Source organism: Ambystoma mexicanum, chromosome 13 (genome assembly GCF_040938575.1).
Source record: "Ambystoma mexicanum isolate Mex_15411 chromosome 13, UKY_AmexF1_1, whole genome shotgun sequence".
Classification (NCBI taxonomy): Eukaryota; Metazoa; Chordata; class Amphibia; order Caudata; family Ambystomatidae; genus Ambystoma; species Ambystoma mexicanum.
The window spans coordinates 354,068,548-354,140,636 of record NC_090938.1 but is presented as its reverse complement, the minus strand read 5'-3'; the positions used below and the strand labels follow the sequence as shown (position 1 = coordinate 354,140,636).

The 72,089-nt window shown below is 46.1% G+C and overlaps 1 long non-coding RNA gene across 1 annotated transcript; it reads right to left on the bottom strand.

Moving 5' to 3' along the window:
* Positions 1 to 67,251: 67,251 nt before the first annotated feature.
* Positions 67,252 to 68,830, bottom strand: LOC138520141 (uncharacterized). The gene is made up of 3 exons (XR_011282807.1): positions 68,702 to 68,830; positions 68,493 to 68,585; positions 67,252 to 68,057 (listed from the first exon to the last, which is right to left on the bottom strand). It is a non-coding gene; the product is annotated as an uncharacterized lncRNA (long non-coding RNA).
* Between the last annotated feature and the right edge of the window lie 3,259 nt (positions 68,831 to 72,089).

Here is a 72,089-nt window from a genome sequence, read left to right as displayed (position 1 = left end):
ATGAATCCTATATTTGTTGTGTAGCCTGTAGCTGTGTATTGCAACACCTGTGACTATACTGGCTCACAAGGAGTGTTCGGCAGAGTGGATGAAGTTCCAATACCAGTTTAACCAACGAATGATCAAGATGTGCTTATTTGCAGATATCAAATTGTGCATAAAGATGTTTATCCAGGCTGTTCTGGGAGAGACTACTAAGGGTATTTAAACACTTACCTGGAGCTCTAATTTGCTAAGATCTTTGTGTGCCCAGATTTCACCATGAAAGGACATTGCAGCCCCTATTTTTGCTTTGAAGACTCTGCATTCAAGGAATATCCCCCATGTTTAAGTGCAAAAGCTCAAAGAGCACCTGGTTGTTGATTTCCCATGATTTCAGTCTTGGAGAGTTGTCTATTATCAATGATAACACCCAAGTCCTGAAACTGCCTGACAAACTCACCCATTATTCCCACATAAAATTCACAGGTATCTACAGCCCCATGAGTGATTTCCCAGACAAAGGGTCATTATCTTGGTTTTGCTAATGTTGGCCTTTATTCCATTGCTTTCAGAGCATGTACTTGAAATATTATGATGTTCTTGCAATCCCCCGCGAGTGTAGTTCACCATGCCAAGATCATCCACGTACCCCAACCATTGTATGCGGATGTTCCCTCGCTTAGAAGGGTGCGCGTTGCTGGTGGAAACAGCCTTGGGAAGAACGGCTAGATAAAGTTTAAAAAGTGTAGGCGCCGATATGCACCCTTGTGTGAGCCCTAGGAATGTTGGTATCCAGTCAGTCCCTGCACCCTTTTAATCTAACCTTACTCTAACTTTGGTGTTCTCATGTAATGCTCTGGCCATAGGTAATAATCCCTCTGGAATGTTCCAGTTCTGTACAGGTGCCATGAGCTTGGGCACCAAGGGTGCTCAGGGGGCACGTGGTAATAATCAGAGGGGGAGCAGGGCAAGGGAACAGGGCACCAGACAAGGGCTGCTGACCAGCCCTTGCACACAACAGGCAGGGGGAGGCAGCAGAGCACCGCCTCACCTAGCATGCCCCCTCCCACAACACTTGTCACACTACGGGGGGGGCAAAACAAAAGACGAACATCAGGGCCAAAGGCAGGCAGGAAGGGATAGGTCCAAGGCCACACACCTAGGTGTGAATGGCCGTGGGCACCAGCTGGCCATGAGGGAGGAAGCCTCTAGTCTAATACATGCCCTTAGGCAGGGAAAAGAGAATATAAAGGGAGTCCTGGCTGTGGAAGGCCAGTTCTCCTTGGTACTCTGCACTGAGTACCATCAGTCCTCTGCATACGCAGACAGCTCTCTCCTTGGCATTGCCCAGCTGAAAACTCGCCATGAGCTTTGTCTTGATCCGGGCATTACAAACACATTCAGACTCTGGAGCTTTGAAATCCGGGTCATTACAACAGCCATCATATGCTGGAGTAGGGGTTGCATGAGTGAAACTCTGTGAATCGGTGTGGATGAACACGAGGGGAGGAAAGCATAAGCAGTGCGACATAAACGACAAGTTCACGGTGGACTGGGAACTTGATCCCGCTCCCACACACAAACAGAACGGATAATCTTACCGGCATTCCGGAAATTAAACCGGCGCAGGCAGAAGTATCAGTGCAGTGATTCATCACAGCGCAGGCTGCTAGCAAGAGGGAGGAGCAACGGCCGGTTCGGCCTGGAGTCGCTTGGCAGCGTAGACCATCTCTACGACGGGTCTGAGAAAAGCACGCACATGCATTTCAGAGCTCTTAATACAGACACACCGAAGGAAGAAAAACAGTGCATAGGGTGAAGACAAGTCCAAAAATGTTTTATTGAAGTAAAAACGCAGACGCAGGCAATAAGATCATGAAAACAATTTTCACCGCAAGAGGGGTAATACAACGAGGACAAAATAGAAGAGGGCGCCAAACAAGGGGTAACCTTTTAACAGGACGATAAAGTGTGCAAAGCAAAGCACAAGAAGGAAAACCAAGGGGCAGATTCAAACAAATGGAGACAAAACAGTTAAAACTGTCATTAATACGGGTAAAAAACACCATACAATACTGAAAAGGATAGCAGAATGGCGAATGTAAGCAAGAAGAAGAGCACAGCAACAGGCAAAACTCATACAGCTGTGGAGAAACGTGGAAAGAAGCTGGTGGAGTGGGCAGCACCAGCAGAAAAAAATACATGGTTGGTCATGGGCGCGTGAAAGGCTGAATGAGGATTCATATGAGGAGGAGGAAATCGTGGAACTAGACGAAGAGGAGCCTCCAAGAAAGAAGCCGAAAGAAGGGGAGACGACAACCTCACCAGATGAAACAGCCGGCAAAGAGCCAACCAAGAAGAATGAAGGTAACAATGTGTCTGATATAAATGCATTCATGGAAATGTTTGCTAGTAAACATGTAACACAACAAGAAGAAAGGGTAAATGCTACATTTGACAAACATGAAAAAATGAAAAAACTAATGACAGAAATGGGGGCGGAATGGTAAAATATGGAGCTACCAGAAAAGAAGGGTCCATCCATAAGCGGGCACCTGCAAGCATGCTTGGGAAGATTCATCCTGAAAGCACACCTGTCAGAGAGCATGACATAGAAAGGGGAGTGGCACTCACACCAACTGTAATTATTAGCAACCTGAATGGGGGGCCAAATACGGTGGCGGCCATAGGGCCATTGACCACTGAGGTGGTTAGCAACAATAGAAGTGAGGACATGATCAGCAAGATTAATGACACACCCATAGAGGTGAGTGCAAGTTTACAGGCACTAATACCATCGATAATTAAACAAATGGAGAAGGCAATGAAGGACAAATTCAAGATAAATCTAGCATGGAACATTGAGCAGGTAGCCAATGACAAAATCAGTAAAAAGTAGTTTATTGAAATATTTTCATTATTAGAAACAGAACAGAAGGGATATGATGTGCACAGGGATCCTAAAAAGATAGCGGAAAAGATCATCCCAACACCTAAAGCACATATAGCACATACTTATGATAATTGGTGCAAGGCCTTCAACATTTTGGCATCTGTCATATTGGACAAAACTCCAAATGCGGGCATGGAACTTTTCGCATACCAGGACAGGATCCGGCAGGTCAGGGAGGCATTCGAAGGGGGTGCATGGCTTACGAACGATATTGAATTCAGGAGACATATGGCAACCCACCCAGAGATATAATGGGACCAAGTGGATGGAAACGTATATATACACAAAGTTTTGAAAACCAAATAATCATGCTGTGCAGACAAAAACCCAGTGCAGGTTCAGGGCACACAGAATATTAGTGTGAATTCCACTGACAGAGAGCAGAGGAATAAGGGTGAACAGCCCTTTCGGAAAGATTAGCCCTTCTGGCGCTAGGGTAAATACCCGATATCAAAACAAGGGCAAAACCTATAACACTAGTAGAAGCAACACCCCATGTTGGAAATTTGAAGGGGGCAAAGATTGCAGGTTACACGCATGCATGCACCAATTGTGGGGGAGAACACAGCAGCAACAATTGCACCAAGCTACCCAGCAAGAACACAAAAAGAGAGGAGTCTTAAAAAGGATATAGGGTCAAAAGTAGTCAGGGTGGATAAGTCAAAAACTTACCACGCAGACAGGATACAAATGACCCCAGGAAAAACACCCATAAAAATAGACAATTGTAGGGGTTTCCTGGAAGCATACCTCGACAAGAGAATTAGCCAGGCCATAGAGATAGGTTTTACTGAAGGTTTTAGCATCCCTTTTAAGGGACAGGGGTCTAACATAATACCAGCAAATCTAAAAAATGCCAGAGAAAATCACAAAATACCAGAACAAAAGATTCAAAAAGATCTGAAATTGGGGAGAATGGGGGATCCTTGGGAGAAAATGCCTTTCAAACAGTACATATGCTCACCATTGGGATTAGTGCCTAAAAAAGAGCCAGGACAGTACAGGTTGATACATCAGCTGTCATACCCCAAGGGAGAATCTGTACATGACGGAATACGCGGCACAGAGACAGCAGTGTCTTACACACATGTTCAAGAAGCTCTCAGGATAGCAATGAAAGCAGGAACACATGCATTATTGGCTAAATCAGATATTGAATCAGCCTTTAGATTATTACCTGTACATTCCAGATCACAGCCTTGGCTGGGTTTTTCATTTGGGGAAAATTTTACAAAGACAAGTGCTTACCAATGGGGTGCACTATATCATGTGCACTATTTGAGCAGTTCAGTTCATTTTTTAAATGGTAATTGTTAAAAAAGAATCCAAATGCACTGACAGCCCATTATCTAGATGATTTCTTAATAATAGGTCAACCAGGTACAAAGGAATGCAAGCACATGTTAGAAAAAATGATTGCAATGGCAAAGCACTGGGGCATCCCCCGAGCAGAAGAAAAAACAACATACCCTAATACAAATATACTTTTTCTAGGAATAGATATAGATTCAGAGGCAGGAGAAGGCAAGATCCCAGCAGCAAAAAGAGATGAGTTGCTCAACAGCATTACAGCCTTAAAATCAAAGCACAAAGGAACAGTTAGGGAATTGCAGTCATTAGCAGGCAGGTTAGATTTTCTGGCCAGGATAACACCACAGGGTAAAACTTTTGCAAGAAGCTTAGAAATTAAGACTAAAGGGATACAGAAAACACACCTAGACATAAGGTTAGGAGAGAAAGTGATGAAGGATTTGTAAAGATGGGAGGCATTTTTGAAAGATTTTAATGGAAAAAGAATATGTATGATGCCATTAAATGACAGCAAAAACAGGTTCTGTTAACAGATTCTGCAGTAAGTAAAGGCCTTGGAGATTTATTGGATAAATCTTGGTTTGCAGGCCCATGGCCAGAACATTGGCATACACAAGGGCTGACTTAGAACATAACTTTACTCGAGCTGGGGGAGCGGGGGCGTGGCTATCGAGCCATTGAGTAGGACGTGTTTCCCGGGAATCTCCTGCAAATCCTGAACTGATCCGCATACAAAATATGCTAAATGCTGCCTTGGATCTCCAGAATTGAAAGCACGAGTGTGGGAAGGAGTACTGCACACTAACTGAAGGTAGCGCATGGATCGGAACTAAGGATCAGCCAAAACGGAGCCTTCGAGATGAGGACACTCACAGCCGGAGAAAGTAAGATGGCGGACTTGCACAACAAAGGAATCGGACAATGCAGCCGCCAAGGAACTTTCGCTTAAGACCATGCGGCGAACGAGCTAGGCATGAGAACCGCGCTCTCTGCTAACGGAGGGAGCAGCGACCCGAGATCCACCTTACTGGAAAGGAAACAGAGCTCTGCTGCAGGCGTTCGCAATGGCAGCACCCAGAGACAAAGGAGCGCGTGTCGGGAGAGAGGCCACAAGACCAGAGGACTGATCGTGGAACCCGCCAGCGAAGACACACATATCTGCTGCCCTTAATTTTACTATGCAGCGGGAGCCAGGTGTGCCCACCGGAGGCAGGCCCACAGGACGGAACAAGGCTCAAAACGTCTCATGAGCCATGGATAGTGTGTAACGAGGCATGCGCGAGCTGGCCTCCTGTTGACAGCAGCTGCAGACTCACCCTTTCGAGGGTGACCCAGTGGCCTGCACAAATGCTATACTGAGTACCAATACTGGGACTCAAGGTACAGTGGCACACTCACCAGCCTGACGTGATGAGCCTGGCCTGGTGGGCACTTGAATCTGTCTGTGTCCCCCCAGGGGCGAATAATCCCCTGAGACAAGGAGGACTGAGGGGACTCCAGAAAAATCAGGAGGAGATAGAGTGGGGAGGACGGCCACTGAACTGTTAATAAGTGCCCTCAATAACAAGGAGCGTCCAGCTCTGGGGCAGAATCTGACCAGTGGCCCTTACATAAGCGAGAATGGCATCCAGACTGCCCAAAGTCAAAGGGAAACAATCAACCTTGGAGGAGTTTGCCAAGTCACCGCAGGTGACTGAGGGGGCCATCGGAAAGGGTCAGGGCGCACGAGATAGTGAGAAGATGGCGCTCAACAACCAGCAGATATTGCGCGCCATAGCTGAACTAGGGGATCATGGGAAAGTAAGATGGGCACTGCTATCTCGGATTTGAGGGCCACTGTGGAGTCTAAAATTGACGCTGTGAGTATAGATGTGTATTTGCTTCGACAAGATGTACGAGCGTTGGCCGAGCACACAGGAACCCTGGAAAAGGAGGTGAAAGCCAACACAGGCACATGCACGGCAAACACAAAAGAAGTCCATGGGCAGCAAACAACAGATGTGCAACCTCGAGAACAGAGCCAAAGAAGCGGAAGGGCGTGCTCACAGAAACAACGTGCAAATTGTGGGGCTTCCAGAAGGCAAAGAGGGATCTGACCCGACGAACTATGTCGAAAACATGCTGCTGCAGGAGATATCAGGTGGAGCGCTAAGCCAAGGGTTTGCAGTGGAGAGAGCGCACAGGGCCCAGTCGAGGAGGCCACCGCCGGGGGACCCTCCGCAACTTATCATTGCCAAGATCTTCAACTACAAAGACAGAGAGAAGGTCCTGGAGCACTTCCGCAAAGGGGGACCCACAAGCAGAGCATTAGCTACTATCACTGTGTACCTGGACTATATGGGTCAGAGACAGTGCTTGAATTATGTGGCAATGAAGAGGAGGTTGCTTGGGGAAGGCTACAGATATATGCTGCTGTATCCAGCAAAAATGAAGGTGCTCCATTAGAATTAAACGCTTTTCCTTGATTCACCATAGGATGTGACCGCATGGCTGGACTCGAGGAACTTTCCGACAGGAGCAGAAGATCAGAAGGAGAGTGCGACCGAAAAATGAACCGGAGCCTTGTCAGTGCTACGCTGATGCACAAGCGAATAATTTGAGAGATAAGTACGGCACATAAAGTGACACTGGGACTGGATTATAGTAGATTGCACAGGAGATGGATAGGTTTGTTTATATGGTCCTGAACTGTAATGTGCTGTCAGCGCATATCAGGAGGCAGGACCAGGAGACACGCTACCATCTACCCGAAGGTAGTTTAGTTGGGATACTGTTAGGGTGGTATCTCCCTGCTTCATACCGAATATCGGTTGTACCGAGAAGAGGGCTAGATACAGGGTAGCCTGAGATCCAGGGATGGAGCTGGGCAACAGTTTGGGGAAGTTGGGGGGGAGGGCAACAGTTGGGGTTGGGTAAGATGGGGGAGGGAAGGGAGATGGGGAGTTTGAAGGGATGTTAACGGGGCGAACTTGCACCTACACAACACTACGCATGAAGCGGATGATAAGGGAGGAACAGGGGGGACAGGGTATGGATAAGATGGGGGACCTAAAGATAGCCACCTGGATGTCAGGGGGCTCAATAGTTATTTGTAGAGAAACAAGGTCATGATGTACTTGAGACGACAGAAAATTGATATTGCTCTGCTACAGGAAACCCACCTCACGACAGAGAAGCAGGAAATAGTGGGAAGGAAATGGAGAGGCACCACCATAGGAGCGACGTACTCAGCATACGCTAGAGGAGTGATTACATGGATAGTACCACATGCCCCCTTTAAGCTGTTACAGTCCACCCTAGAGCCTGATGGGAGGATGGTACTGATAAAAGGCCTGGTGGAAAATAGAGAGCTGAGTATTATCAACACTTATGCCCCGAACCAGGACACGGTGGCCTCTTCAAGACCTTGTAAAGTAAGATCAGCCCTTACATGTGTGCTGACTCCAGCTGAGCCACCCATCTCTACCAGTTTCTGCTGCCTACTTGCCTCATTAGCTGATGCCGCTGAATTTCTTTTCGTTCTGCCGTGGAAAACACGTGCAGAGTATCTAAGATGGCCGCCACAATCTGCTGATTATCAGTTGCTAAGCAACTGTGGGTGTGTTCCCTTGGAACAACCCGATTGGCTGTTCGCGTAATATTGACTGCAGTAAGTGACCGGATGGCTTTAGCCGGCCACTTCCTCAAAAGGCCAGCCTCTTAAGGCTAGGGCCTGTCTTTTGCCTGTCCAGTTTGTGATCCATCCCTGGAGGGCAGGAGCCCTCCCCCCAGCAATCCAGGCCACCTCAGGAGAAGCAGGCCGCATCGCATGACCAACGACATCTGGCTCTCCTGGTAATTACATACCACGATCTGTGCTGACTTCAGCTGAGCCACCCATCTCTACCAATTTCTGCTGCCTACTTGCCTCATTAGCTGATGACGCTGAATTTCTTTTCGTTCTGCTGTGAAAAACACATGCTGAGTATCTAAGATGGCCGCCACCCTCTGCTGATGATCAGTTGCTAAGCAACTGTTGGTGTGTGCCCTTGGAACAACCCGATTGGCTGTTCACATAATATTCACTGCAGGAAGTGACCAGATGGCTTTAGCCGGCCACTTCCTCTAAAGGACAGCCTCTTAAGGCTAAGGCCTGTCTTTCACCTGTCCAGTTCGTGATCCATCCCCAGAGGGCAGGAGCCCTCCCCCCAGCAATCCAGGCCGCCTCAGGAGAAGCGGACCGCATCGCATCACCGATGACATCTGGATCTACTGGTAATTACATACCACGATCTGTGCTGACTTCAGCTGAAAAACCCATGTCTACCAGTTTCTGCTGCCTACTTGCCTCATTAGCTGATGACGCTGAATTTCTTTTCGTTCTGCCGTGAAAAACACGTGCAGAGTATCTAAGGTGGCCGCCGCCCTCTGCTGATAAGTTGCTAAGCAACTGTGGGTGTGTGCCCTTGGAACAACCCGATTGGCTGTTCGCATAATATTCACTGCAGGAAGTGACCGGATGGCGTTCGCCGGCCACTTCCTCTAAAGGCCAGCCTCTTAAGGCTAGGGCCTGTCTTTCGCCTGTCTGTGGCTTGCCGGGACTAACGGGCCAGCCACCCTGACCGCGCAACATAGACCGACCTACCAATCAGAGAACTCCCTTCTGACTGTAACCTTACCTGTTCAATTCAAACCACCATATACTTGGTCAGTTCTCCATGCCTTTGTGACAATCACAGCACTTAAAGTAACGGGCAGACATTAATATACTTTCTACCACTTCCCACACTGCCTGTACACGACTGAGTGCAGAGATTTCCTGTTGTTTCAAATTACTTGCCTGACTGCATAATCACTTCTCTTGCATACTTGCTTACCCTGCCGTACTGTTATCTCCTCGTCCTGTAACTCTATATCCCTGCCATATCATTTTTTCGGCCTGCTCAGCACATCACACCCTCAAACACCTGTTAACCAAACAACCAGTACGCCACGCCCGTACATAATCTATGTACCCTCGCTAACGCAGCGCCATACCATTCCTACCTCCCACTATAGGAAACCTCCCTCTTGGTAACGATCGGCACCTGGGTCACTCCCCTAGCCTGCACCTAATCAACATCGCATGTCCGCTCCCTGCTTTCATTACGAATATCAGCAGTACTGCTGTAAGCTCTGATCTCCAACTGTCATCTAAACACACTCTGCCCTAGCAAACCTACGCTCAGTTGTTGTGAACCTACTACATGTGTCCACACACGCTAGCCGGAAACTGAGGTACAAGATATCTACACATGCATATATAAAGCCGCTTTGTAATGCAAACTTATTGCTGCATTTACTGTATGCTTCCTGAACGTATTTTCTACAAACCAATGTTGTTGAACCTAACCCATATGTGCACTGCATTTGATTGTTGACCCTAGCCCATATGTGCAATGCATTTGATTGTTGACCCAAGCCCATATGTGCATTGCATTTGATTGTTTACCCCAGCCCATATGTGCACTGCATATGATTGTTGAACCTAGCCCATATGTGCACTGCATTTGAATGTTGAACTTAGCTATATGTGCATATCATTTGATTGTTGATCCTAGCCCATATGTGCACTGTATTTGAATGTTGAACTTAGCCCATATGTGCATATCATTTGATTGTTGATCCTAGCCCATATGTGCATTGCATTTGATTGTTGACCCCAGCCCACATGTGCACTGCATTTTATTGTTGAACCTAGCCCAATGTGCATTGCATTTGAATGTTGAACTTAGCCCATATGTGCATATCATTTGATTGTTGATCCTAGCCCATATGTGCATTGCATTTGATTGTTGACCCCAGCCCACATGTGCACTGCATTTTATTGTTGAACCTAGCCCAATGTGCATTGCATTTGATTGTAGAACTTAGCCCACTTGCGCGTCTGTGCCCTGTCTCTGATCGCCACATCTAGCCCATACATGTAGACGAGCTGCATGACTATGCCTAATCACCAACGTGCATGCGACCCGTTATGTCCTGCCCAACCCAAAGCAACCTAGCCTGTGCTCTCAAAGATCCACCTTTGGGTCACCTCCCTCTACACCTACGCCTGTATTAACCTACAAACCCATATCAGAATCCAATGAATGCATGCAACTTTAGTTAGTGACTGTCGATACTCGCTAGGTCCTCACTTCTATCTTAATATCGGTATCATGTTCTGACACCTTTGCGCCTACCCGAGGCTAATGATCCCTTTACTGAGACTATCACTCTTGTTGTGGGCATCTACCCTTGTGATCCTTTTACCATCAGCTAGCCTAGCTGCAACCATCAATCTGCGCCTTGGAACTATGGCCCCTACCTGCAGGCCTTTGGCCTTCTACCAACCTGAACAGATAGCAGCTCTGCACAACGACTTGAGACTCAGCATTGCACCTGCTCTTCACAATAGCCTGCCTCACTTGAGCGCTGAGCCTCCCAACATCTACCTTAATGCCCCTGCCTTATGGTTAGATCACAAAAAAACCTACAACTAACCAACCATGTTCTACTTACCTAAGAAACAAGAGATTAGGAATTAGATTTTTGGGCATGCACCTGCACCTAAGCTCCCTCTGTTGACTCCAGCCCCACCAGGCACAGCCATACAGATCAAGGCCGCTATGGTCAACACAAGGTCCCTCGCAGCAGATGCACTCGACATCGCGGACCTTATCAAGACACGGGAGCTTGACTTCATTGCCACGATTTGGTCTCGTGCAAAGTGACTTTGAACTTGTGCAAAGTGACTTGGAACTGCCAATGAGCACCCTGATTCACAGAACGGTGCCAAGTGTATGTTTGCAGTGCAAAATCAGTGAAAAGTGTGTGCAAAGTCAATTTGCACTGCAAAAATACACTTTGCACTGACTTTGCATTGCAAAAAAAACACTTTGCACCGTTCTGTGAATCAGGGTGTTGGTTGGCAATGCAAAGTCACGTTGCACCACGCTGAAAACTTAATGAATCGGGCCCTTTGTGTGGGACGGGGGTGGGTTGCATTGGATTGACAGGCGGGGATACATATAATATGTCTCAACTTAAATAGCACAGTCCCAGCCCCTCCCCCATGTTGTGTCCTCAGGTTTATTTACATAAATAGGTCACGTGTTCCACATTGTCATGCAAAGCCGGGCCAGAGCGTGAACTTAAATCGGGGTGACTGTAAAAGGGGACTCTTAAATCTTGGACATTTGTGGTATTTCTAGGATTCGGGGGATCATGTCACCCCACCTTCTCAGCAGCCTGTGGATATTAGCTTTCCTGCTACATGGCTTCACCGGTAAGAGCGTCACATCCTTTTCTGGAAAAAGCACTGCTAATAATTAGATATTTGAACAGGCGATTGTGATATTGTTAGCTGTCTCTTGTTGTATTTTCAGGCGCTGTCGCCGAAGTTCTCCTGACCCAGGTCGGTGACGCTGTTAAGAAGCCCGGGGAGTCCCATGAGCTCTCCTGCCGGGGGTCCGGGTTCACCTTTGGGAGTTATGGAATGCACTGGGTCCGGCAGGCTCCAGGGAAGGGCCTGGAGTGGGTGGGGGTGATATGGTATGACGGAAGCCGGAAATATTACTCGCCCTCAGTGCAGGGCAGGTTCACCATCTCCAGGGATAACCCCAGCAGCACAGCACGGCTACACATGGGCAGCCTGAGGACGGAGGACACTGCCAAGTACTACTGTGCCAGAGAAAACCACAGCAGCACAAACTAGCCCCTCCCCGTACAAAAACCACAGGCACTGGCAGAGCCTGAGCGGGTTCCTCTTTTAAGTCTTTCTCTGGGGACCCACTGGGGCTTCTGAGGCCTTGATGCGGAGATCGACGTTGGTAGTCAGCCCCAGTCACTTCTGGGGTGATGCTCCTTTTGTGTCATGCTGTTTGTCATTATTTGGGGTCAGCTCAGGAACTCCAGGGCTTGTGCCTGAGACAGCCCCCCCCCACATGATGTAAATCAGCAGGACCCTGAGGAGCCATCAAAGTGCCTTAGGAACCAATATCCAGCCCTCCCCTTCTGCACGAGTCCCTTCTGCACGAGTTGAAAATGGTCGAAGTCACACATTTATTTTGCAAACCACCCGGTTATTGTTATTTTTTGGGGTGGGTGGGGTTGGGTGGGAAGATTGCAGTATTTTTGGTAATTCCGGTAGTTCCTGGGGAGACTATCACAGCATTGCTATGAGAACTGTTTCTCTATTAATGACGCTGCTACTTGTCTCTCATCACCACATGCTCTCACCGGACGTGATGGCAACAGCAGCAGCAGGGACGCTGCATTGGCACTCACAGCCGCACCTGCATCTCCTCGAGGCGCGTGAAATGAATGACAGCCCAGGACAGGACACCTTAGGTCTTGATGATAGACCCGGGAGAGTCAGGGAGTCCATGGGAAGGGCCGAGCCTGGGGGTCAGGCTTGGGGCCAGGAGCCCACCACGGGCCGAGCCAAGAGCGTCGCCATATACATCCTGCAATGGAATACTTCAAAGCCGCTCACCCAATGCCATTTACATTACGGTAAAAGGATATAAAGGAAGAATATATAAGAGCTCATCAAAAGAAGCTTAATTTTTCAGCACATTTAGGCTGACGTTTATTACATTCGCACTGCTTTGAAAAAACCCATGCAGGCTTAATAAATGTAGCTCAAAAAGAGTGTTTTGGGAGGTGAGGTGCAGGAAGTGTGCAGGAAGTGTGCAGGAATAGCCATAGGGATCAACATTGCCAAGGGGAGGGCAAAACCTACTTGTGTGTGGGCATCTAACTTCTTTACATGTTCTAATGAGACTTTTCTTGTGCAGCTTCAATGTTACAAGCAGTTGACTCTCTCCTTCAAGTCTGAAACCACACACTTAAGGACTGCTGTGAGTAAGAGCTGCCTCCTGTCCCGCCTACCCCTCCAATCACTTCAGTGTCAAGTACTAACCCTCCGGCCCTTCCAATAACTCAATTTACATGCAAGTACTAACCCTCAAGCCCTTCCAATCACTCCACTGACATGCAAGTACTAACCCTCCATCCCTTCCAATCACTCCCCTCACATGTAAGTACTAACCCTCCATCCCTTCCAATCACTCCCCTTACATGTAAGAACTAACCCTCCATCCCTTCCAATCACTCCCCTTACATGCAAGTACTAACCCTCCATCCCTTCCAATCACTCCCCTGACATGCAAGTACTAACCCTCAAGCCCTTCCAATCACTCCACTGACATGCAAGTACTAACCCTCCATCCCTTCCAATCACTCCCCTCACATGTAAGTACTAACCCTCCATCCCTTCCAATCACTCCCCTCACATGTAAGTACTAACCCTCCATCCCTTCCAATCACTCCCCTCACATGTAAGAACTAACCCTCCATCCCTTCCAATCACTCCCCTGACATGCAAGTACTAACCTTACATGCCTTCCAATCACTCCCCTGACATGCAAGTACTCACCCTCCACCCCTTCCAATCACTCCCCTGACATGCAAGTATTAACCCCACATTGCGATTTCCATTGCCTAAACATGTATGCAGGTACTAACAATTAAATGCTTTACGTTAGTAATTGCAGGGCCTTTGCTAACAGTGAAGCTCAGGCACAGTTTAACATCTTCCTGTTCTCTCTGGCCCTGGCTCTCTAGGTCAGCCATGTCGAGTTAACATAGCCCAGAACTTGAGATGGGTGGGGGGGGCTAGAGCCAAATCTGCTCAATGGTGTTGTGCCACTGCCAGGACAACACGCAATGGGCCTCCAGCATTCCACGGTTTAATGGGATTGGTGGTGGCCCATTGAATAGATGGGAGAGGCGACTGCAGTGGCCCAGGCAAAATCATAATGAACACATACAAAGGAAATACAATAAAGGCAGCCTGGGTGCCCTCCCGGCACCTAGACCCTTTTTATTTGCTTCCCTTCTTGTGCATCGATTTTCCAGCGCCACTGCAGTCCCCTCTTCCGATACTGCAGCGGAGAGGGCAAAATAGAAATAAATGCAATAAAAAGGAGAACAAATAAAACGTGGCCCTGGAGGGCGCCAGGGTGGCATATATGGGATTTACTTTTTATGCATTTATTTATTTTTTGTCCACGCTGCTACCGTCCCCTCTCATGCACTGCAGCGGCTTTTGGGGGTGGGACAGGAAGTTTGTGGCTGCTGGTCTGTGGGTGGGCCCAGAACGCAGCGTAAGCTGCATTTTTTTCTTTATCCCGCTTCTGTTTTTCGCCTGTTTAGATAGCCATGGTGGGGCCCGTAGTAGGCCATGGAGTCCGGAGGTACCAGCCCTAAACGAGGGTAGAGCTGGAGCCCCTATTTCAGCACGAGCCAGCCCAGACCTCGCCATGCTCGCCCACCTCTACTCAATAACTGTAGTATAAGTCAGTGCAGAGGTGGTGTCCGTGCTGTGTGGTTCTGCATAATGTCAGCATAGGGGGTGCAGCTAGACAACTTGTGTTTGTGCACATGGTGCTGCAGTAATGTGTAGTGCTGTCGAGATGGACAGGGAGGCAAGTACCATGGCCCTGGCCCTGCGGATGCTGTGTTTAGTGACCCATGTGTTGTATTGTGGGGGTCCACAGTTGAGGCCTGCATCCTCTCAATGTTGAGAGACTTGCCTGCTTCTAAGCTGGTAAGAGCAAAAATGGTAATTCTTACAGGCAGATATTTGCAGTTGTGTTACTCTGCCTGTCCTATGAATCTTATATGTGTTATGGAGCCTGTAGCTATGTGCAAGTGATTTGCTATGCAAAACAAGAAAATACTGCCGGACAGTGGAACGGAGCGGAGCAGGAGAAGGGGCAGTATTGGCAGCAAGGGATGGCACGGGCATACTTGCATGTTTAGAAGTTGTGGCAGGTCTCTCATTCTGGATTCAATTTGGGATCTCTAGTGAACTGGCTTTGACTTAGTGAACTGCATAGGTGGACACTAGGTTTCCAACTTTGCATAATTCACACTATTAATGCTTGGAAGGCTTGTTGCAAGTTTTGTCTGAGATGGTATGTTATGTTATGTTATTTTGCATTTATATAGCACCTTATATACCATTGGTATGATCTGAAAGCACTGGTAGGTTGAACGCCCTTGGGAACCGAAGTTCAGGTCAGTAGAGAGAGTAGAGAGAGTCAAAGATGCATGTGAGCACCGGGTATGTGTGCAGCTGGTGCGGTATTCGTGCAATAGCTGCTTCTTAGCGGTAGGTGTGGTGGTTGAGAGATCAGGAGTATGTGTTCGTTCTGGCAGGATTTATCCAGACCGAATGTGGCTGCGTTAGGCCTGAGGAGAACGCCTGGCTGGGGGGTGTGTAACCAGCAGTGCTTACTTAGAGTGATGGGGAGTGAGCGGCAGATGTTGGTATGAGAACACTTATGCCGAATGGTGTCATAGTATCACTGTGTTCTAGATGAGTGGTGGTGTAAAGAGGAGAGTAAGCGTGGTGGTGTGATATGATGGGTTATATGCTCTTTCAAACGTTCCCGGCATTCCAAACCATATTATGTATTTCACGCAATTCTATGTGCTCTAGTCCATTCCATGTACTCTTATTCATTCCATGCACCCCAGTCTGCTCCACAAACTCCGGTCTGCTCGATGCACTCATGCACTGCAGTTCGCCCTGCGTGCTCCATTCTACCCCACATACTCTAGTCTGCCCCATGCATGCACTCTTGTCTGGCACACGTATGCATTCCTGTCTGCCCCACACATGCACTTCTTTCCGCTTCATGCATGCATTCATGTCGGCCTCATGCATGCATTCCTGTCTGCCACTCGCACTCCTGTTCGCCATTTGCACTCAAAACTGCTCTATTTACTACAATCCGTTTCGTGTTTTATGTACTCCATCCACATATTTCGTCTGTACACTCGCACACGCTTGCACTCTGCACTCATTCGTTCTACATACTCAATTGCTCTACGAAACTCGTCCGCTCTACGCAGCAGGTCTGTTCCCTCTAAGCACTCGTTCACTCTGCTCTAGGCACTCATTCGCTCTAGGCACTCATTCGTTTTATGTCCTCACACGCACTATGCATTCACCTGTTTTATGCACATGTCCCCTCTATGCACACGTCCCCTCTATGCACTCATCCCCTTCTACGCACTCATCCCCTTTTACGCACTCGTCCACTCCCAGCACTCATCCGCTCCCCACACTCATCCGCTCCCCGCACTCATCCGCTCCCGTCACTCATCCGCTCCCGTCACTCATCCGCTCCTGTCACTCATCTGTTCTATGTACTCATCCGCTCTATGCGCTCGTGCTTTCCACGCATTCAACTCATCTGGTCCCTGCACCCATCCGCTCCTGGAACTCATCTGCTCCATGCAGTCATCTGCTCTATGCGGTCATCTGCTCTATGCAGTCATCTGCTCTATGCACTCGTCTGCTCTAGGCACTCGTCTGCTCTAGGCACTCGTCTGCTCTAGGTACTCGTTCTTTCCACGCATTCAACAGCAATATGCGCTCATCAGCCATCTAAAGTCATTCGCTAATATGCAGTAATCCTGTTCTATATATTCAACTGCACTGTACACTCATCCGCTCTGTACACTCATCCCCTCTGTACACTCATCCGCTCTGTACACTCATCCGCTCTGTACACTCATCCACTCTATACATTCGCCAGGTCTGCACATTCATCTGCTCCAGCGATCCACACACTCTCCGCATTTCGGTACTCATCGGCTCTACATACTCATCCGATCTACGTACTCATCCGCTCTACATACTCATCCGCTCTACATACTCGTCCGCTCTACACACTCACCAGGTTTACGCTCATCTGTTCTGTGCATTCATCTGTTCTACGAACTCATGCGTTCTACTCGCTTCTCTGTATTTACGGATTCATCCGCTCTACACGCTCGTCCACTATACATACGCAACCGCTCTGCACACACATCCGCTTAACATGTTCATCCATTCTATACACTCATCTGATCTACATACTCATTCGATTTACATACTCATTCGATCTATATAGTCATCTGTTCTTCCACTCATGCATTCTTCCACTCGGCGCATTCACCTGTTCCACACGCTTCATCCATTCTAACTATTTCATCCACGCCATTCGTTTCCCTATGATTTATTCTTTACTCGTTTAATTCTGTTTGTCCTTCTAGTTCTTGGGAGCGAGTTCCACAGGGTGAGGGCCAAGGCTGAGAATGATGATCCGCCCAACCTGACTGAGTTTGTCTTAGGTATGACTAGGAGGCCAGCTGAGCTTGATCTTATGGTGCGTGGAGGGTGATAGGGTTTTAGCTTGTCTTGAAGATATTGAGGTCCGGGTTTATGCAGTGCGCGATGGGCGATGCATAAGGTTTTGAAAGTCACCCTTCGGGCTACTGGAAGCCAGTGAAGCGTCTTAAGGGCTGGGGAGATGTGGTCTCTTGGGCCGTGCGCAAGTAGCATTTTGGCTGCTGCGTTTTGTGTCCTTTGGAGTTTATTCAGTTGGTACGCGTAGACTCCGAGGTATAGGGGGTTTGTGTAGTCCAGTCTTGATATAACGATTGATTAGACCGCAGAGAGACTGTTGGGAAAGGAGAGATATGGAAAGATGCGCCTAATGGTTTTAAGGTGGTAGTGGCAGGAATTTGAGACGTTGTTGACTTGGCACGAGAGTGTTAGGTCAGAGTCACAAAAGAAGATCCGAGTTGCCACATACCATGATTTCCGTTTTGGAGGGGTTTAACAGGAGGTGGCTTTGGGTCATCCAGAGTTCTATGTCAAGGAGGCAGGAGGCCAGGTCAGGTCGGGAGTTGGGTTTTGAGTTCATTCATTTTAGAATAAGTTGAGAGTCGTCAGCGTAGTTGTAACACAGGATGTTGTGTGAATTAATTATTGTGGGAGGGTGATCAAGTAGAGATTGAACAGGAGAGCAGATAGGCACGCCCCTTGTGGTACTCCCGTGTTGACTGGTCGGGCTTGGGAGGTATAGGTGGAGGATCGTTATTTGGTACCTATCTTTGAGGAATGAGGCTATCCATTTAAGAGCGGTTCCACAAATTCCTAGGGAGTGGAGGCGGTCTAGGAGGATTGAGTGATTGATTGTGTCGAAGGCGGCAGATAGGTCAAGAAGGATTAGTGCGGCTCATCCCCCAGAGTCTGCCGTCATATTAAGGTCATCCCAGATTGAGGTTAGGGTGGTTTCAGTTCCGTGATGGGCTCTGAAACCTGATTGTGCGGGGTCTAGGAGATTGTTGGCTTCGACAAAGGCATTTAGTTGGGAGTAGGCTGTTCAGTCAATGAGTTTGGCAAGGAATCTGGTCTTTGAGATCGAGCAGTAGTTTTTGGGCTCAAGTGGGTCAAGGGAAGGTTTTTCAATTAGCGGTTTGACATGAACCATTTTGAATGCGTCGGGAAAGATACCAGAGGAAAGGGAGGCGTTTATAATGGATCTTGCGTGTTCTCCTGCACAGGTGGAAGCGAAAATCTCTTTGACGGTTGTGGCCGGGCAAGGGTCCAGCGGAGAGCCAGATGGTTTGCGGGCAGATAGGAGTTTGAGAAATTGTTCTGGTGATATTGGACTAAAGGATTCGAATGTTGGTTGCGCAGTGGTCGCAGCTGGTGGGTTGGCCGATGTGGGAGGAGTATTGCCTGGTGGATGTAAAAGAGCCAGTTTGGTGGCTAGAGTATTTGTTCTTTCGAGAGCCGTGTTGTAAAAGTGGAGGGAGAGTGAGTCGCACAGTGATTGTGAGGGGCTCGGGACGGTCGTGGTGCAAGCCTGTTTGGTGAATTCAGAGATTATTTTGTGGAGTTCTTTGCTTGGGTTTTTGCAGTTTAGGATTTAGGAGTTGTAGTGGGCTTTTTTTGCTTTCTGGATTTCGGCCTTGTACTGATAGAGGTGTCGGGCCAAGATGGCCCTGCTCTCCTTGGTGTTGTCTTTCTGCCATTTGTGTTCTAGGTATTTATATAGTTTTTTAGTGGTCTTCAACTCAGGAATGAACCATTTAAGGAAGAGGCCACGGTGGGTTGATGGTTTGCAAGGGGGTGTGAGCCGCATCAGAGATGCGTTGAGCCATGAGTCAAAGGCGTCAGTGTTTAGTTGTTTATTGAGTTGGCAGGTAGGTGGTGGAGACTGGAGGAGCGCATCGGCTAGGTCCGGGATGATAATTAGTTTTTTCCAGCATTTGCGTAGATTCGGAGGTTCAGATTCGAGTACGGGAAGGGGGTCAGGTGAGCGAATGGCGAACGAGAGAATTAAGTTATCGGACCAGATGATAAGGGTGGGAGGGTTTAAGTGAGTCCGGGTGTTGGAGCTAAAGATGGCATCAAGAATGTGTTCTTTATAGTGAGTCGGGCCTCTTATGTGGGGTTGGAGGTTAATTGCGTCTAAACCGTCAAGTAGAGAGTGGGTCATAGGGTTGGTGGGGATGTCGCCATATGTTGAAGTCTCCAAGAAGGGTGAGGTTGGGATGGTTTAGTTGAAGGGTGGCAATAGAGTCGCAGAGGTTGTTTGCGAATTGTCTATCGTAGCCAGGGGGACTGTAGATTAATAGGAAGCTGTGTGAGAGCGACGGGGAGAGGGATAGTTTAACGAGGAGAGATTCGCAGTAAGGAATGGAAGGTTGGTTGTCGATGATTGAGGCGTGGAAGAGAGATTTGAAGATGAATGCTACTCCCCCCTCCTCTGGAGGGACAGTTCAGTGGGATGAGGGAGTAGTCAGGGTGGAAGGCTTCTTTAGCGATTGGGGCGAAGTCGTCGGAGAGCCAAGTTTCGATGATGAAAACCAGGTCTGGTTTGTCGGAAGCGAGGAGGTCAAAGATGCAGTGTCTGTTTTTTTGCTACGGATCGGGCATTAAATAGGTCGCAGTTCATATCGACTGGCGAGGTCTCTGAGCTAGCTGGAGCAGAAGGGGGTGGTGGCGGAGAGACTGGAAATTGGAGAGGGTGAGGGGTAGGGTGGGTGATGATCGATGGGAATAATGGGCGAGCAGATGTATTGGCGGGCTTCTGGCAGGATTGGGTCGCTGCGTGTGTTAGGATGATCCGGTCTGGCTCAGGGGTTTTGAAGTGGGGGTTTGGGCGGTTAGGAGTATCAGTTGCAGTTGATGAGAAATTGAGAGAGAGGGGTTTCAGGAAGGGTGGAGCCACGGGGAAGGAGGTGAGTGGGGGAATGAGGTGGTGGGTCGAGACAGGGGAAGCGAAGAGTGCAGAGAGATTGAGGGGGACCAGGTACGTTTCCTCTTTAGTTTCTTTGTTGCGATTGGAGTGTGAGAGAGGGTAGGGGGGGTCAGAGGGGGAGAGGGATGCGGCTTCGGTTCTTGCTAGGGCTAGGTGTGCAGATTTTAGGGAGGGGAAAGGGTGCGGTTGGGAGGAAGGCGGCGGGGGTTTGAGGGCAAGGCGGGGGTGGTTGTTTGCAGGGCTGGGTGTGCCAGGTATGATAGTGAGGGGAGCGGGCATGGTTAACGTTGGTTGGTCGGTGGTGGGTTTCAGGGGAGGAGTGGTCTTAGGGTGGTTGGCTCGCCATCGTGCCCCTCTGGCTTGGTGTTTGGAGAGGGGAATGGCAGGGAGTGCGAAGGAGGGTGGGGTGATTTGGGAAGGGGGCGGGAGGGCAGGCTGATCGGGGAGTGGGTACGGTCCACGGTGGTTGTTTCCGACTAACTTTGGTGGAGTGGGTGCACTCATGCTTGGTACGAGCTTTTAGGTGGATTTGGGAGGGCTTTCTAATTGTAGTTCTAATTTCAGTGGGGCAGCCTTTTAGGCACACTTCTGAGTTCAATTTGCACAGAGATGATACTAGACTATTAGGTGCACTTCTAGATTCAGTTGTACACAGAGATGATATTAGGCTATTAGGTGCACTTCTAGATTCGATTGTACACAGAGATGATATTAGGCTATTAGGTACTATTAGGTACACTTCTAAGTTCAACTGTATACAGAGATGATAATAGGTCTACCTCTAGATTCAATTTTTGTATAGAGGGGATATTAGATTATTAGGCAAAGTTCTAGATTCTATATTACACAGATATACTATTAGGTATACTAATGGTGTCGTGTACACTTCTAAATTGAACTAAGTGCAGAGAGACTATTCTGGACACTAGTCAGTTCAATTAGGGCACGCTAATATGTGCACTTTTCTCAATTCAACTTTACACAGGGAGGGTATTAGGCATGAATCTAAATCAACTTTGCACAGAGAGGTTATTAGGGAGATTAGTCGGTTCAACCCAGCACGGTATTAGACTATTAGGATATTGGGCACACTTCTAATTCAACATTCACAGTGAGTTTATTGGGCACATTTCAACATCAACATTCAACTTTCACATAGAAGCTGTTCAGCACACTTCTAAATTCAACCTTCACAGAGAGTCTATTGGGCACACTTCTTAAATTCAACTTTCACAGAGAGTTTATTCGACACACATTTAAATTCAACTTTCACAGCGAGGCTATTGGGCACACTTCTAGATTCAACTTTCGCAGAGATGCTATTGGGTACACTTCTAAGTTCGACTTCTGAGTGTACTTCTAAATTCAACTTTCAATGAGCGGCTATTGGGCACTCTTCAAATTCAATTTTCACAGAGAGGCTATTGGGCACACTTCAAATTCGACTTTTCACAGAGTGGCTATTGGGAACAGTTCTAAATTCACAGAGAGGCTATTGGGCACACTTCTAAATTCACAGAGAAGCTAATGAGCACACTCCTAAATGCAACTTTCACAGAGTGGCTATTGGGGTCACTTCTAAATTCACAGAGAGTCTATTGGACACACTTCTAAATTCACAGAGAAGCTAATGGGCACACTCCTAAATGCAACTTTCACAGAGTGGCTATTGGGGTCACTTCTAAATGCAACAGGGTGGCTATTCTAAATGCAACAGGGTGGCTATTGCGCACACTTCTAAATTCACAGAGAGGGTAATGGGCACACTCCTAAATGCAACTTTCACATAGTGGCTATTGGGAACACTTCTAAATTCACAGAGAGGCTATTGGGCACACTTCCAAATGTGACTTTCACAGAGAGGCTATTGGGCACACTTCTAAATGCAACTTTCACAGAGAGGCTATTGTGCACACTTCTAAATGCAACAGGGTGGCTATTCTAAATGCAACAGAGTGGCTATTGGGAACACTTCTAAATTCACAAAGAGGCTATTGGGCGCACTTCTAAATGCAACTTTCACAGAGAGGCTATATGGCACACCTCTAAATGCACAGAGAGGCTATTGGGCACTCTTCTAAATGCAGCTTTCACAGAGAGGCTAATGGGCACACTCCTAAATGCAACTTTCACAGAGTGGCTATTGGGAACACTTCTAAATTCACAAAGAGGCTGTTGGGCACACTTCTAAATGCAACTTTCACAGAGAGGCTATTGGGCACACCTCTAAATGCACAGAGAGGCTATTGGGCACACTTCTAAATGCAACTTTCACAGAGACGCTATTGGGCACACCTCTAAATGCACAGAGAGGCTATTGGGCACACTTCTAAATGCAACTTTCACAGAGAGGCTATAGGGCACACCTCTAAATGCACAGAGAGGCTATTGGGCACATTTCTAAATTCACAGAAAGGCTAATGGCACACTTCTAAATGCAACTTTCACAGAGTGGCTATTGGGCACACTTCTAAATGCAACTTTCACAAAGTGGCTATTGGGAACACTTCTAAATTCATAAAGTGGCTATTGGGCACACTTCTAAATTCACAGAAAGGCTAATGGCACATTTCTAAATGCAACTTTCACAGAGTGGCTATTGGGGGCACTTCTAAATTCACAGAGAGGCTATTGGGCACACTTCTAAATGTGACTTTCACAGAGAGGCTATTGGGCACACTTCTAAATGCAACTTTCACAGAGAGACTGTTGGGTACACTTCTAAATGCAACTTTCACAGAGTGGCTATTGGGCACTTCTAAATTCACAGAGAGGCTATTTGGTACACTTCTAAATGCAACAGGGTGGCTATTCTAAATGCAACAGGGTGGCTATTGGGCGCACTTCTAAATTCACAGAGAGGCTAATGGGCACACTCCTACATGCAACTCTCACCTGTATAGAACAGAGTTTCCAAATTCAAATATATTACAGATATAACGAGTTTACAGTGGTGATGCTTTGTTAGATGAGTGGTTGGGTAGTATGGCGTGAAGTAATTGCTTCTTGCCCCACCCTTCCAACCGGTGGCATTCTTTGTGCATGGAACCATCTTGGACTTTTGAGTTATCAATTGGACCAGTCATAATTGAGACTTAGAGTGGCTGCGAGCATTTGTGATGTTTGGTACGCCACAGATGAACCAGCATTATACAGTGTCTATTAGGATTGGTTTGGTCCATTTTTGGTGCTTGGAACCCTTTTTATCATCAATACACTGGCCACAGAAACAGGATTCAAGTTGGGGCACATTTATTGTTTGGAGTGCCAATTTCCAATTTGCCATACATATGGTAGTCAGCTGCAAAAGGTGATTGGCTTCTACCATATCGAGGACATTTTTAAGGGCCAATGCTGACTTTGGGGCAATCGGCTCATATGTCCTCTCTGGTACCTCCACCTGCAGCCAGTCTTGACAGGGCATTGCTGAGGGGTTGAAAACTACCTCTTTATCTTCATACAGGTCACATTCCACAGCCCTTGGGGTTGCTCTAGTGGGAATTGGGGAAGCCCTGGTTAGTCGTACTATTCCTGACATTGACTTTGGGCAACCTCTTAATCGGTTCTAAAGTATCCCACTATGGCACCATGTGTCAAAGATGGTTTTAAAAACACACCAACTCTCAAAGATCGCTCAAGGTTTTGTCAAAGAGCAGATAAATACATCCGCGGTATATCCCGCCGCTCTACCTCCCTTGTATTGGAGACATGAGACTGTGCATTGCCTGACACCAGCTGTCGTACCAATACCGCAGCAAGTATTTGGACGAAGATATCCATTGAGAAAACCCTATCGAATGTACCCTCCAGTTGATGACAGCCTACAGGAGGAACTCCCTGAAGGAATATGAGAAAGAACTAAGAAAATGAACTGATGGCGTCATAAGAAAATGTGCATGGCGTCCAAGATACTAAATGAAGATGATGTATGGATCCTAGAGCATAAATGACGATGTAAAAAATTGATTGGACTACTAAAGTGAAAAAGACAAAGATTACACGTTAACAAAGGGCTGCAGAGAACTGAAGTTCAATGAAGGTACAGACTTTGAAACGCAAGATTGATTGTATGGGCTAGCTATGAGTATTAAATAGAATCTAGTCATCATATAGGCTAGCCATGAGTAGTAATAAATTAAATAATAATTTTTTTGCATTTTATATAGCGCTACGAACCCTCAGGTATCTGTGCGCTGCTTATTATTACCCACAGTGTGTGGTGCTCATTTATAGACCTGGGAAGGATGAAAGGTTGAGGTTGGCCCTGCCGGGATTTGAACCTGCGTTAGCTGGCTCTGCACAGATGCCAAAGCGAGCGCTCTACTCGCTGCGCCACTTGACCGGCTCGAGAATAGAATGGAGACGAAGCCGCCATTGTATAGAAACTGAACATTGGTATCATGAAATAGTATGCCAAAAACCATGAAAGGGGAATTAAAATTCTGTTTCGCAGTGGAAAAACAGGCTGCTGAAGCTGCATGGCAAGGCTGTCCGCCTGAAGTCAAGATCGTACAAATCGAGGTCAGCTATCTACTCTGAAGAGAACTTGTGTGCAGAGCATGAATCCTCTCATGTTAAGGTTCAAGGAAGAACACAAAGGTTGCCAAGTTTAATTCTTTTAAAGCATTTTATAGCTACTGAATGGACCGGACCGTGGTCTCTTGTCAGGAGCCAAGGATGGAAATAGAGCTTGAACTCAGAGTTCCAGACACAATAGCGAGTGTCCTCACTCCCGTTCTTTCTCAGGATGAGAATTCTCTGCAAGGCCAAGTACAAAGACAATTTCATTACAGGAGGCATGGTTGACGAGAGATGTTGGGCTAAATGGGTGGTGAGGTAGCTTCATGTCCTATCTCCTTGCAACTGGGTCTTAGCTTACATGCTGCTAAATGAATTGAATGTTCCAGACATGACACAAGTGTGCCAACCAATTGTATTAGTCCGTATAATGCTGGACCTTATAGCTTAGAAGACCAATCAAACACAATGGGCCTCATCACGAGTTGGACGGTAAAGCCAGCAGTATTACCGCCGACGGTATTAGCCCTACCGCCAAACCCCCCGGCGCTATTAGCGCCGGATCACGGGTTTGGCGGTAATGGAATTCCACACTTAGCCCATTCGGGAATGCCCCATTCCCCATTAGGCTCAATGGGGAATTTTCGCGCTCTTACCGCGGACCCTTAAATCGGCGGTAATAGCACGACCGCCGGATTTAAGGGTTACCGCCAAACTCGTGATGAGAGCCCAATGTAAGTAGTGTAAGAGGATTCAATTCAGCACTACAGCTAAGTTAACGCCTAGTCTAGAATACTGAATGAAAACCCTTATTGATATATCTTTATGTCCAGTTCATGCGTTCTGGATGACTACCCCTATATAACACCCCTCTCTTGGAATCCCCCTGACCCCACTGAGCCAAGAAGTAGTTCTGTTTTGCAAGTTTAAAAGGTTTATTTGATAATTTAAAATATATATATATCACACTTTATAATAAATTAATAATTGAATAGCACACTTAATCTGATATGATAAAGATCAACAACGGAGAATCTGGCACTAGCACACTTCTTATAATCACTAATGAGTTGACATGAAATGGATAAGGTAGCACACTGGTAAATAGGAACAAAAGTATAATGTGGTAGAGGATGCTTTATGTAAGCTCAGGTGGATGCAATATTCAATGAATGCAGTACAGAAAATACTCAATATGATTTCAACCAAACAATGTAATCACTTTTCTCTGGCAATCCCCTCCCCCCCTTGATGCAAGGCAAGGAAATGGAAGGAAAACACACAGTTCTCAGAAATGCAATCAATGTAAATCAGTTCACCCCAGCAAGCTTACACTACAGAAAACAGATAGGAGTTTTGAAAACACAGGCAAAATGTTTTGATATGTGCTAGCAATGGATGAGAAATATGCTGGAAATGCTTTTAATTCCCTTTCAGAGGTTCAGGGTGAGTGGTATCTAGTTAATATTAGTCCAGGCTCACACTAGCAATGATGCAGGGATAGTTAGCAGGTTAAACGAATTTCTGGCAAATGGAAGGCAAGCAGCAGCAGTTTTTACATGTGAAGAAATTTGCGAATCGCGGTAAAATTCGCGAATGCGTGTTCCACGATTGCGGTAAAACTATAAGGGGTAGGAATGCGGTCCTAGGTTCATAGGAAAGCCACGATTCTAAGCTTTCAGATAAAAGTTACTGCAAGTCTCTAGGCCAAACGGTTACAGAGTTATGACCGATTTAATAGAGGTCGTTTTTGGTTTTGCAAATTTTAAAAGCTCAAAATGACAAGTGACAAATTTTGCAGCTAGAATGACAGGTGACAGATTTGGATCTATCAGGCAGTTCTACTTAGGATAAATAGATTGAATTAGATGAATTTAAACTAAGAGATTGGTTCTACACAGTTCTGCTGGGTACTCACACTATATTCTTGAATTAAATGGGCCTCGTCACGGTTCTGGTCAGGGTTTTAGACTGGGCTCTGGTCTCTCTCTGGGCACAGCACTGCTTTCTCTCTCTGGTCTGGTCTCTAGTTTGGCTTTCTGGAGGTTGATGAATTTGAAGTCTGGATCTCTGGATGTTGTATGGTCCGGCAGAGTGCGTTGCAGCAAATGGAATTGAAGGTCTCTATCTGTCCTGACTCTCTGCTTTTATGTGTTTTTAGAGTGGGGGTGTATGCAGCATCACCAGCCCCTACCCCTCTCCACTTGCCATTGGTCAAGCTTTCATTTCTCACTTGATTGGCGAAGGAGCTGTGAGTTAGAGTGATGTCATCCATTTATGATCTCTTGAAACAACTCCCCTATCATCTGTGCACCCAAATCTATATATGATCAAAATCCATATTTCACAGTTACACAGTTGTTTGAAATTACACATACATGGTGTGGCTGAATTTAGCCATGTCTCTGTCCAAATCTGCTCTTTCTAGGAGCTTGCATTCAAAAATGGCAACTTCTAGCACTTTTTCATGTGCTGAACAACATTGGATCTTCATTAAATTTTATACAACTGTTCCTCACATATCTACCCACATACCAATGCATTTTCGTTTGTCTAGCTGAAACAGGGAGTCTGTAATATTAATAAACAATGGGGTTTTGCCCCAGAACATCACACAAATTGGAGTTTGGGCTTGAATTAAAGGTACATTTTTTAAATTAAAGCTCTCAAAGTTATACATTTCTGTCATTTGATTACAAAGAGTTATCAGTGTTTTTGTAAAATATATATTTTACTTTCAATTCAGTCCTCAGAGTGTTGAAGTCCGCCTCCAAGACTTGGGTGGGTCAGTCACAGATCTCTGCTGGCTGGCAGATCTTTGTTGACAGCAAACATCCAGACTTAACATATTCCTTTCAGAGGAAAGGGTCCTTTGTGTGGTGTCTGGCAAGCTCACATCAGGAGGCCAGGGGGCCACTTTGCATTTAATTAACAGAACCCTGTTATTTCCTGGCTTCTTGTGTTGAGTTCTGAAGTGTCAAGAGTTCTCAGGACAGGCAACCCCTTTGAACCTTTGATGAAATAAGACCCCTTTCTTTGCACTCATGCAGTTTGCAAGACAGCTCTCCTGTCAGAGTTTAGACCGCTAGCGCCACCATCAGGATTTTGTGGTTACTGCATCCATCCTTGGGATTTTTTTTTTTTAGATTGATTCCTTTCAGCAAGTGATATTATATGGAGTAGATTGTCCATGTTCAGGACATGGCATTGGTGTGTTTCTGCAGTAAAGTAATTCTGTGCCCATGATTTTGCCATATTTGACATTCAAGAAAAATGAATTCCCAACAGTATGGGTTTGCTTTTGGCAATCAGCATTGCATCTCTGAACTCACAATATAGGCAAAATGGGATTTTCCTGTGCATTTTCTGGGGAGCTCTGGCCATTATGATGTTTTCAATGCCAGTACTGCACAGTTTTGAGGTAGGGCCCGGATGCATGGGTAAATACATCCCACAAGCCCCCCTTCTTGCGGTGGCCATCTGATCCTTCACTAATGGGACCCGCAAGATCTGGGATGTAGTTCTCCTCTTCTTCCGATAAATGGCACAGTTCAGCATCTTTTCCTCCATCCGGTCGGATCGATCGGTTCTCCTCGCCGGTCCTGATGGGAGTATTGGGCGGTCCACTGGGCCCATTGGATCTTCGTTCCCGGTCTCCGGATCGTCCTCCTTGGTCATTCTTCATGGTTTCATCTCTCCTAGGATGATAAAGCAAAAGCGGCAATATCTACTCATAGACGATTTTTTTTTTCCACCACTGTTGAGATAGTGGGGCAGCATATGCATTTTATCATAACGAAACATTACATTCTTATTTTAATAAAAACAGTATGACTAAGAGACAGTTTCATACAAATCACAGTATGTTAGAGACTAGATGTGGTATGTTTTATGATTGGAACTGAATTAGTCTGATACAGTACCCGCTAGGATTCCAGGGGATTCCTCCAGTTGTTGCAGAGTGTGCCTGGGATGGCAACATTTCAACTGGTTTATGTGGACCCACTTGTCTTCCCCCTCTGCCGAACCGCCTTTGGGGATGCGGATCTTGTAGGCCACAGGGGAGATCTTATCGACGATCTCAAAGGGTCCCTTCCATGTAGGCAAAAATTTGCGCTGCTTGGCCTGGTTCCTTTGGAAGTTGTATAGATAGACCCGGTCTCCCACCTGATATTCCTTCCTGGAAGTTTTCAGGTCATAATGGGTCTTCATGCTATCAGCTGATCTTTCTAGATTCCGCTGAGCATAAGCAAAAGCATGTTGGAGGTGTTTCCTTAAATTCTCTACATACTCATGAGTAGTGGAGGCATTTATCAGTGTCTGCTCTTGGGTCCTGTAGAGCAAATGCTGAGGAAGCACCATCTTGTGCCCAGTCATCAACTCAAATGGTGACATTTTGGTTGCAGATGAAGGGGTAGATCTGATGGCCATTAGGACCAGAGGTAATCGGATATCCCAACTTGGCCCAGAATCTGCCACAAACTTCTTTAATATGCTCACAATTGTCCGGTTATATCTCTCTACTGCCCCAGAAGAAGCTGGCCGATAAGCAATATGCAACTTCCTTTTGACCCCCAGTATCTCCCACATCTTTGTCATTACTTCACTGGTGAAGTGGCTACCTCTGTCTGACTCAATCCTTTGAGGTAGACCAAAACGGGAAAAGATGTGGTTAATCATCAAGGCAGCTGCAGTTTCTGCCTTGCAATTTGGGGCTGGGAGACATTCCACCCACTTGGTAAACAAGCATGTCACAGTCAACATGTACTTATTCCCCCTAGCCGAGCGAATCACAGGGCCTACAAAGTCGATTTGTAAATCTGACCATGGCAGTGTCATCCCCCTCTTTTGGAGAGGCGCACGGTGCGTGAGGGATGATGGCTGAAATTGTGCACACACAAGACACCCCTTCAAGTATTGGTCGAGGTCCTGCCCCATGTGTGGCCAGTATGCAACCTCTCTTAAGATTTCCAATGTTGTGTGAAACCCCCTATGACCGGCGGTGGCCGCATCATGGGCGTGACTTAACATCAGGCTTCGGAATGAGGTAGGAACCACCCACTGATCGTGGCCAGCTTTGGATTTCCTTACCAGCAAACCGTCTTGGATCCAGAACATTTTTGGACATTTCATCAACACTCTTAGGTCCTCTTTCCCAATGTAATCGGTATCCGTCAGGGGAAAGTTCTCAGGGTCCTCAAGGTGCTGGTAAAATTTACCAATAATTGGATCCCCCTTCTGAGCAGTAATCAAATCATCATCAGGGGTCTCCTTACTCCATTGTGCAATTGAAAGGTCGTTGTGAGCATTTGTCTGGGACCTAGTGATAGCAGTGACCTGGATTTCCCCCAACAGGGTCTCAATCTCAATTAGATCCCCTTGGATGGCCCCGGTTTTGGCCAGCTGATCAGCTAAGTAATTTCCAGTTTTGTCTGGTCCCTCTACTTTGGAATGACCCTTGATCTTTTTCCAGTAGATGGTCATCCCATTCGATGTGACCAGATCATCAATGTTTTGGATCAACTTCCCATGTTTCAAGGGTTTGTTGTTAGCACATAACATGCCTCTGGTTTTCCAATTAACCAGGTGCTCCACGAACCCGTTCCGTACATAATCCGAATCTGTGATTATGACCAGTTTGTGGAGTTGATGCTGGACAGCAGTGAGGATGGCCTGATGCACAGCCATCAATTCTGCCACCTGACTACTTCGGGGACCAATTTTGTATCCAGCGGAGGGTTCTGGGGACTCATTCACCCATGCATTCCCTACGCCGGCCACCAGTTCTTTCTCCCCGTTGTTGTCAACATGGTAAGAGCATCCATCCACATACACAGTGGGCATTCCCTCACACTTGTCTTCTTCAAAGACTTTGTGTGGGGAATTAAGGTATGCCTCCATGTTGTCCTTGATTTTCAGACTTTCGTCCTCGAGACAGTTTTCTCTGGCACAATCATGCAAGTCAGCCAGACCTTGCGCGAGGGGACTCTTCTTGTTTTGGCCATATCTGACCTCCACAGGAAAGCCTTGCATTGACAGAATCCAGGAAGTAATTCGGGAATTACTCACATTTCCGGCCCGGATTCTGTCACTTTGGAGATATTGCAGAGGCTGGTGTGGAGTCTCCACTATGATGTGTTCCCCCTGGATAAACGGGCGGTAATTCTTCAATGCCCACACCGTTGCCAGGAGTGCCTTCTCACAATCGTTGAATTTTTCCTCCACAGAGGATAAAGTTTTGCTCGCATAGGAGATTTCTTTATTGACCTTGTCATGCTTTTGGTATAATACTGCCGTCAAGCACGTATCAGAGAACCCCGTCTCCAGGAAGAACTCCTTGTTTCTGACAGGGTAAGCTAGGCAAGGCGCTTGTGAGAGGCTTCTTTTGAGTTGTTTTACCACCTCGGCTTGTTCTGGACCCCATTCCCACTTGACCCCCCCTTCAGGAGATGAATCAGGGGTCTGGTGATCTCTGCGTAGCCCTCAATGAACTTTCTGCTGTAATTAGTCAGTCCAAGGAGGCTCCTTAGTTCCCGCAGAGTTGTGGGGTCTTTCAGTTTCTGAAGTGCTTCCACTTTCTTTTCCTGGGGACAGAGACCCTGAGGAGTAATCTCATGCCCCAAGAAATTAACACGGGTTCTACACCACTGTGCTTTCTGAAAGGAAAGTTTTGCTCCGGCAGCCCTCAACTGTGTCAGAACATAACGGATCTCCGCTATGTGTTCCTCCACAGATGAACTTTTGATGAGGACATCATCTACATAAGCCAGGTTACCCCTTGCACCCAAGTCAGGCATGGCCTTGTGTAGAAAAATGTTGAATTCATTGCCGGAGTTGAGGTATCCGAAGGGAGTCCGGGTCCAGGTGTACTGCTGGCCCCCAAAGGTAAAAGCCAGCTTGTATTGGTCCTCCCTACTGACAGGCACAGTCCAGTATCCATTGGTCAGGTCTTTTGCAGTGAATACCTGTGACCCCTGGATCTGGGCCAGCCCTTGGTCAATGTAGGGCAGAGGCCATCGGGAAGTATGGACCCGTTTGTTGAGCTCCCTGAGGTCGGCACAGAGTCTCCACTGGCCGTTTGGCTTCAATATTCCCAGCACCGGATTATTGAAGGTGCTGTGGACTGGACGGATTATTCCCCGGGACTCAAGGTTCTTAATTATTTCAGTAAGGGACTCCATTGATGCGAGAGGCAAGCGATATTGCTTCACAAACACAGGAGTCATGCCAGGGTCCGTGGGGATTGTTGTTGTGTGGATGTCAGTGCGACCACAGTCATATGAGTCTACCGCAAAGAGATCTTGGAAATCCAAGAAAACTTGTTTCAACTTTTGCTTTTGTTCCAGAGTCACACAGGCATCAGCTAGGTTGACTCTCTCTTCCACCATCTGCCTGAAGCCTGGAAAGATTTCTGGTTTGGCTATTTCCGCGGCCTCCTCCAGCTGGGTGGAGAAGTCCCTGGTCAGAGTGCTGATTTGGACCGGAGGCTTCAGGTGGGAAAGGCAGCCCTCATGTACCTGGAAAATCACCTCATCCCTCCTGAAGTCACACGTCACATCTTCCTTACCATAGGGGCAGGAAGTGTACACCAGGAAGTTCCCCCCATGCCGGGTGAAAATCCTGTCTGGTGTTGTATTGTCCTCACTGTCACTGTCAACACAGTCCTTGGGGATTGGTCCTAACAGTTCATTTACAAGATCAATGGAGAAATGTCGGTCATCAACCGCCATTCCAATAATGGTGCCTGCGGCTAGAGTAATACTCTTTAAGTCGCTGTTATCCACCTCTATTAGAATGGTGTCATGTTCTATGTTGACTAATGGAGTTGGGTTTACCCCCAACCCTTGCTGTTGGAAAGAAGCATTTAGATGTATGTAAGCATCAGGGTTTTTCAACTCTTGTCCCCTTTTAACTTTCACTTCCAGGGAGAATTGTCGGGTCCTTTCTGGGATGGTGACTTCCTCTTTAACCTGAATTTCAACTGCATAAGGTAGCAATTGAGCTGACCTAAATGCTTTTTCTGGATCATCAAAGCCCATGGGATTATCCGCTAATCGGGACCAAGCTTTGAAGTTTATTAGGTCCAAACTAATGGCAAAGCGATTGAGAATGTCACTGCCTAAGTAAAAGGCGGCAGTGACGTCTCGCACGACCCAACAATTATGGACTATGCTCTTGTTGCCAATGGAGATTTTGAGCATACACCTGCTTGGCAGGAGATGTTTTGAATTGGGTGCTTCCAGGTCCATTTCCCATTTGTCTATCAGTTTGAAGGTGGGAATGGCTGGATCTTTTGGAAGTTGGCGAAACATGGCTTCGCTGATGAAGCTCTTACCGTTGTTCACACACACTCGAGCGAGAACAGAGTCCTTCCCATCATTTAACTGAACAGGGATGAACAACTGCTCTCCAATTTGCTGAATATCAGCCAGGCTTTGAGCTGATTTCACATCTTTCTGGACTATAGGAGTGGGAGTTTCAGATTGTGGATTGGTATAGAATTTCAAAGTGTTTCCTTCCAGCGTGGAATACCACTTTAGACTGGAAGGAAGGTTGATTTTCAGAAATAGAGAGGACCCCCCATCACCAGTCTGTTGTCCTACTGCTATGACTGTCACGTCTGGAATTTGGTTGTTCTGGAAGTGAAATTCTACTTGGTCAGATTTTTGTTCAACCATGTGGCAGGTGCCGTTTAAACTAACATGGTTGACACTCTGTTTTAATTTTATCGGTCGGCTAGTCTGGGTCCAGAGGACCTTGTTTACGCAATCTATTAGGGGTGACAACCTTCTCAGGAGGTCATTCCCTAGTAACAAGGGGTGCCCTCTGGGGTCACAACTATGACCGGGTGTTTCAACTTATGTCGCCCAATTTTAATGTCCAAATCTGCCGTCCCCTCGACGGGAATTTCCTTCCCGTCAAAGTTCTGTAGTTGTCCAGGAAGAGAGGTGAGAGGAATTTGGTAATTCTCTCCCCTTCCTGCATTCAGTTCGTCAAAGGCCCTTCTGGACAGAAGGGCAGCTTGAGATCCCGTGTCCACCAGTGCCGAGATTGTACCCTGCCCCTGTACTTGTACCGGGGCATAATATCTTCCCTCCTTCTCCTCAAGGGGGCACAGATAATGCACATTTTTGGACAACTGGTGGGCTAACTTTCTGGTTTTGGACATCGATAGCGAAGAGATTTGGGCAGAATTCTGTGGAGAGTCTTGGGAATCTGAAAGAAAAAGTTGGCAACTGGAGATCAGAGCCATTGTGGGTTCCCCTGGTTCCGGTTCTGGGCTGCCCCCCCCCTTTTTGGAGGCAGTCCCCAGGATGGGTTTGAACCAGGGGATTTTCTTGCTGTTGGTTCTGGGATGAGATGGTGGGCGGCGGTAGCTCAGTCTCCACATCTCCCCAGTCTGGATTTGCATCCCTAGGGACCCATTTTTCTTTGGGGGGAGTTCCCCCCTCTCTGAAGGAGAAGATCCTTTTCCCAGGATCCTCTGAGGATCCCTCTCCCTCAAATTGGAAGATCTGTACCTCCTCCTCAAACTGAGTCTGTTTGGGTCTTTTGTTTCTCCTACCCCCCCCTCTGCTCCTTAGGAGGCAGACTTTCAGGGGCAAGAGATTTCGTTTCCGGATCCTGGGTTTCCAGGGGCTGTTTACAAGTGAGGAAGGAAGCTTCCTCCAAGGCTTTACACCCCCCTTCCCTTTGTGCCTCCTCCCTGGGAACCGGTGAGTTATCGGGGTGCTGCCCCCGTCATTGTTCTGGAGCACCAGGTCCAGAGTTGGGTGCGTTCTGCGCCGGCACGCCCATCTGAGGGTTCTGCTGAGCCCTCAGTATGTGACCCAGATCCCGCGCCATGTTTTGAACCTGGCGCTCTAACTGGGAAACCCGCTCAGGCTGATACGGGGCCCTGTTTTCTCCCCTGGGCTGATCCCGGGAAGGGTAGCTGTCCCTTCTTTGGTAGTACCCCTGGTTGGGAAGATTTGGGTACCCCTCCACCCTTGGCCTCCCCTCTCCCGGATTCAGTGGTCTGGGCTCAGGGAATTGGGGAAAGAAGGATGGATGGTTTTGGGGCTGAAAGTCGGGAGGATATCTGGGGAAAAAGTTCTGCCCAGGGTTTGGTAAATTTCTGCCCTCCTGTGGGAAGTTTGGAGGGAAGTTCCCTGGGTTAGGTGCTTGGCTGGATCCCCCCCCCTTGGGCTGGAGGAGTCCACACATAACCCAGGATGGGTCGATTTCCCTTGTAACGGGGACTTACATAATCAGGAGAGCGAGGGACCCCATTTGTGGGGCTGCCTCCCTGGCTCCCTGTCTGTGACTGGCCCGAGGACCTTCTGGGCCTAGCATTATTAGGTGCAGGTAGGTTTTTAGGCCCCCCCATCTCCAAATCCAAAACGGGGGTGACCTTTACCTCTGCCACCTTGGCAGCAGCAGGGGTGCTGTTGGCTTTGGGGTTTTTCTGGGCATTACTTTTGCTATCTACCGGTTTCTGCACCTCATAGATCCGGGTAGCCTGTTCAATGACCCAGTCTAAAGATCTTTTCTCGTGAAAATCCCTCACGAGCTGGGTCATGATATATTTGGGCAAGGCATGGAAAAACGTATTAATAAATTCCCTGCTATCCGTGCGCACCCTTCTTGTGGTCTGTGCAAAAGCACGCTTTAACTCCTGCACAAATTCTTGTGGGGCCTGATCCTCCCCACATTGCAAATTGTAGGCTGCCTTGCGAGCCTCTTGAGGATTTCTGTGAACAGAAAAATGTTTCAAGATGGCCGCCTTATAGGTGGACCATCTTAAATGATTTTGGTCCTCCAGCCCCGCAAAGAAACTGGAGTATTCCGGGGAGAAGGTCCACTTTACATATTGAATACAGCTTTGGCTGTCCTTCAAATGGAAAGTCTCCATCATTTGTTCAAACAACTCTAAGTGCTCCCAAACAGAATACTTAGCGTTCTTATGGTAAGGCGTGATGACGCTCCTGATCGCCTTAATCTGCTTTAAGGGGTCCTTAAGCAAGGCCCTTTTTGCCTTATTGGCCTTTTTGGTTCGGGTAACCCTTGTCCATTCATCCTCGGACTCAGAGGCACTGCTCCCAGAGGTTCCCGTCTGTTCTTCCAGGTTTTCCCGGATTCTGCGAGCCTGGGAATGGCTGGCAGAATGTGGGGACCTGGTCTCCTGTGTCCTGCGCAGTTCAGAGGAGTCTTCAGATTCCTCCTTGCTGCCAGGATTTGATGGGTACCCCCTCCACTGACCTAACTGGGCAGAGGTTTTCAGGATGCCCTTAATGGGCCTACTCTCCTGGGGTTCCCCATCGAACTGTACTGTACTTGGGTGCCCATACCCGGATGCCCACCCCTCCATTCCTGAGTGGTACTGGCCTATGAGCCCCATACTCTTAGCTGGATAGTAATCTGCCATCCCTGCAGCCCTGTGCTCATGTGCGCCAGGGGACATGGGGGTGGTAGAGTCCAGGGACTGGGGGAGATGAAGGCCCCTGGTGTTAGTGCTCCTGCGGTTATGGTCAGGAGTCTCTCTTTCCCAGCGGACCTCATCTCTATCCGCCCCTGCTCCCTGTTGCAATGCAAGAGCCTGCATTTGTGCTTTCAGTTCCTCTCTTAAGGCCTTACTCGACTCTATCAGTTTCTCCTGCATCGCTACCTGTTGCTGGAGCCTCTCATTGTGCTGGCAGAGAGCCTCATTTTCCCTCTGTGCTTCCTGGTTGGTCCTGGAGAACTGGGCCAGTCTTTGCTGCAGGAGGGTTACCTCCTGAGCTGTGTCCCTATTGGCCTGCTCCTTTCTTGCTAGAGCATCCTCCACCCTCCTGATGTGCTCTAACAAGTTCTGGTGTTCTTTTTGGAGGTCACCCAGTCCCTGGTGGGCCAGGTGATTTTCTTCCATTTTCCTTTTTAAATGGCAGACTTCCTGGCCTAAGGCGTCTCTTTCCTGACTAAGAGCCTGCATTTGTGCCGCCAGGTCGTCCCTCTGCCTTTGAAAGGCACCAGCTTTCTGGCGTTCTTCATCAAACTCTGCCTGGGTATCCAGGTCTTTCAAGATCAGCTTGTTGCTCTCTACCTTCACTCTATCTAGATGACTTTGCAGGGTGGCTACCTGCTCCGTGCATGCCCTGTTAAAGTCTAATTGTTGCTCCAGCTTTTTCTGGCTCTGCAGTAAGGAGTCCAAACTGTCTTGGTGCTCCTTCTGCAGGGCCAGAAATCTAGTATCCTGTTCTACCTTTTCCTGTTGCAGCACATCCATATCCTTCTTTATTTTAATGATGTGCTGCCTACTATCATCTTCTGACTCCTGGCTCCTCTGCAGCCTCTGCTCAGAAGAGACCAGGTCAGATTGGGCCTTCTCTAACACCATCTGTTGCCTATTTGCCAGATTTTGGCTTTCAGCACATCTATCCTGCATGTCTCCCATATATAGGTACAGGTATGCTGCTATCCTGGCAATCTTATTGTGTTCCTCTTTGGCTTTAGGAGCCATATATAGTTCACTCAGGGCCACATGTAATGGACCCTGATCTCTCCATAAGTCTGACCCTGTTTCAGTGACCTGTCGCGTGATGGCCTGCAACCAGGCATCCTGGCCCTGTTCGGTCCATTCACCTCTCACAAATAGCTTATGCAAGAGGTGCTCTCTGGCTATTTTCATGTCTACTAAGGTCGTCATTCTAGAGATTGGTCTCTGTCCTGACTTACAGAAGTTAGTATTTTATTTTTGCAGAACAGAACTTTTCTTGGAGTGTCCCTTTTGAGGAATGCTTCACAGCGTAATGCAGCGTGGTGATCCGACCGGATGTGTGTATCTGGTCAGCTGGCACGCTGTATTAATCTGCACAAATGGTAAATCTAACCCAGAATCCCGGATACGAGCCCCCACTTTGTAAGAGGATTCAATTCAGCACTACAGCTAAGTTAACGCCTAGTCTAGAATACTGAATGAAAACCCTTATTGATATATCTTTATGTCCAGTTCATGCGTTCTGGATGACTACCCCTATATAACACCCCTCTCTTGGAATCCCCCTGACCCCACTGAGCCAAGAAGTAGTTCTGTTTTGCAAGTTTAAAAGGTTTATTTGATAATTTAAAATATATATATATCACACTTTATAATAAATTAATAATTGAATAGCACACTTAATCTGATATGATAAAGATCAACAACGGAGAATCTGGCACTAGCACACTTCTTATAATCACTAATGAGTTGACATGAAATGGATAAGGTAGCACACTGGTAAATAGGAACAAAAGTATAATGTGGTAGAGGATGCTTTATGTAAGCTCAGGTGGATGCAATATTCAATGAATGCAGTACAGAAAATACTCAATATGATTTCAACCAAACAATGTAATCACTTTTCTCTGGCAATCCCCTCCCCCCCTTGATGCAAGGCAAGGAAATGGAAGGAAAACACACAGTTCTCAGAAATGCAATCAATGTAAATCAGTTCACCCCAGCAAGCTTACACTACAGAAAACAGATAGGAGTTTTGAAAACACAGGCAAAATGCTTTGATATGTGCTAGCAATGGATGAGAAATATGCTGGAAATGCTTTTAATTCCCTTTCAGAGGTTCAGGGTGAGTGGTATCTAGTTAATATTAGTCCAGGCTCACACTAGCAATGATGCAGGGATAGTTAGCAGGTTAAACGAATTTCTGGCAAATGGAAGGCAAGCAGCAGCAGTTTTTACATGTGAAGAAATTTGCAAATCGCGGTAAAATTCGCGAATGCGTGTTCCGCGATTGCGGTAAAACTATACGGGGTAGGAATGTGGTTCTAGGTTCATAGGAAAGCCACGATTCTAAGCTTTCAGATAAAAGTTACTGCAAGTCTCTAGCCCAAACGGTTACAGAGTTATGACCGATTTAATAGAGGTCGTTTTTGGTTTTGCAAATTTTAAAAGCTCAAAATGACAAGTGACAAATTTTGCAGCTAGAATGACAGGTGACAGATTTGGATCTATCAGGCAGTTCTACTTAGGTTAAATAGATTGAATTAGATGAATTTAAACTAAGAGATTGGTTCTACACAGTTCTGCTGGGTACTCACACTATATTCTTGAATTAAATGGGCCTCGTCACGGATCTAGTCAGGGTTTTAGACTGGGCTCTGGTCTCTCTCTGGGAACAGCACTGCTTTCTCTCTCTGGTCTGGTCTCTAGTTTGGCTTTCTGGAGGTTGATGAATTTGAAGTCTGGATCTCTGGATGTTGTATGGTCCGGCAGAGTGCGTTGCAGCAAATGGAATTGAAGGTCTCTATCTGTCCTGACTCTCTGCTTTTATGTGTTTTTAGAGTGGGGGTGTATGCAGCATCACCAGCCCCTACCCCTCTCCACTTGCCATTGGTCAAGCTTTCATTTCTCACTTGATTGGCGAAGGAGCTGTGAGTTAGAGTGATGTCATCCATTTATGATCTCTTGAAACAACTCCCCTATCATCTGTGAACCCAAATCTATATATGATCAAAATCCATATTTCACAGTTACACAGTTGTTTGAAATTACACATACATGGTGTGGCTGAATTTAGCCATGTCTCTGTCCAAATCTGCTCTTTCTAGGAGCTTGCATTCAAAAATGGCAACTTCTAGCACTTTTTCATGTGCTGAACAACATTGGATCTTCATTAAATTTTATACAACTGTTCCTCACATATCTACCCACATACCAATGCATTTTCGTTTGTCTAGCTGAAACAGGGAGTCTGTAATATTAATAAACAATGGGGTTTTGCCCCAGAACATCACACAAATTGGAGTTTGGGCTTGAATTAAAGGTACATTTTTTAAATTAAAGCTCTCAAAGTTATACATTTCTGTCATTTGATTACAAAGAGTTATCAGTGTTTTTGTAAAATATATATTTTACTTTCAATTCAGTCCTCAGAGTGTTGAAGTCGGCCTCCAAGACTTGGGTGGGTCAGTCACAGATCTCTGCTGGCTGGCAGATCTTTGTTGACAGCAAACATCCAGACTTAACATATTCCTTTCAGAGGAAAGGGTCCTTTGTGTGGTGTCTGGCAAGCTCACATCAGGAGGCCAGGGGGCCACTTTGCATTTAATTAACAGAACCCTGTTATTTCCTGGCTTCTTGTGTTGAGTTCTGAAGTGTCAAGAGTTCTCAGGACAGGCAACCCCTTTGAACCTTTGATGAAATAAGACCCCTTTCTTTGCACTCATGCAGTTTGCAAGACAGCTCTCCTGTCAGAGTTTAGACCGCTAGCGCCACCATCAGGATTTTGTGGTTACTGCATCCATCCTTGGGATTTTATTTTTTTAGATTGATTCCTTTCAGCAAGTGATATTATATGGAGTAGATTGTCCATGTTCAGGACATGGCATTGGTGTGTTTCTGCAGTAAAGTAATTCTGTGCCCATGATTTTGCCATATTTGACATTCAAGAAAAATGAATTCCCAACAGTATGGGTTTGTTTTTGGCAATCAGCATTGCATCTCTGAACTCACAATATAGGCAAAATGGGATTTTCCTGTGCATTTTCTGGGGAGCTCTGGCCATTATGATGTTTTCAATGCCAGTACTGCACAGTTTTGAGGTAGGGCCCGGATGCATGGGTAAATACATCCCACAGTAGTCTTTCTAAAATTATATATTTGAAGAGGTAGGCATAGGTTGTCCACTTGATAAAGGACAGCCAATTACAATTATAGCTCCTATATGATTGTATATCTAGATGTTTCCCTTAACCAATCCGACCCTTGATAGGTTTTTCACTAGTGCCATGTAGTATGACGTCACTCTGACGCATAATGGAGCATGTGAAGTTTATTACCCGGAGCTGTAATTTGCTAAGATTTTTGTGTGCCCAGATTTCAGCATGAAAGGTCATTGCAGACCCTATTTTTGCTTTGAAGACTCTGCATTCAAGGAATATCCCCCATGTTTAAGTGTAAAAGCTCAAAGAGCACCTGGTTGTTGATTTTCCATGATTTCAGTCTTGGGGAGTTGTCTATTATCAATGATAACACCCAATTACTGAACCAGACTGACAAACTCACCCTTATTCCCAAATAAAATTCACAGGTATCTACAGCCCCATGAGAGATATTCCCAGACAAAGGTTCATTATCTTGGTTTTGCTAATGTTGACCTTTAATCCATTGCTTTCAGAGCATGTACTTGAAATATTATGATGTTCTTGCAATCCCCCGCGAGTGTAGACCACCATGCCAAGATCATCCACGTAACCCAACAATTGTAAGCAGATGTTCCCTCACTTAGAAGGGTGCGCTTTGCTGGTGGTAATAGCCTGGGGAGGAACGGCTAGATAAAGGTTAAAAAGTGTAGGCGGCAATAAACACCCTTGTTTGAGCCCTAGGAATGTTGGTATCCGGTCAGTCCCTGCAACCTTTAAATCTAACCTTAGTCTAACTTTGGTGTTCCCATGTAATGCACTGGCCATATGTAATAGTCACTCTGGAATGTTCCAGTTCTGTACAGGTGCCATGAGCTTGGGCACCAAGGGTGCTCAGGGGGCACGTGGTAATAATCAGAGGGGGAGCAGGGCAAGGGAACAGGGCACAAAACAAGGGCTGCTGACCAGCCCTTGCACATAACAGGCAGGGGGAGGCAGCCCGGCGCCGCCTTGCCTAGCATGCCCCCTCACACAACACTTGTCACACTACAGGGGGGGACAAAACAAAGGGCAAACATCAGGGCCAAAGACAGGCAGGAAGGGATAGGTCCAAGACCACACACAGTATGCACAGTATGCACTGATTGGTATGAAATACAACTTTATAAAATATCCTTTTCCATGGCACATTTGGGGGTTTCAGGGTCAGCAAGCCAATTGCATCCAGTACCAAGGCGGTGGACAGCCTAGGCATGCTGGCAGTACGGGTAGAGAAGGAATATATGTCAATGGACATACACATGTCAAAAACCAGGCAAAATCAACCATTACCTCAGACTCTGTCCCAAAATCGGAGGATGCTTTTTAGTGCACCTAAGTGGGAAGGCTTTAAGCCAATATCAATTTCAGGCAGTCCTCAAAACAACCATTAGCAAGCAGGTTGGGACAGCAGAGAATTTGGAACACGCTTGTTCTGGATAGGAGCAGCCACAGCAGCATGGCAAGCGGACCTGGGAGGGGAAAGAGTAATGAAAATAGGAGGGTGGACATCTGATTGCTATAAAAGACAAATAAGGCCAGAGCTGGTATAACAATGTTTTTTCCCTTACAGAACGCAATGCCCCACTCAAGTTGGCATGGATCATAGGACATACATTTGTGTTTAGGACAGGGAGATGGTCCAAAGAAACTAATGAGAAATCGGCTTTTAGGTACACCATAGTGGGGCTACATGGGCTTAGGGTGGGAGGAAATCCATGAAAAACTAGCAGATTTTGTCGCTTTCAGAGACCCACCAGAGTTTTTAATAATTCATATGGGGGGCAACGACGTGGTGGAGCAAGGCAGGAAGAAACTGCTTGCTGCCACATGCGCCTCATTGGCAGGAATTGCGCACAATTGAAGGGACAAAGACATTTGTTACTCAGCCGTAGGCTCAGCCATAGGCACCAAGGAAATCATGGCGTGGTGCAAATTCTTCAAAGCAATTGACATTGCAAGAAAGAAGCTCAACAGAGGGATTGAAAAATGTTGCATTAACTGGGGGGATTCATTTTATATGACATACAGCAATCTCACTGGCAGACCCCGATCTGTTCCACCCAGATGGAGTCCACCTATCGGTCAAAGTAATGGAAATATTCCATGACGAAATAATTGAGAAACTAGCAACGAGGGGGTGCAAATAATAACAAGATTTTGGGGGGAACCTGGAGGGCAGGGAACCCATCCAAGTGTGACAGCACAGGCCAGGTAGAAGCCATTGGCTCAGTGCCCAAAAGACTAGTTGTTTACCTTTGTGTTTGTTTGGTAAATACATTTACTCCTATTGTTTATGATAGTTCTACTTGCAATAAAACACCACAGCCTTTTTATTGCCAACCTCAAACAATCATGTCTCAGGTCGTTCTTGTCTCCGATCATTTGGCCACAAAAGCGATGGGTGGAAGGTTTTGAATTAATCTAAACCACTGGCAATTGCTCTGGGCAACCTTCCACACCAAAAGGTAACAGGGCCTGACGGCTCTGCCCTCCTCAGATTATTAAGTTTGCCCCACAGCAGATCCCTTCATGCAGTATCAAACGCTGAGCTGAAGTCAACAAATGCAGCATAAATTGGCTGATGACGAGTACCCCAGACCCACTGCTCAGTACAGACTAACGTTATTATGTTATCAACCATGTTTGTTTTTCTTCTAAATCCTATTAGGTTCATGGTGAAATTTGCGGGAATCCATGTGTTACGTTCGTCTAGGAGCAAAAAAGCAAACATCTTTGCAGGTGCACCCAGCACGGCTAAAGCCCAGTCATTTTGGGGTCCTCCCACTGTCCCTTTTCATAAGAAGGCAACATTATACTGGTAGTCCCGGTCATTGGAAGATATTTATAATAATAATTTGGCATTTATATAGCGCTATGAACCCTTGGGTATCCGACCGCTGCTTTTAATTAGCCACGATGGGGTCGGAAGGATGAAAGGCGAAGTTTGACCCTGCCGGGATTCGAACCTGCATTTGGCTCTGCACAGATGTCAAAGCAAGCGCTCAACTCGCTGTGCCACTTGACTGGCTGATGCTCATTATCTGAAATAGCCTATGAAGTGTATTGGCCTATCACATGGGAGTCTGTTAAGCAATACATTACATAGCTCGCCAGGACCAGGTGGCCCGGATTGCTTTATTCTTTTGATGACTGTAACAATCTGGTGTACCTGCCACGCCTAACACCATTTATTGATTCCAAAATTATCACTCTTCATGTTGGAAGGATTAAGTCCAATAGTTTTTGAGATTAATTAAGTCCAAGTGCCAATGGATGCCCCATTGACTAAGGAATCCACCGGCTAAGCCAGGGATCGCCATGGCTCTCTATTTAGTTTCCAACAGTTATTCCAAAAGCCCCCATGATAAAGAGGCTGCCAGAGGGGAAACTAGCAAAACATGGCCTGTGAAAGGATGTGTTCTCCTCTCCCTTTAATGTATTGTAACAGTCCTGGGGGGGCTGCAAAATGGGTACTCAACCACAGGCAAAGTAGGGGATTCGAAAGGGGGCAAGGAATCCTGACAAGCTCTCCCCCTCTGGATTGCGATGCCCTCATAATATGGAAAAATCACAAAAGTCTAAAAACGAAAACCCCACTGCTGCAAACCCTGTGCCAGAGGGTGTGTTGAATCTGTAATGTGTTTGTGGCACAGAGAAACTACCAGCAAGAGCCACACTGCGCTGGCTCCTTAAGGGCCCGGTGCTACTCAGAACTAGTAAAGTCTGCACCTTAGTTCACATTACACAAAGGAGGGAACTTTGTGCCGCAGGAACTGTAAAATGAGTGCGTGCTGTAGCATGAAAGATGCCCATCGTGAGCAACACCACCCCACTTCTCTCAGCAGATATTTCTGTGGTGTTGGCACACATGAGCACTAAGCTGGAGGTTTCTGCTGACGGTTCTCATCTGAGCTTAAAAAACCTTTCACAGTGGGCTCGGTGGTTACTTATGAATTGCCCACACTCCCATGGACCACTCTCCAAAAATGTGCATAGCTGCACCCACCTCACTTATAGGACAAACACCACTGCTGTCCACCACATTTAAGAAAATGGCCTGAGCATTAGAAAGAAGCACAGTTCACTGATATTTACCTTTTTTGTAATAATGTTTAATAATATGCGTATTTGTCCCATGAAAGGTCAGTTTCTTAGATTACTGTGATTTGTGATTAGTGTGACAGACAAGCATTTAATCTTATTGCATCACTCAGCAAAAGTGTGTGTTGATTTGCTCTTGTGAGTTACCCTCTAATAGGCAGTGGTGGGATTGCCGTGTAGTGATCTTGGCAAGGCCTTTCTGAGAATGTGTGTTCATCACCAGTGACTTTCCTGTAACATTGCAACACAGTAATGGATACATGTAGCGATTGAGAAAACACAATTCTCTGGAATTACAACTGACCTTATTGTCAACACTCGCACATCTGTCTCCCCAGCGCTTGATTGATTTTCAGAAATAAGCATTATTTTAAACCTAGCCCCCAATAAATGTTGAACCAGACTCCAAGACACTTAAATCGCTTCAATTGTTTTAAATTTTTGGAGATGAGGCAGCAAGTCTACACACTTCTGGGCTGCAACATCTCTAAACATTAGGAGCTCACAGGCAGCCACAGTTCTGTGCTCTATGTTGTCTTGGCAGAGGGAACCCACAGAAGTCTTGGCATCTGCCTCTTTCTGCCCACACCTTATGGTATGAGAGTGTTTTAAAAGGTTTATGCATAATATATTCCAACTGTTTGGAGACTCATCAAATTCACTCTTCCCATCACGGTTTCAAGCACAACTTCATCTGGGATTGGATGCCCTCCTTGCATGTGTGCTAGATGTGCACTGACTGGTGGTGGCTTGCACTGCATGGGGTCATTATAGGTTTGGTGGTGCTGTAAAAATGCTGGTAAAAGTTCTGGTAAATCTGGTACTGACACTTCTACTGCACCACCAAACTACAGGTTTGCTGGTGGGTGTCACTGATTTACCTCCATCCAAAAGCTGGAGGTAAATCAGACCCCCACCGGCAATAAAATGCATGTATTACTGGTGTCAGTTGCACCTGCAATCCCCTCTATGGTGTCCTATGGGACTCCATGGAATGGGGATTTAACGCTTGGGCCAACCAGGGTTCTGCCTCACTGGAGAATGAGTGAGGATCTTTGCAGTTCCCTATTACACGAGGGTTCTGAGCTTTGCCAGCACAAGCCCAGCCATTTTCATAGTTTCTTGATGCTTTGGCGTGTTTATGAGGAGGATTATGAGACTAATATAGGAGCAGAGGGAGCAGGGCAAGTGGCTTTATTTCAGTGTTATGTGCAGTTCTCAAAAGATAGGGCCCTCTGTGGCTTGTATGTTTTAGATATTTTATGAGTGTCTGGAGCAATGGTTATTGTGTGCTCCAGGATTGATAATGTAAATTGTTTGTTTGGTTGTCTTTTGTGTCTGGCAGAGTGGTGATTTTGGAGAGGTTGGAGGGTTCTGTTGTATTTGTGGTGAGAAATGTTGCAGAAAAAAAGACTTCACACGTTAATTACAGGGGGTGGCAAACAGGTGTTTATTCATTGGCATACAGTAAAGGAAAACAGCATTATGCCTTTAGCCAGTGCCCATCAACTGACTGTACATACTGTCCGGACCCTTCACCTGTATAGATCACTGGTAACATGACCAGGGACTAATCCAGATCGCTACAACCAGCTCTTTCGTCAAAGTGATCCCGCCTCACGAAAGAACAAAGGGCTCATTCATTAAGCTACCGAGTAAATCCTTACTGCTCATAGACGGTAGTGATGAGTGGTGATATCCTTCCGGTCAAGCGTGACCTGACGAGGGGTGTAAACTACTTCCACTGGGAGTAATGCTGATCTCTACTCTGCAACAGAGGGGCGTAGGCCTTCTCCCCCATGTCTGGTTTATGTATTGACTTATATATTGATGGACATGATGTACTCCCACAGCTACTGTGGTTTCTAGGGAACTTTAGTTTAGACACATGGGTCTTTGGGTGGTGCAGGCTCTATGGTGCTAAACTGTGCTGTTTCAGTACTGGAGTTTTGTGTTGAGATGTGTTGTCAGCTACAGAGGGAGGTAGAATGATTGTGTGCTGTTGTTACTATATCTTGCTCAGCAGACATCCAAACAACAACTGGGTCCACTTTTTCCATTTCGAAACCATCAGAATTGGTCACATATATTTGTTTATATCCATGCAAAGCATTCTTTCTCCAGCCTTTGTGCCTTGTTATGCAATATTATATGAAGTTAGGGTAAGTCACACTATGGCATTTTGCACGATGCCATAGCACAACTTCAGGGCCCACAATAAGTAGTCAGTTTCCTGGGGGCTCCCTTCTGACACCTCAAAGGCACCCCAACAGGATCAGCACTCAGACCTAAATATGGTTATGGTTATGTTTCAATGCAGCTGGAAATGCACAATGAACTAGCAGCTGAGAAAGACAAACACACGCCACATCACAACTACAGCGTGAGCCACATGTAACCTTCCCCAACACACAACGTCTCACCATTCCACGTGTGAAGAGAAGCAGTGGAAAGGGTTGATCGTTCCCAGTCCTGATGGCCAAAGCTTGGAAGGAGCTGCCGGAAGCCTGCGGAAGGAGAAGAATAATCTCGCATTTTGGAAAGATTTGAAAGCCAGACTACTCGTTAAAGCCACTGTCCCCTTCCCAGTTATGATATGATATTATTTATTTATAACACGCTAAATACCCAGTGGATTCTAAGCAAGGACCCGGGGATCGAACCTGTGTTGATCCATGTCGTCTTACTTCCAAGGCGAGCACGTTGCAGCTGAGCTATCCTCCCGAGTTCTCTGTTTTTCTGTCCGTCCTGTTTCGCTCTTGTTTGTGTCTCCGTCTCCATGTAGCGCCTTGATGTCTAAGGGCTTTGGTACTTAATAAATACATAGACATAGACAGGCATAGTGTGCTGGCAAATACCAAGAGAAATGTGCCTTTACATCTTCAGTTCTTTTTATGTTTGGGGGCAGTGTCCGGGGCCTAATATGCTCTAAATTGCAAAATGTGTTCCTAACTTGACACTGTTTCCCACAAACATGTTTTGCAGAGAATGCCCCCAAGTAAGTCTGCCCCGCCCTCACACAGTCTCTGAAGTGGGCCTTGCCCACCTCCACTAAGTTTTAGTCTAGTTGTGCCCTCGTCTGTCAGAACTGTGAATTACGTTGTCGGACTGTTTACAGATTAACATGGCTACACCTGTATATATATGCAGTGACATTTTATCTCTTTGTGACATTGCATTGAATAGTGTGAATAGTGTATTTTGCAATGATTTTTATTATTTTCATGAATAAATAAAAGTACTCCTGATTCTGGCTGTTTGAGACATTGGGGGTCATTACGAGGTTGGTGGTAGTCATGGCGCTATTTGCGCCATGACTGCCACCAATAATGGTATCGTGTCCGGTTTGGTGCAATGGGGAATTACCGGTCTAGTCGGACCTTGGCGGGACCGGTAAATCCCCATTCCCCAAACCATTTCCCATTCCCATTGAACCCCCATAGGGCTCAATGGGAATGGGGAGGGCGCAAATAACGGACCGGCGTATGCCAAGCCCGTTATTTGCGCCCTGGTCCCTTAACGGGTCCCGTCCATAACGTCTGGTCAGACCAGGCGTTAAGGAAGGGACCCGCTAAGGGACCTCGTAGTAGGGCGGTAAGGGATTACCGGCACCGGTCTCCTTACCGGTGCCCGGTATCCCTTACCGCCCTACTCGGAATGTGGGCCCTTGTTTTATGGAGATGTTGCACTCTGACAATATTTTCGCAGAGAAGTAATGCTGCATATCTCAACAAATACCTATTATCAACACAAGCAGCAGCACTGTGGGACTTTGCTGGCTGATATCGTGATATTGTAATTCTAGTATCCCTCAGGAAGTACAGCTGCCTACTATTTGAATACGATTGTAAGCGGGGAAAAGATAAGACCCATTGCACTGTAGCCATGTTCCGCTTGGTTTAAACATGGAGGACTAAAAGCAGGTGTTCCCCATGCATACACACATGACTCTGAAATGTGTGCAGCTGAGGGTGAGTGGATCCACGTGTCTAGGAGGGATCTGGGATTGATTGCAATCTGCTTCCTGGGAATATTCTGCACCACTAATTTCATTGTCTCTAGAAAGTCTGTAAAAGTGAAACACTTTTAAAAATCCCCATTACAGCAACTAATTACTTTATCTACACAACGAAGCTAAGAAATGAATGAAATGCATATTGGATTTCTTAGCAGCTTGTGTTATGATACATCACAGTGTGGGAGCGATGATTCTATCTGTTGGCATAAACCCACATGCACTGCTTCCTATATCCACTGCCAAAGCCTGCCCCCACACCCCCGTCACTGCCCACCTGCCCATGCCACTTTTCCGCTGCCCCTCACTTCTCTGCACTCCCCATCCTCCTCCCACCCATGTGTAGGTGTGAGTTGATTTCTTCTCCTCTCCTCCTGGTCTCCTTGGCTACCCAGCATCCCGCGTCCTCCTTCTGGGCTGCAGACACACAGGCTCTCAGGCTCCCAGTGTCTGCATGCATCATGTGTCATCACACACGCGCCTCAGTGCACCTTAATTATTAGGCTGTAAGTTACCTTTTCCGCCGCCAATAGCCCTCGATTTGCACAGGCATTTAGCAGCAGTGGCCAGCACAGCACGTGACCCACAGCCACCCTCTCCCTCCTGATGGCAAAGAAGGATAAAGTCAGTGCTTTAATTGGGATCCAAAATCGAGTTGGTGCTCAGGACAGGGGGCATGGTCACAGTGTGATGGGTGTGGCCTAACGATGGGGCGGGTTAAGGGTGGCCACCACAAGCCCCCATGCATCTTCAGGTGGTCCTGCAACCATCAATTAGAAAGCACCGATGTATGTTACTTGTTGATTTGCATAAAATCAAACAGCATATCGGGTACACAAGAATGCACATAATTTTTAAAAATGACATATCAATGACAGTGATTGAAACCTGCAACCACTTCCGAGCACACAAGGCTCACTGCCCTCTTGCTAATGTCTTCTATAATAAAACCTTAACAGAACAATGACGGCCAAACTACGCGCCACATGAAGGGATCTGGACGCATTCATCTTTGAAGATTGTGTTGCTGACTTCCCTGCACTTGTACCTGTCAGGACATGGTACATCAGCTATTACCTGTGCACATTCTCAGCATTCAGGGTGCATAGAGACTGGGGAGGTAGCCACAGCTCCTGCTCATGGACAGTTTTTGGAGAGTGCCCGGGCTCTGCCCTACCTAGCCCCGCCCCACTTAAAACCCTGGATAAAATGCATTGAGCCAGATCCGCAAAAGTGCTTTTCATTGGGAAACCCCATTGAAAAACACTTGGTAAATCAGACTGACTGGCTTAATTTTCTGTAACACAAGCATTTCAAAGTACAGCTTCACAAGATAGAGGAAACATATTTTGCATATGGATCGACGAATTATCTCCAAGGAAAGCAACATTGCCGTATATTTACTGTTTATTTTTATGCCGGTCAAATAGCACAGCGAGTAGAGTGCTCGCTTTGACATCCGTGCAGAGCCTGCCCATGCAAATTCGAATCCCGGCAGGGTCAAACTCATCCTTCCATCCTTCCGAGGTCGATAAATGAGCACCACACATTATGGGTAATAATAAGCAGCGCTCAGATACCTGAGGGTTTGTAGCGCTATATAAATTCTAAATTATTATGCGTGCATGGGTTCCTGAGGAGCTACAGCTCAGTGCCTCTATTTGCATTGAAGTGAACGCCGCCATTCCCAATATACCACATTTAGAAAATGTGGGGGAGCTCTCAATACATTATCCAGAGCAGTGCAGTTAGTTACATTAAAAAGCCACTAAGAAAATTAAACTCTGACCAGCATTCCGCAAATATTAACAGTCCCATTCTCATTATATCTGATCTTTGCTTTGTAGAATTGTATATTGGAAATTACCATCATCAGAAATAGCAACACCTGATTGGTTCAAAGCCCATGTTTGACCATAGAGACTTTGCGCACAAGCATAGGGTTTTGGGAACCATGACATAATTGAGGAAACCAAAAAATGCAGGTGTTTTTGCTCACTTTTGAGGAAGCGTTTGCAAACTTAGCAAACTCGGATTTCTGACAACGATCGCTCCCAAATGTTGTTGGGGGCCTAGGGAATTAGCTTAAGAGCTTTGCCATCTGTGTTTTGTTGGGCATGGCTTTCAACATCGCCAGGGTCGCCATGCAGTGAGTAATTTCCAGACATACCCACCTGGCACAGTGAACACCTCTTCTCCAGCTTTCGTGCCTCTTGGCGCTGCACTCCATAGAAAGCAGTTGAGCCCCATGATAAATTCAGACCAATTGTACACACAGCTCCAGTGCCCTTTCCTTCTCATGCCTTCCCGCACATCTTACCCATCCCTCGCCCTCATCCCAACCATCTACCCGACTTTGCACCTCCCTACCACTACTGCTAGCTCTAGCATACTCCTCATTTTCCTCTCTGGCAGGCAAAAGAGCTTTGACGCCATAACGAATGGCAGGAGGCACTATACAGATGCAGGATAACATCACGTGTTTCCGCGTTCAAGCACAAATTCACTGCAAGGGTTTTGTAATAGTTGACACACACCGAACCCTTCAGACATCCTGCACCTCGAGCTTTACAGAACACATTTCAATCGTACCTTTTAATAGCTCAGAAAGGCTGCACCCCTTTTTCATTTCTCCGGGCAAGGAGGGGAAACACAAAGTAAAACACACGTACATCAACAGTGTGTTGGGAGAACTATATCCACCAGAGGGCGGCAGCTTCTCAATATTTATTCTGAATGGAGCAAATAGCTCAGCTGGGTAGTGAGGCGCCTCTTTCACCCCCAGTCCTCTTTCATAGCACTTTGACCTAGTGCAAAAAAATATATTATTTCAATCATTTTTTTAATACTAGGCCAATGTTCGCCCGAGTAATGGACTTTTGCCTTGCAGCAAAAATGACTTAATTTTAAGGGTTGGGCAATGTTTGCCCGAGTGCTTGTTGCACTTGCTCCAGTGCACAGTTTCTGTAATACTACCCAGAATATGTCTGACAGACATTTAAAATCATTTTCTACTGCAAAATGCGGAAAGGGGTTGTCGAACTATGTGCCCGATTCATAGATTTTTGAGCACGGTGCAATGTGACTTTGGACTACCAATGAGCACCCTGATTCACAGAACGGTGCAAGCTGTATTTTTGCAGTGCAAAGTCAGTGAAAAGTGTGTGCAAAGTCACTTTTCACTGCAAAAATACACTTTGCACTGACTTTGCATTGCTCAAATACACTATGCACCGTTCTGTCAATCAGGGTGTTGGTTGGCAGTGCAAAGTCACTTTACACTACGCTGAAAACTCCATGCATCGGACGCTTTGCGTGGGATGGAGGTGGGTTGCATTGGATTGACAGGCGGGGATACATATACCGTGTTCCAACTTAAATAGCGCAGTCCCAGCCCCTCCCCCATGTTGTGTCCTCAGATGTATTTACATAAACTGGTCACGTGCTCCACATTGTCATGCAAAGCCGGGCCAGGGCGTGAAGTTAAATCGGGCGACTGTAAAAGGGGACTCTTAAATCTTGGACATTTGTGGTATTTCTAGAATTCGGGGATCATGTCACCCCACCTTCTCAGCAGCATGTGGATATTGGCTTTCCTGCTACATGGCTTCACCGGTAAGAGCGTCACATCCTTCTCTGGAAAAAGCACTGCTACTAATTAGATATTTGAACAGGCGATTGTAATATTGTTAGCTCTATCTTTTTGTACTTTCAGGCGCTGCCGCCGATATTCTCCTGACCCAGGTCGGTGACGCTGTTAAGAAGCCCGGGGAGTCCCATGAGCTCTCCTGCCGGGGGTCCGGCTTCAGCTTTGGGAGTTATGGAATGCACTGGGTCCGGCAGGCTCCAGGGAAGGGCCTGGAGTGGGTGGGGGTGATATGGCATGACGGAAGCCAAAAATATTACTCGCCCTCAGTGCAGGGCAGGTTCACCATCTCCAGGGATAACCCCAGCAGCACAGCACGGCTACACATGGGCAGCCTGAGGACGGAGGACACTGCCAAGTATTACTGTGCCAGACCCACACAGCAGCACAAACCAGCCCCTCCCTGTGCACAAACCACAGGCACTGGCAGAGCCTGAGCGGTTTCCTCTCTTAAGTCTTTCTCTGCGGCCCAATGAGGTTTCTGAGGCCTGGACTTGGAGATCGACGCAGGTGGTCACCCCCAGTCACTTATGGGGTGATGTGTCATGCTGTTTGTCATTATTTAGGGTCAGCTCGGGAACTCCAGGGCTTGTGCTTGAGGCAGCCCCCCACCCCATACATGATGTAAATCGCCCTCAAAGTGCCTTAGGAACCATGTTCCAGCCCTCCCCTCGAGTCTCTTCTGCACGAGTCAAAATGGTCGAAGTCACACATTTATTTTGCAAACCATCGGGTTATTGCTATTTTTGTTGGGGTGGGTGGGAGGATTGCAGTATGTGTGGTAATTGCATTAGTTCCTTTGCGAGACTATCACATCATTGGCATGAGAACTGTTTCTCTATTAATGACATCGCTGCTTGTCTCTCATCACCAAATGCTCACCTGGCATGATGGTAACAGCAGGGAAGCAGGGACGCTGCATTGACACTCACAGCCACACCTGCATCTCCTCGAGGCGCGTGAAATGAATGACAGCCCAGGACAGGACACCTTAGGTCTTAATGATAGACCTGGGAGAGTCAGGGAATCATGGGAAGGGGCGGAGCCTGGGGGTCAGGCCTGGCTCTAGGAGCCCACCACAGGCCGAGCCAAGAGCACCGCCATATACATCCTGGAATGGAATACTTCAAAGCTGCTCACTCGATGCAATTTACGTTATTGTAAAAGGATATAAAGGAAGAATATGAAAGAGCTCATCAAAGGAAACTTAATTTTTCTGCACATTTAGGTCGACGTTTATTACATTTGAACTGCTTTGAAAAAACCCAGGCAGGCTTTATAAATGTAGCTCAAAAAGAGTGTTTTGGGCGGTGAGGTGCAGGAAGCGTGCGGGAATGGCCATAGGGATTAACATTGCCATGGGGAGGGGAAACCTTACTTGTGGGGGGCATCTAACTTCTTGACACTTTCTAACAAGAGTATTCTGGTGCACATACAATGTTACAAGCAGTTAACTCTCTCCTTCTAGCATGAAACTACACATTTAAGGACTGCTGTGAGAATTAGCTGCTTCCTGTCCCCCCTACCCTTCCAGTCACTTCACTGACATGTAATACTAACCCTCATCCCTTCCAATCACTCCCCTGACATGCAAGTACTAACCCTCCATCCCTTCCAATCCCACCCCAGACATGCAAGTACTAACCTTCCATCCCTTCCAATCACTCCCCTGACATGCAGTACTAACCCACCATCCCTTCCAATCACTCCCCTGACATGCAAGTACAAACCCTCCATCCCTTCCAATCACTCCCCTGACAATCAGTACTAACCCACCATCCCTTCCAATCACTCCCCTGACATGCAAGTACAAACCCTCCATCCCTTCCAATCACTCCCCTGACATGCAAGTACTAACCCTCCATCCCTTCCAATCACTCCCCTGACATGCAAGTACTAACCCTCCATCCCTTCCAATCACTCCCCTGACATGCAAGTACTAACTCACCATCCGTTCCAATCACTCCCCTGACATGCAAGTACTAACCCTCCATCCCTTCCAATCACTCCCCTGACATGCAAGTACTAACCCTCCATCCCTTCCAATCACTCCCCTGACATGCAAGTATTAACCCCACATCGTGACTTCCATATAAAGGTATGCAGGTACTAACAATTAAATGCTTTACGTTAGTAATTGCAGGGCCTTTGTTATCAGTGAAGCTCAGGTACAGTTTACCATCTTCCTGTTCTCTCTGGCCCTGGCACTGTAGGTCAGCCAGGTCGAGTTAACATAGCCCAGAACATCAGATTGGAGGGGAGCGGGGGGGGCTAGAGCCAGATCGGCTCAATGGTGTTGTGCCACTGCCAGGAAGCAGTCTCATAACACGGCAATGGGCCTCCACCATTCCACGGGTGAATGGGATTGGTTGTGGCCCATTGAATAGGTGGGAGACGCGACTGCAGCGGCGGAGGCAAAATCATAATGCACACATACAAAGGAAATAAAATAAATGCAGCGTGGGCGACCTCCCGGCACCTGCCCCCATACATTTTTTTCCCTTCTTGTGCATTGATTTTCCCGCGCCACTCCAGTTCCATCTTCCGGTACTGCAGCAGCGCGGGCCAAATAGAAATACATGCAATAAAAAGCAAAAGAAAATAAATGGTGGCCCGAGAGGGCACCAGGGTGGCATATATTTTATTTACTTTTTCTGCATTTATTTCCTTTTTGTCCACGCTGCTACTGTCCCCTCTTCATGGACTGCAGCGGCCTGGGCAAACTCGAAAGAAACACACTGGCTGCTTCGGTGACTCCCTCTTCTGCCCCCAGCCAATCCTGTTGTGTGGGGGTGGGACAGGAAGTTTGTGGCTTCTAGTTTGTAGGTGGGCCCAGCACGCAGTGTAGGCTGCATTTTTGTTCTTTTTTGCGCCTCTGTTTTTGGCGTGATTTGGGTAGCCATGGTGGGGCCCGTAGTAGGCCAGTGGAGTGCGGAGGTACCGTACCAGCTCTAAACGAGTGTCAGGCTGGAGCCCCCGTTTCAGCACGAGCCAGCTCAAGCCTCGCCAGGCTCGCCCACCTTTACTTAATAACAGTGGAGTCAAATGTTAGTGCAGAGGTGGTGTCCGTTCTATGTGGTTCTGCACAGTGTGAGCATAGGGCGTGCGGCTAGACAACCTGTGTTTGTGCACATGGTGATGCAGTAATTTTTAGTCCTGTCGAGATGGACAGGGAGACAAGTGCCATGTCCCTGGCCCTGCGGATGCTGTGTTTAGTGACCCATGCGTTGTATTGTGTGGGTCCACAGTTGAGGCCTATATCCTCCCAATGTTGAGAGACTTTCTTCGCTTCTAAACTGGAAAGAGCAAAAATCCTCATTCATACAGGCAGAGATTTGCAGGTGTGTTCTCTGCCTCTCCTATGAATCTTATATGTGTTATGGAGCCTGTAGATGTGTGCAAGTGATTTGTATGCAAACCAAGAAAATACTGCCGGACAGTGGAACGGAGCGGAGCAGGAGAAGGGGCAGTATTGGCAGCAAGGGATGGCACGGGCATACTTGAATGATTAGAATTTGTGGCAGATCTCTCATTCTGGATTCAATTTGGGATCTCTAGTGATCTGGCTTTGACTTAGTGAACTGCATAGGTGAACACTATGTTTCCATCTCTGCATAATATAGTCTATTAATGACTGGAAGGCTTGTGAGAATTGTTAGCTGAGAGGGGCGACCGGTCACACTCTTTGTGCGAGGAACCATCTTGGTCATTTGTGGTATTGATTGGACCAGTCATAATTGAGACTTTGAGAGGCTGCGAGCATTTGTGATGTTTGGAACCCCACAGATGAACCAGCATTACACAGTGTGGATTACGATCGGTCCGAGACATTTTTGGTGCTTGGAACACATTTAATCTCTCTGTATCAATACACTAGCCACAGAAAATGGATTCGTGTTGGGGCACATTTATTGTTTGGAGTACAAATTCCAATTTGGCATACGTATGGTAGACATCTGCATAAAGTGATTGGCTTCACTTCCTCTCTGAAGTCCCCATTAGTGATGGCTACCATATCTAGGAAATATTTAAGGGCCAATCCTGAGTTGTGGGCGATCGCCTCATATGTCCCTTCTGGTACCTCCACTTGCAGCCAGTCTTGACAGGGCATTGCTGAGGGGTGGAAAACTATATCCTCATCTTCATTCAGTTCACATTCCACGGCCCTTGGGGTTGCTCTAGCGGGAATTCTGGGAGCCCTAGTTAGTGGTACTATTCTTAACATCCTCTTTGGCTTTGGACAACGTCTTTATCAGTTCTAAAGTATCGCACAATGGCACCATGCGTCAAAGATGGTTTTAAAAACACACCAACTCTCAAAGATAGCTCAAGGTTCTTGGGGGGGGATTCAAATGGTGCATAAGTAGGGACCATCCCTCATTCTCTTGTCTTCCCTGGGCTTCGCTCCACCCTATTCCAGACTTCCATAAATCCCAATGTGGTCACGAGAACTTGGTAACCCTACTATCTAGAATCTGCCCGGCTATTGATGAGGCCATAAAGACACATGCCTAATCTGTCTTACTCCCTGCGGGTCTTCTAGGTGGACCCTAACCTGGGGTCCCTCATCAAGAATTATTCCAGGAATTGGTGCCTTCTAACTACCAGGTCTCACTCAACCTTCTTCTCTCACTCTCTGGTACTCGTTACCCTGATGTTCTTTTCTTCCTTCCTCTTTCTTCTACTCTCCTCCCTTCTCTTCCTCTCACTCTCCTCTTTCTCACCCCCTCTCTTCCTCTCTTTGTCCCTTGTGATGAATCCAGGGAATTTGTCCCATCTTCCCAGAGGGGAGCCACCCCCTTTGAGGACAGGAAGGTGAGCCCACTAAGCAAAACACTCCCTAGGGTTTTAGGAAAGCGGGACCTCACTGGGAGTGACTCCTCTCGAGGGCAAAAGGACTCCCATTCCTTTCAGGAATTGCCTACAAGCAATGCCTTTTGTTCCTAGATGGGAGTAGAAGGGAATGATGTTATATCCATCGATAAAAACTCAAATCATACTGACATTGCCTCTATACTTCTGACTCAAGGTAATGCTGAACTTCCCTGAAGTAGAGCAGCTGATGAGAAGCAACACGCCCTCTGGAAGTGTGATGGCAAGAATAAAGGTATGATAATTCATGAACAGAGATTGTGAGATCCTGTGCAAGGTTGATCCTCTGATGACACAATGCCCTGGAGAGTCAAAGCCGCGCTGCACTGTCGAGTCAGCTGTGGAGTGGATAGACCAAAATGCAAAAGAGAGACGTGAGAAGGCTGGCAAGAGAAGTGCACAATTGCAGAGCCAAGTACAGAAGAAAACCTGTAGTACCTAGTGTTGTGGCCACGCTGCAGATTTGGTGGACCTGGGGCTTGCAAATAAGCGCCGAGACCAGAGAGAGATGCGAAATGTATCCTATGTTCCCGATGGAAGAACCGAAAGAAAGCACCAAAGTGGGTGGAATAAAGAAGCCAAAAGCTGACCTGACAGAGACGCTGAAGAGATCAAGGAACAGCAATGTCCACTCAGAGACACCACTCCACTGGTGCACACCCAAAGACAGTGAAGGTAGCAGGTTTATACAGAGAGGAGTGAGGAGAGCCGAACAAACCTGAAAGGGGAAAGAAAAGCCAGTGGAGTAAAACCACGTACAGGTCGATCCGACCTACATGGACAGAATATCCTCGAGGGTTACAGGAGACCTAGAAACCCAAGTGTTGGTCATTGGCAGAGGCTTCAGCGACAACCCCAAAAGCTAAGAAAGTCAGAGGGCCAGAGGAGTCTAGAGAGCCCCATCGAAACAAGTGGAATGTTGCAAGCTATTGTTGAAAGGGAACCTCGAGGGTTCAGTCTGCCAATCCAAGAAGAGAAACAAGGGGAACTGGGAGACTCCCTTTGTATACAATCAGAACTAGAAAATGAGTGACCCAATATCTGGCAATGGCAGATGCTCAAGAGACTACCCATGAGTAAAACATATCTGAGGGCCAAAAGGGTCTAGAGAACCTCATCGAGATACATGAAACTTTGCAACCTATATGTGAGAGGGAACCTGGAGAGTTCAGTAAGCCAAGCCAAGAGGAGAAACAAAGGGGAATTGGGAGACTAGATTTAGTGTACAATCAGAGCAAGAAAGCGAGTGACCCAACGGAGGAGACGGATTAAGGCAATCATCCCTCCATTTTGAGAAATTGAGACATTTGGCTTCTATAAAGTCTTAAATTCTTTCTTGAGGAGCCCAGAGAAAAAACTGAGGAGCTTTTCTTTGATGAACTGTGAAAATGAAAATTTGGGATTGTCACACAGACTCAGGAAGAAATCCTGAGACATCAGATTTAAACTGATATAATGATGCCTGAGCAGAGGGCAAAGTACTCCAGCTTATATTTACATGTTTTGCTTAGAGGTGTGGGGCCAGCTAGTTAATAGGCTTTGGACTGAGGACTATTTTGTTTTATTTTAACTAAGTACAAGCACCCTTAGCTTGTTGATAGGAAGTCAAATCCCTCTTAGCAATAGGGACATATATGCGTTTTTCTTTTAAGTTAACTAAGCACCCTTGAAGTTATGACCTTGAATCTGATTCCTCCTTCTGGTTTGCCACTCACGCCAGTGCTATTCTACTTCATGTTTACTCCTGCTCTCCCTCTCTTCTCCACTACTGTCCACTCTCCTACTCTCCACTTTCCTCTCCCCTGCTCTCCACTTCTCGCCCCTAATACCTCACTCCATTCCAACTATTCCCCACTCTCACTATTTTACACTATCTCTACTCTCCACAACCACTAATCTCTTCTCCACTTCCCATATTAGCCACTACTATCCACTCTGCACTACCCACTGCCCCTCCTTCGCTTAGAGTCACTCTCCTTTCACTCTCATAGTCCCTTTTCTCAATCAACCGTACTTACTCCCCTACACTTTCACTTAGTCTCATTCACTTATACATGCTCTCGAACCCAAGTACCATGTTCTATCACCAACCAATATCTGACCTTGCACATGCTCTCTATAAGTCTCTTCCATGCTCCTCTGCTTCTCCTCTCTTTACCTCATACAAACAAACAACACTCCACTATTCTTCCTGTTCCCCTTTAATTCTCCTCTTCCCTCTTCCATTGGCTTTGTGTCTCCCCTGGTTGGCCAAGCCCATTTCTGTCTTACTCTCGCCAGGGGCTGGGTTGCAGAGATGAGAAGCCATAAAGTGCCTTTTAAGCCCCACCACCTTCTTGAACATTGGTCAGGACATGGTTTTCATCATTACCTTACTGACTTTTACTTGGCCAAAAGGCTCAAGCAACATTTCATAAACAGAGGACAAGGACTCCCTTTCTTGTAAGGAATTCCCGGTCCAGTACAGGTTATCTGTCTATATGGGAATTGGAAAGACTGTTGTTAACCCTGTTTTGGAATCACCAAATAGTGACATTTCTTCACTCTCTTGGGCTTCAGGTAATTCTGGATCTCTTTCAAACTCCACAGTCAAAGAACAGCGACTCCCACCTTTTATATGTGATGCTGTTTTGACTCCCTCCTTAGTGGCCTTTCTTCAATCTCGGCCTCTGGTAACAGTGGATGCCGGCCTGAATGTCACAGTCAAAGAAGAATGACACACCACTTTTGTTTGTGATGATGTACATAAAAACATGAGAAATCTTGAATCAATGAGAGTGACTCCTACGCACAGGTGAGCCTCTGATGGGGAGACGTCCTGGAGGTGTGGAGCCACGCTAGACTGCAGAGTCGGCAGTGGCGTGGAGATTGAATGAATATCTTGAAAAATGCCGGAAGTCCGGCGTCCTCACTGGAGAATAAGCCAAGAGTGAGAAAGAGACAGAGGCTGTAAAGTGACCATCTTGCCTGGTGGTGCGACCACAGGGAAGCCGTGGTGGGCCTGGGTCCTGTTACAGGATGCCGAGACCAGAGTGCAGTGGAGAGCCTGGAACCCCAAGCTTCACAAGAGACGTGCACTAGCTGCTGAGCAGCGCTATGGAAGCAAATGCTCCTGAAGAGGTAACACCATTGAGAGGGGTGACCTGTGATGGTTGATGCTGGAGAAGCCATAAGGGTCACAGGAGCCAGGTAAACCCAAGAGGGCAGGCACCCTACTCAAATCAAGCTAAAATTAGAATTTCTGACAACTCAATGGCTCTGAGAAAGGGAAAGACATTAATGTTTGAGGGTGGAGAAGCCACAAGGGTTACTGGAGCCAGATCAGAGGGCCAGAGGGCTTTGGAGGGTTCAAAAAAACATTAAACTTTAAGACTCGAGATCGGAAAATCTACAGGGGTTACTGGAGCCACAAATACTAGAGCTGGCAGGCACCCTACCAAAATCCTGTTAAAACAATCATAATAGAAGGCCAGAGGGCTTCAGAGAGCCCTGAGAAATTGAACGACTTTAACGTTCGAGGCTGGGAATGCCACTAGGGTTACAGGAGCCAAAACAAATCGAACAGGCAGACACCACGCAGAGGGCAAGATAAAGTAAGCCTGTCAGAGGACTTTGGGAAGTCCAGGAACCACAAAACAGAATGTACAGACCTGGAGAGTGAAAGAACATGGAGGGTTCCAGTCCTGAAGTGTAAAAGAAGAGCAAAGGCAAGCAGCAAGTCGGAAATGGTGGAATTGTATTAGGAAAACATTCAAAACGTATTAAAACGAGATCCAAGTGATGGGAACAAGCAGAAGCCCCAAGACATAGGCCATTGCGCCACCTCTTTTTTTTGTTATGTTCTTCTAAATGGTAGATACTAGTTAGGCGATAGGATATGGACTATTTCTTTTGGACTTGATGAGCACCCTTACTTTTTGTTGGATTAGGCAGGTGTGAAAATACATTTGGTTTGGGACCATTATGATGTATGTTGCCCTAAGCACATTTGCATCACGATGTAACATTGGCTACACACTGCCATATTGTTTTCGCCATTTTGGCTGCATTGCAAAAACTCCTTGCTCATTTCCCAATGAATGCGCTAGAAGACCTCTGCAAGAACTCTCGGACACTTTTGCACATGAATGCACAAATTGCTAAGCGAGTTGTTTGTCTTTCACTATAGAACTTTGAAGCCTTTGCAGAAGCATAGCTAATCTGTGAGTTAGGTGCCTTCCTGTCTTGGCTATTTTTTTCCTCTCAACTGTTAATTATAATAATGTGCATCTGAACGTGCTCCTCTGGAGAAACTTTATTGCTAAACTGTAGAGCAGACTGACCTTAGGCTCCAGGAGCAACATAAGATAAGTAACGCAAGGAATGTTACCTTGTACCAGAGAGCATGATATTCTGCAACACTCGGCTTTGCCCTATTCCCAGACAGTAAATTGTCTGCGACATGACGTGGGATGTTGGGAGAAGGGGATACATGTTACTATGGTAATTCACCTACGTTGACAGGTCATGAACCCTGTCACAAGAAGGGGCTGGAAAAGTCTGTTGTATACTATCTGAAATGTATATATGCAAGTCTTTGCTCAGAATCTCTCGCTCTCTCTTTCTACCCGGTGTTTGTGCACATACATCACGGGGCGACGAGACCCGCATGTAAAACCGTAATAAACATTGTACTTTAACCTCGTGACTGGTGTGTTTCCATTTCTTTGCAGAAGCCTCTTTTGGACTCTCACAAGGGTCCCCCCATAGCAGTAGGGTTAGATATGCATCTATTTTTTATTTAAATATAGCATCCTAAACCTGACACCCCTTCATCTGATTACAACTTCTGGTTTACCACAGTTATCACCCACCAACAGAAATAGCAATAGGTGGCATTTTCTATTTCCACTTTTCCTTGGGAATCCATATTTTCACTGCATATGCCTTAAAAAAATTAACCTATAGCATGCATTGGGTCAAGTGTGTGGTGAGTGCTGTCGGCTGTCTGCTCCTGCTTACCTGCCATTTACACTCATTATGAGCTTATCAGCAAGTTACAAGCATTTCCCTGCATGTGCTACGATCTACATGATGGGAATAGCATTGGGACACTACTACTGAATTCTTATTGGACAGAACAACAGAAAATATTCAATGAATTGGCCATAATCTACTCGGTCCCACCTTTCAACCAGGAAGTACTATAATTGCAGTACCCGTGCGCATTGTCGAGTGCGTGGTGAGTTCAGTTGCCAGTCTTTGAGCCGGGGTGAAGATGGATGGACTATTTAGAGTAAGTGCCAGTTGCAATTTTTAACACAAACAAAGTTAAAAATGTTGTCTGAACAAAGAACTAAGCCTATTAGATATCATTTTAGTGGTGGCCAGGAGCCGACAAATACTACTCTAATACTTGAATTAGTATTAAAGCCAGCAAAACCTGCGTGTGAACAATTGAAAATTGTTCTAATCAACCCGAGTAAGCAAAAGGGATAGATTACATCATTTTATCAGGCGGTACCAGTGGCTGTCAAACCCAGCGTAAATACGACTCCTAAAACTTTGGGCCATTCTAACAACATGGTCCAAGGTCTACTGAGCAACGATCTTTTGTCATTTGACGGCATCAATACAAATTTTCTATTAAATCTGTGTTATTCTTTGCAGCAAAGTATGGCGTAGCCTGCCAAAAGACTGAACTGTGACAATGGTTTAACAACAGTGGTGGAGGATCAAGTCATTCGAGCAGATGCTAGTTTTGAATCGCTTAAGGATACAAATCGTCTATCCACATCACCTGATCTTTTAATGCATTCCTCTCCACACAAACTGAACGAGGAATCAGTCCAAAGCCAGGCAGTGTATACTGTAAATACAATCCTCGCTGGCATCTGTGCAGTTGCCTTGAAGATTCTACTAAAACTCTGTGGCAGGCGTATTTATACTGTACAACCGCAAGCTCCACTGCCTAACAGCATACCAGAAATCGGGGGAGCTGGCCCGCAAAATGAATTAGAGATCCCTACGACACTAGAGAACAGCCCCATGGAGTCGATAGAGGTCGCAGATAATAGCAACTCAAACAAAGTCACAAATAACCAAGAGACTGTAAACATCTTAGCCAAAGAGCCAGATCCTTTTTACTCCCGAAGACAAAAGCGACTGGGTGAGCGTGCTCTGACAAGACAGACAAGACAACCTACGGAGATAATGTGGTCATCAATCAGCGAACAGCAAAAGGGTTCTAAACATGCAAAAAAGAAAGTTGCTCGTAATAAAAAAACAGCAACTAAAGAAAACAAATAATTTATCTTACTGGCTGACTGCTATGAAACGAGATGAGGACTTTGTGGCTGTTATTGAGAACAGTGATCTATCTCGGGACTTGTATAACATGTCTAGTTCCGAAGGGTCATCTGATCTGATGCCACCGCTACCAACATTAGCAAATAAAGCAGATGAGAAGCAAGGCACAACTTTATAAAAGGCTGATAAGGAAACTTAAGAGGTGTTCCCCATGGCATACATTTAGCATAAAATGTGAATGAAATAAAAAGATTGGTGTGGTTGTGTCGTTCTGCTTTTATATCCAATTTGAGCCATATACCACAGTTGTAAGTTTTGGTCTCAGGCGGAATTTGTGTTTTTTGAAACATTGAACTGCACTAATCCAAATGTATCCATGATCCATTGTAAAAATCCAGGCACTTTGCTATTACTTCAGAGTTTTAAAGATCTTCTCCATAGCTGCTGGGTTGGGCTGGACGTAGACAAGGATCATGATGATACAACTCTCCCGATGAGTATGGTAATCACAAAGAGCCCATGGCGATCTATTGACTCTTGTCTCAATATATATCCTGCAAACTTTCAACTCTCTGATAGTCATCTACATTAAGGTGGTTGGCAGAATCCCTTCCGGCTGTGCTGTCCCGTCAGAATTGAGGTATACCTATAATGACCTGGAACACCCATGGCTTTGCACACCTTCTCGTCCAAAATGGGTCTTCAAATCTTTTAACACAAAATCAAATTTTTTTAGTGCAGGAGGCATGACTCATGTCTAATATGTATAAAGATGTTTATGCTATATATCAGATCATGGCAAAGAAAGGAGAAAAAGGAATCCCTTCTGGAGCATTGCTATTGGGGAGTCATCCATAAGTTTAAATCACAAAGAATTCCAACTTTAGATACAGAATATGTTTTAGCTGTTGAAGTGGAATTTCCATCATCTATGTGTGACTTGTGTTGATTTTCAATATATATGACCCTCCTGTGATGTTATACAGTGACCACATACACACACTACTACAGGAGCTACTTATTGCATCGGCTGAGGGTGACGGTGAGGACATTATAATCATGGGGGGTGGATTTTAACTCCCCCTCTGTCTGTCAAGAAGAATTGGTTGGATGGAGAAGAATAAGCAGTCAGAATCAGTTGAGGCAATCCATGCCCAATAGCTCTGGCTTAAACTGGAAGCAGTTTATGGAGAACTCGTACATTAACTTGCTTAACGGTCGAGTCAGGGGAGATAAGCCGGGGTCTTATACCTGAAGGTAAGGACAGAGGAATGCAACCTTAGATCATTTTGTTTTAAACACAGGTCTGCTTTCAAGATTAATTAATTTATGTGCCCAACGGAATGTTTGGAGCGATCATGCATCCTTGGAATTGAACTTGGAAAATGTTCCAATTAAATGAAAAAGGAGATTGGTTAACTTCAATTCCCCTTTTTGGCAATTGTATTAGTTGATCATTAAAGAACATACAGCCGGCTAAAGATGCTACCAACGCCAATGATCTCACTTGTATGTCGGAATTTTTTGGAAAAAGATATAGATGAGATGGAGGCGTGGTTTACTGCATTTTCTGATCAGCATGCTGCATTTAGTCAGACCACTAACGTTCAAACGGAAGGCAAGCATGCATGCTATGATAAGGCAATCGTAATAGAAAGCGCCAACTTAGACAGATACTGCGCAGACTCAGAGTTAGTTATGCTAACATATCTTAGAGACCGCAAGAGACGAAGGCTGCTAAAAGTGCTTATAGGAATAAGATGCACTGGTGGCGCATGTCCCGGGCTTGCACCCAGTGGCAGAGAATGATTAAGGTGCTAGCCTCTGTTAATTCCAGAAGCATATGGATACTATTTGGTGAAGCAAAGGGTAGTAGAATACGGCAGGTTCTTAATCCCATCAATGAGGAGACATGGAAGCAGCACTTGTGTGATTGAACCTCGATAGAAGGGCCTGCATGGGAGGGTATTATTTATACCAGATCATGTGGCCCTTTTCTTGAGACAGATGAGGACGACATGAAGTTTGGAATTTACAGACTAAAGTCATTGAGGGCTCCTGACCCGATGGTCTAGCCAATGGCATCCTGAAGCAGGATCCTGACTTCTGGGCAGCACTTTTGAAGATAATGTTTGATAACATTTCTATTGAAAGTAGGATACCCTGCTGTACATCCTTTATGATCCCAGTGTTGAAGAAGGGGTCTCTTTTATCCCAGTGCAATTATCATTTATATCTATGCTTGATTGCACAGGGAAGCTATTCTCAACACTTTTGTTAAAGGGGTTACAGAGTTGGTTGTATTGTATAACACAGGTCTTCTTGATAGGTTCCAGGGTGGCTTTCGTCCAGGTTACTCAACATCATATAATCTTAGGCTGATCGATTACCTCATGGAGAGAGCACGAAAGAAGGATTTGCTGCGGTTATATACTCTATTTATAGATTTCAGATCCTCTTTTGATTCTGGGGCCAGAAACAGAATATGAGAAACTGGAACTATTTGGTTGCCCGTCTAGGATCTTGTATTTTGTGAAACTCCTCAATACAAATAACACAGTTAGGGTGAAGCTGGACGGTGAGAGAGCCTTGACAGCACCCATCCCCATTGGTAGTGGCATGAAACAAGAGTGCGACTTGGCTCCCCTGCTTTTCAACTTAAATTTGGCAGTCTTTCATGACAGTCTGGCTAAAGCAGGGTGTTGCCCCCTAACATTCATCCTGTTCATTGTCAAGTATTAGCCTACGCTGATGATTAAGTATTATTAGACCATACTTTTACTGGGCTACGTAGAGCAGCTAATTTCCTATGGAATTATGCAGAGAAACATTCCTTGACTATAAACGTTAGCAAAAGGAAAAGATGTTATTTGCTGCAAAAAAAGCTGCTCGACCGCACTTAAAAGTTATGAGAGAGACAATTGAGTATGTTGCAGAATATAAAAATCTTGGCATAGAATTGGAGCCACAGCAAGGTTATTATGCATGTATGACTGCCCGCATAAGGAAAACAGCCCAGATATGATATGATAAGTTATTTATAACTCGCTTAATACCCAGAGGTTTCTAATCGCGGACTCGGAGATCAAACCTGTATCGCTCAGTGTCGTCTTGCCTCCAAAGCGAGTACGTTCCGCTGAGCTATCCTCCCGGGACATGACATCTTTGGTACATCAGTTCATAATCTGAACAGGGGGATTCTCTCTGGAAGGAACCAGGGGACTCTATTTACAGTGCTTTGCTCCAGCCATTTATATGGTTTGGAAAGTTGGACAATCATTGAATTTGATTGGCTACAGCATATCGAGGGAAAGTTCTGGAGAAAGTTACTGAGTCTACCTTCTTGTGTATCAATGGCAATTATTAGATTGGAGTTCGGGCTGCTTTCTTTACAATCTACAGACTCATATATGTATAGACAAAGACTTGCTTGGAAACACATTTCCTGTATAATGTGGGTCTTGACTCACACAGTAATAAAGGAGATTTAAAGTATGAATCTAGCATTGTTAAATTCTTTGAATTGTTGATTTGTTCTCCAAATTGGGAGGAGGGGTTTTATGATTTGAAAGAAGAATTGAGCAGGAAAATTGACTTGCAGGTTTGGGGATAACATTTTTGCCATGTGACTACATTGAGGAGCTATATATTTGTATCAGAGAAATGATATCCTTCAAGAAACCCCAGTCATATTAGATTATCTGGAAGACACAGGAGGGGGAGCCCAGAACAGGAACAGGACAGTGGGCTAGCAAAGGCTGTAAACAAGAGAGGGTCCTGCCTGTAGGGATACTATTTGGAGGCACACTAATTCACAGTGCAAATTTAATTACATGAACGGCACACTGGCAGCATATTATTTACTGACAAGTTGTGCAAGGCTGTATCAATGATGCAGTACAGGCACTCAGAGTGAGTTACAATTAGTTTTTCTGGTAGTGGACACATTCATTATTAAGAACGTACAAACAAATTAAAAACATTCTATGTGTGAATGTACATCAGAACCCAAGGGGGTTCATATAACAAGAAACAGGTTGTCTCAAAACAGAGAGGTACATATATCAGTAAGATTCCATCAAACTATATATTTTGTACATGCAAGGGTGAGTTACCTAAGTACTTGAATGCTCAAGCCAGACATGTATCAGCATTGCTTCATGCTCAGTGAACATGTGGCAATGAGATCTCAACAGTGTTAATTGTTCTCACATGTAGTGGAGGAAAAGGACAAAGGCATTTCCAACTACAATGCATTGCTTCATGCAAGATTGCAATTTCTTATGAACACTGTAGGTAAAATATCAGAGATGAAAAAGGAGAGTCCCAGAGAATTGAGTCCTTCCGGTACACACAATTCTGCACCTAGTGCTTAAGAAATGGACATCATGTATAATGTTATTTTCAGGGGGATTTTATCTCCTTTTTAGACCTTGGGAGGGTCTGTTCGAGCCAGGCTGTAAGGTGACCTTGTAGTAAGTCGACGTCTAGACTGTAAATCAAAAACCCCCAAACGGGATGGAACCAGTCGGCAGCAACAAAGGATTATGCTGATGTTCGTAGACGTTCGGCAAATGTCATAGACAAGCCTTCTTCTGGAGCCAAGGCGCTGATCCCCTGCAAAAAGCAGAGTGGACCGTAAGATTGCTGCAGGTGGTGCCCATAGTGGTTACTTGTACAGTGTAACTAACTACATACAGGAGTGACACAACATGATTAACACAGACTACATGAAAGATTTTAAAAGGGGTAAATGATTTGCTCTAAGGAACACAATTCCAAACGTCCACTGACCTTGCAGGGGTGGCAAAAGGTGGGAATGCCTAGCTGGCTTATAAGTTTAAAGTTGGAGGGTGGAGAGCCTGTGCTTTAGAAGGCAATTTCCGACTTGTTCACCATCCAAAAAGTTGATACTGGGGCACTGCAGAATATCATAAGAAAACATGGATAGTGCCCTTAGAAGATGTGCCGTGAGAAGACACTTATAAAATACCATCTTAGAAATTGGTAACTGCCAAGAAATTGGCCACTAGAATATACAAAACTGGGTACCTTAATATCCAGGTGGCAGTTAGAGACAGGGTTGAATTATGTCAGTCTCTGGGTCCCATTGAAGCCGTGCAGCACAAAAGAAGATGCATGCAGCTGCATAGGGAGAAACAAAGAAGAGACGTTTTCCTATCAGCATGGTGAATACTAATAGTGGCCCCATGGTGGGCAGTGTCCTATTGGGTGGAGGGATCGAGGCTGGGCTTACTCACCAGGGCTGGAGGTACGGATGGAGCGATCCCTGCACTTTTCGCTTTGTACAGCCCTGCCGGCATAAGACTGATAAATGCTGTGAGCAGTCGCCGGCAGAGCTGTACATAAAGGGCTAGCGCGCATGTGCGCAACGCAGGGAACTGATTCCCCACGCATGCGCATAGCTACGGGCGAAAACACTGATCCCGTGTGCATGCACCAGCACTGTGGTCCACGGGGGCAGCTGTCCACAGCAAACACAAGCTGGGGCTCGATTAACTGCGTCGTAGCTAAGTGCGACATGCACTGTCTCGGGGTGAGTGGGGCACATGCATCAAAAGGACAACATGTAAAAGGGCAAGGCCAAAGGCCCTTAGATTATCTGGCCATCTCAGAAGCTCTGACGTTTTATACGTTTGCTTTGCCTAAATCGTCTCTGCGTGCTTTCTTTGATAGGCAGTTCAACTAAGGTTCCGAAGGCAGAGAGATTTTGCTGAATGTTCCAAAATCATATGGTGTTGGAGACCTGAAAACACTTTCTAACTAAGTGTCCTATATTGAGTCTCATTTACATGCAACATCTGTGTGGTCATGTACATCATCTGGACTCAATTAAGTCGAACTCCTTTTGGCAAAGCTGTCGCAATACCCAAAGTAAAACCCTGCAATTGTATCTATATAGGGTTTAGCTGATAGCTCAAGAGATATTGCAAAAGAAGATGGTTGGGCTGGATTATGTTTCAATTATATACGTCAAAAATCCGTAATGAATTGTAATATGTTTAACTGGTGCCAACGTAAAGAAAAAGTAATTAAATGATATTTGATACAAAATTAATTCTGATTAATAGATTTTTATGGTTGATTTTATGTATGCCCTTATGTATGAAATATGACTGTAAGTAGACAGATTATTATTATTATTATTATTATTATTATTATTATTATTAGTATTATTAGTATTATTATTGATTTTATTATGAACATGTGTAAAGGTGTATATACTAAAACACATTAACAGTAAATACAAAAATTAAAAAAATAACCTATAGTGAGACATATATACTATAACATCCTGCCCCTCAACAATCAATTCAATAGCCCATTTTATTCGTATTGTATTTTTTCACGCATGCAGCACAGGGGGTTATTATTATCTGGAAGGAGAAGAAACATAAAGAGCCCAGTGACAACATCTCAAAGGGGGGAATGTGACAATGTCTCAAAGGGGTGACTGATAACATCTCAAAGGGGGGACTATGACAACATCTCAAAGGGGGACTTAGACAACATCTTAAGTGGGACTGTGACAGTATCTCAAAGGGGGACTGTGACAACATCTCAAAGGGGGACTTAGACAACATCTTAAGTGGGACTGTGACAAAATCTCAAAGGTGGGACTGTGACAGTATCTCAAAGGGGGACTGTGACAACATCTCAAAGGGGAGACTGAGACAACATCTCAAAGGGGGACTGTGACAGCATCTCAAAAGGGGACTGTGACAACATCTCAAAGGGGGACTGTGACAGCATCTCAAAGGGGGACTGTGACAACATCTCAAAGGGGAGACTGAGACAACATCTCAAAGGGGGACTGTGACAGCATCTCAAAGGGGGACTGTGACAACATCTCAAAGGGGGACTGTGACAGCATCTCAAAGGGGGACTGTGACAACATCTCAAAGGGGAGACTGAGACAACATCTCAAAGGGGAGACTGAGACAACATCTCAAAGGGGGACTGTGACAGCATCTCAAAGGGGAGACTGAGACAACATCTCAAAGGGGGAAATGTGACAGTAGCTCAAAGGGGTGACTGATAACATCTCAAAGGGGGGACTGTGACAGTATCTCAAAGGGTGTACTGATAACATCTCAAAGTGGGACTGTGATAACATCTCTAAGGGGGGCTGTTACAACATCTCAAAGGGGGGCTGGGACAAAATCTCAAAGGAGGGACTGTGACATTGCAAAGGAGGACTGTGACAACATCTCAAAGGGAGGACTTGGACAATATCCCAAAGGGGGGACTGATAACATCTCAAAGGGGGGACTGTGACAACATCTCAAAGGGGGGACTGCAATAACATCGCAAAGGGGAACTGAGACAACATCTCAAAGGGGGGACTGTGACAACATCGCAAAGGGGGACTGTGACAACATTGCAAAGGAGGGACTGTGGCAACATCGCAAAGGGGGACTGTGACAATATCCCAAAGGGGGGGCTGATAACATCTCAAAGGGGTACTGTGATAACATCTCTAAGGGGGGCTGTTACAACATCTCAAAGGGTGGCTGGGACAAAATCTCAAAGGAGGGACTGTGACATTGCAAAGGAGGACTGTGACAACATCTCAAAGGGAGGACTGTGACAATATCCCAAAGGGGGGACTGATAACATCTCAAAGGGGGGACTGTGACAACATCTCAAAGGGGTGACTGCAATAACATTGCAAAGGGGAACTGAGACAACATCTCAAAGGGGGGACTGTGACAACATCGCAAAGGGGGACTGTGACAACATTGCAAAGGAGGGACTGTGTTGGGTGTCCTGACCCACGTTTAAGCTATCATGCTGCAACATTTGGTGCTGTGGGCTTAGAAAATTCAAGATGGCGGAAAACCCACATGTGCGCTGAAATCCAGGAAAGCTGCGCAGTTTGTGCGCACACTAAAATGGTTGCCTCACTTGCCACCCACCAGTGCGAGAATGAAAGGCTGGGTTGCCATGAGGGAAATGGGTTGCCAAAGGAAAAACAGTAGCGCCGGTTAGCTTCAAAGCACTTTAAAACCACCATTGGACTACCCGCACAGTAGTCTGAAACCATTGGGAGTGGCAATGCTGATTGCCAAATGCAAACCCATAACTGTGGGGAATTCATTTGTTAAATCCCAAAAATGGGTGCAGTACCAGTACTCACCACTATCCAAAAGCCGGCAGTTTAAAACCACCCTGTGTTTCTCTGAAGGCAAGTCAAAATGCCTATTTTCAAACATTGCAATATGTGCAAAATATTTACTGAACACCAGCAGACATTTGGCAGAATGGAGTTTTGTGTGCCTACAAAATCTGGGAAATGAAGAGCCCAAAACAATGCTTATAACAAAACTGCTATGGAGTCAGCAGTTTAAGTTGCACTGGATTTAAAGACACTAAAATCGAAAATGTTTAGATTAAATGAGTGAGCTATGTTTGGTGTCACATGCCTTTGTAACTGTTTAAATGTCATAGTTTTGCACTTAGAATCAGCATTCTAGCTGCATGTGTAAAATTGCAAGTTAATTTAAAAAGCAACAAATAACATGACAGTAGCTGAAAGTCTGGCTTAAGGAACTTGATTCTGCCTGGCAACTACCCCCATCAGGAGTGAAATTTGAGTCACCACTGTGTTCCCAGGCCAACCTTCCT